Here is a 72,089-nt window from a genome sequence, read left to right on the forward strand (position 1 = left end):
AAAGAGATAGTCGGTGAAATTAAGAATGCGGGAGGGAAAGTGGAAGATGCCATAGTAATCAATAGGTACTGAGAACCCTGCTACCTATCTATGCTATTCGAGTTGCAGCTATTCAGGAGCTGAAGTCCATTGACAAAACTAAGGTAACTCGATTCCATCATTGGCAAGCTTACTGCTTTTGAATTAAACGGTTATGGTGGTAGTGTACAAAAATACGAGTCTGCATTTAGAGCTTATGTTTCTAACCCATCCATGAGAAAAAAGTAGAGATACTAGTCATGGTTATGAATCTAGATCCAACAGAGATGTTGATGATGAAGACAATTTAGTGGAGCTTGAAGCATTGTTGGCAAAGCGGTTTCCTAGAGGCACTGGTAAATATAGAGGTAAACTACCTTTAAAATGTTTTGCATGCAACAAGATTGGTCACATAGCGGCTAATTGTCCTAATGGTGAAAATGAACACAAGAGAGACAAATTCAAGAAGTAAAAGGGTGAAGGCAAGAGAGATTGTCTTATTGCTATTGATAGTGGTATCACTGATGAAGAATCTGATGATGATGCTAATGAAGATATTGTGTTTATAGCTATTAAGGAAGATATATCATATTAGAAGGCATTAGTATCTAGGATGGATAACTATGATGATTGGATCATTAATAGTGGTTGTTCACATTATATGACTGGTGATCGGAGCAAATTTCTTTCCTTGAAAGAATTTGATGGCAGTGTAGTTAGATTTGGCAATGACTCACCCTGCATGGTTAAAGGTAAAGGAGTTATTTCACTTAATGGGAAGAGCAGTGCAAACGATGTCTACTGGGTTGAAGGTCTAAAACACAATATTTTGAGTGTGGCACAACTTAATGATAAAGGACACCCACTGGAGTTTAAAAATGGTATGTGCAAAATATTTGACAACAAAGGTGAATTGATTGCAACCTGGAAACAAAATAAAGGTAACCTGTTTCATCTCAATTCTAAAGTTAACAACTGTTTTATTGCAAAAATAGATGATAGCTGGATTTGGCATAGGATATTTTGTCATATAAACTTTGATAACATTGTTAAAACGAGTAAGTCCAAGATAGTGAGAGGTTTTCCTCAGTTAGACAAACCGATTAATGCTCTTTGCAAAGAATGTCAGTTAGGAAAGATGACTTCTTCAACTTTCAAAAGCAAATCCTTTTCAACAGAGCACTTGTTAGATTTGGTTCATACAGATCTTTGTGACCAATAAGAACAAAAAGCATTCAAGGTGACATATATTTCATGATTTTCACTAATGATTGCTCAAGGATGATGTGGGTCACATTATTGAAAGATAAGTCTAAAGCTTTTGGAAAATTCAAGACATTCAGGGCCTTAGCTGAGAAAGAGAGTGGTAAGAAGATAAAATGTCTGAGGACAGATCAAGGCGGTGAATTTACTTATGAGGAATTTACTAGGTACTGTGAAGAGAATGGTATCAAACAACAACTTTTTGCATCAAGGACACCACAACATGATGGCATCACAGAAAGAAACAATCGGTCAGTTGTTGAAGCTGCTAGGACAATGTTGATACAAGGAGGTGTAGCAAAAACCTTTTGGAGAGAAGCTGTTAGCACAACTGTCTATATAATGAACCGGGTTCTGGTAAAGAGAGGTAAGGAAAAGACTCCTTATGAATATTGGTATGGAAGATCACCCAATGTTAGCTATTTTAAGATATTTGGAAGCAAATGTTTTATTAAGAGAGGTATTACATTAGTAAATTTGAGGCTAAGAGTGATTAAGGCATATTTCTTGGCTATTCCACCAAGAGTAAGGCCTACAAATGTTTTAACAACTAGACATAGAGAATTGTTGAGAGTGCCAATGTTCAAGTGGATGAATTTCCTGAAGTCTCAGAAGGAACCAGTTTAGAGAAAAAAAAATGATCCTTGCATTTTATTTTTGGAACCAGAAACTGTGAAATCTGAAACTGGCAAAGCAAATTTTGATGCAATAGTCCAACTGGAACATATAAATTCAGAAGAAGATGATGACAAAGAAGAAGCTGAACCTGAAGATAATGATCATGCTATTCCTAGATATGTGAGACTGAATCACAATCTTGAGCAGATTATTGGAGATAAAGATGTTGGAGTACTAACCAGAAGAAAAATCAGAGAGAATTCTTGCATGATCTCCACCACTGAACCAAGAGCTGCTAAGGAGGCATTTGGTGATGATTATTGAGTTAAAGCTATGGAGGAGGAATTGGATCAAATTGAGAAGAACAACACTTGGACCCTAGTACCATGATCGGTAAATAAGAATGTTATAGGTACTAAATGAGTATACAGGAACAAATTGAATGAAGATGGTGTTGTAGTTCACAACAAGGCAAGATTAGTGTGCAAGGGTTATGCTTAAGAGGAAGGATAAGATTATGGAGAAACTTTTGCACCAGTAGCAAGACTGGAAGGTTTTAGAACTTTATTTGCATTTGCAGCCCATAAGAAGTTCAAGGTATATCAAATGGATGTTAAGTCTGCATTTTTGAATGGGATATTGGAAGAAGAGGTATACATAGAGTAGCCAGATGGTTATGCATTGACTGATGAAAAAGACATGGTATGAAGATTGCATAAGGATTTATGTGGATTAAAGGAGGCACCCAGAGAATGGTATGAAAGGCTTCATACACATCTAATGAAGATAGGGTTTCCGAGAACCAGTGATGATAGTAACATATATCTCAAGTCTAAAGGAGATGAAATATTGGTTAGTGAAGTATTTGTTGATGATATTATATTTGGAGGTAATGATGTCATGAGCAACAGTTTTGCAGATGAAATGAAAAATGAATTTGAAATGTCTTTGGTAGGGGAAATAAAAAATTTCATAGGCTTGCAGATACAACAAATGAAGAATGGTATTTTCATTACACAGTCTCAGTATGTGAAAGAGGTTTTGAAGAAATTTGGCATGAGTGACTATAAACCAGTTGGGACACCAATGGTTACAGGTTGTAAGTTGTCTAAGGAAGATGAATCTAAGTCCGTTGATGAGAAGGAATACAGGTCAATAATTGACAAGTTACACTATGTTGTTCACAGTAGACCAAACATTGCCCATGCAATTGGCATAGTTGCTAGATTCTAGAAGAATCCTAAGGAAACATACCTAATAGCAACCAAGAGAATCTTTAGATACCTGAAAGGTACTGCTGACTATGGATTATGGTATCCATATGGAGGAAACTTTGATTTGAAGACATACACAGATGCCGATTGGGCAGGAAATGTTGATGACCAAAAAAGCACAACCGATAGAGCATTTTTTCTTGAAGGAAGGCTTGTTTCATGGAGTAGTAAAAAGCAGAGTTGCATTTCACAATCTACTACTGAAGCTGAGTATGTTGCAGCTTATATGAATTGCACATAGGCTATTTGGATGAGGCACATTTTGGAAGGTTTTAAGATGAAGATTTCATAACCTATAAAGATCTTATGTGGTAACACAAGTGCCCTTAATATTTTTAAGAATCTTGTTTTGCACGCACGAACCAAGCACATTGAATTGAAGTATCATTTCTTGAGGGAAAAGGTTCAGAGTAAAGATGTTATCTTAGAGTATGTTTCTACTAGGGAACAACTTGCATATATTTTTACCAAACCTCTTCCTAAGACCACTTTTGAGTATCTTAGAAGTCAGTTGGGGGTTGTCCCTCTTCATGAAGTCAATTGAACATGATGTTGACTACATCAGTCCCTGAAACACTTGCAAAATTTTACAAGGGTTGATGTAGAAGTGGATGTATTCCATAGGGGGAGCATCAAGTTGTAGTATGTTGTTGATGCACAGTGAAAATTTGATATTTCATGTTTTACTTTCAATTTGGCATTGTTGTCAAAAGGGGAGAAGAATTATGTGATTATGAGAAGGAAAACCAGTTACAAACTGAAGATAGAGAGAGCATGTGAATACTTGGTAATGTAAACCAGGATTCCTATTCACAATCACAACAACAAAAACAATGGTGTTGATATTTTGTATTGCCATCAATGCCAAAGGGGGAGATTGTTGTCATTTGCATGAAGATTGCATTAATGATATATTATGTTGTCATTGATGTCAATTAAACTGATAATGATATTAATGATATTGCTAATATTATTATTATTATTGTTGATATTGTCTTGTAACCGGTAAGAAGAGCTTTGTGAAGGTTATTGTAAACCGATATGTAAGTTTATGAGTTGAACCGGTAATTGGAGTAAAAGGTTAAACCCAATTTATATTATGTAATCGGTAAACCCTACCAGTTGTTTTTATTAAACCCTAACCGATTAAGGTTGTTGAATTGGTTATGCTGGTTTATGATCTGATGTTGAATGATAATGATGATGATACGTAAGGTCATTATATGAAGACAAGTTCAAAGTATTTTGACATGTTTGTTTGTCTAGGGAAGGAACAAAATGTATTGCATCTAATGCAAAGCGTGTGATGAGTTACTGAGCTCGATGAAGTGGTAATCAAGGAGCAGTTGAGGTTTTCTTGATTGATATGATCAGATTTCTATGAAATCCAATGATCATGCCTATACCGACTTGTTTGTAATCTCGATGATGAGAGGATTAGATTTTTGTTGTGTTATTGACTTAATTGATTTGTATTTAAGGTCAATGAAGTTGTTTTGTTTAAGTGTTGGCAAGAGTTGGCAGAAATCGGTTGAGTGTGTGATTGCCTAACTAGAGAATGAATCTGCAGTTTGAGTAAAGGCACATAGAAGATTAAATGGATCTGGTCAAACAAATGTAGTTCTATTCAGACAAATCAAGAAACTCCTATTGTTTTCTGACAATTACAACATAATTGAAATCCCCTAACCAGGTAAGCTCTAACAAGATTGGTTACTTATTAAATTGTCTAACAAGGTGGTCCATTAGATTGGATTTTCAAACCCTTTACCGAGGTTACTTCTTACAAGGTATTTGCTTCTAACAAGACATTTGTAGTCAATCCTTAACTGGGTGATTCCTAACAGGATCAATTCTTAACAGGACTTTTGTAAAAGCTTTAACAAGCTAGGCTCCTAACAGGGCGAACTTCAGAAGAGTTCAAATATTTTCTTGTGAGTTTCATCTCACCGTGGTTTTTACCTATTTGAGTTTTCCGCATATAAATACTTGTGTCATGTGGTGAATGTTTTGTAGTTACAATCTTATGATTGATTTGATTAATTATTTCTAATAAGGCATGATAACCGGATGCATTGAGAAGTGAAGCATTAGCATATGATAAAGCATTTGGATGTTTACAAGTTTGATGTTGTTTACTGTTAAGTTGCTATAACAGTCAACTGGTATTCTTATGAGTATTGATCTTGATAGTGGTATTTCATTGATAAGTTTACTTTGTGAGTTTGAGTTTGAGTTTGGGAAGTTTGTATCAGTATTTCTAGTTACTGATTCAACCCCCCCCCCCCCAACTCTCAGTAATCTACCAGATACTTACCATCATACCCAAGTTGATCTCTTTCACGGTGAAAATATTTATGGAAATGTTGACCAAGGGCAGAGAGCCCACCTCCAAATTATGCTCATAAAGTTATCTTGCATAGTCAAACCATTGTGTAACTGTGATATTGTTTTCAATTTGCTTCTTTCTTGGTTGAAGTTGTTTCCAAAAAAGTTTGGGATTATTTTTGCCAAGAAAAATTAGCTCTTCTCTCCTTGTCATCATAAAATTAGCTTTCTTTTTCTTTAAAATCTACTTGTAAACTTTGATGCATGTCTCTTTTTCATTTGATTCTCTTAAACTTCTCCTAACCATTTTGCATTCCTCATCAAACCATGCATTCACCGAGAAACAATTTGTCTCAGATTTTTTGTAAAAGTTTTTTTGCACTTTAAGAGAGCCGCATGGATAAGATTTGTTAACATATGACTGTTGAGACCATGAAATGTAGTTTTCTCCACCTTAAAAATCCTCTCCAAAGTAGCCTTGAAGATGCTAGAATTTTCTTGTGTCAAAATAATTTTGCCCTTTGAATTTTGTTGCTGAGATGGTTGCTTTTTCTCCCCATATTGCTTCTTTTCTACCCATACAAGACTTAAATAAATCGGCTTGTGATATGATTTGAGATCCCATAAATGCTCACCAATCATCAATTCCTCAATTTTTTCACATAAGCTATGCAAGCAAATTGCATAGTCAACCACACTTGTCCCATTGTAAGTGTTGCAAGTGAAACTTCCAGATTTTGACCATCTAATCAGACCATTACAAATAATTAAGTCAAAAGTGCCACGAAGAGTGAGCAACTATTCCCCAAACTGATTGCATCCTTTGGTGTCTTTTGACACTCTTTCCCATTGATGTTTTTCCTCTTCTGTGAGCCAAATAGGATTACAAACACCTTTATAGCTGAGAATGTTGCCTTGTTCATTTGCAATTCTAGCATTGAAATCCCCCACAAAAAGGACCTCGCCATGCTGAGAGAACACATCAATATCCTTTTTTAAGGCTGCAAAGGTGTCTTTGTTGTTTAAACCACACTTTTGGTAGGTTTTGGAGACTTGTGGAGCAAAATAGCATGTTACAATCCAAAAAATATTGCAATTTTTTGCGATTTTGAACCATAAAAACTGCTTAATGGAATCCTTTTTTTTCCAACTGAATGAGACACCCTTCTTTTTCTTTCACTAACACTATTATACCACCATGTCCTTTACCATTACCTATTGCTTTGTTCCACACTGCCATATTTAAATACCCTTCAAATGTGGGAGTCTTACATCCTTCGTGCTCATGAGTCTCTACAAGAAAAATGACATCTCTACCTTCCGCTATAGGCCCTAACCCAGGCCCATGTCTCCAAGGATAGCCTCTACAATTCCAGTAGACTAAACTTAAAGAGAAGTCTGAGTGGAACTTGATTGCTATTTGTCATGGAATGCAAAACTCAACGTTGACTCTTCATCCGTATGTGATCTTATGGGCCTTGTTGCATTGTAACCAACTACATTTGTTGCTGCTACTTTATTGTTCGTTTGCTACTTTGTCCTATGTTGGGGACTGAAGTAAACAATAACTATTTTGCCTTTGAACAACCATACTCTTTTCCCTTATCTCTAGTTGTTCTAACTTTGTCAATTCAACCCTTCTCTCTTCTAGCTGCCTCATAGTTAAATCTTCATCCAAGAAAAAATGGGAATCCCTCAAAAGATGCTTCTCACTTAAGAAATTTTGCTTGTAATGAACACTTGGCAAGATAACTTTTATAGACCTATTTTTTCCATCACACAATTTGCCAACCTTCCATGCTTTGAGGATTTGACCTTGCCAAAGTAGCATATCTCTTAAAAAGTCTCTTGCGAGGTTGTGAGTGTGCTCATTTTTCCCATATTCTCTCACTCCTTTGATAATTACATTTGTTTCTCTACCTTGCCTTTCTTTGAGCTCTTTATCTTGTGTTTTGTCTACCCGATAATAATTTTTCTTCTCCATGTTTGTATTTTCCTTGCTGGTGTTGGTCCAAGTTTTGGTAACTTTTGAGAAACTACTTTTACCTTCTATGTTTTTTGCCTTCTTATGCAAGCATACTTGACCCAATGATTCCTCCACTTCAACTTGAGATGCTTTGGCATTGAACCTATCTCTATAAGCTGCCACTGAAACTTTCAAAATTTGCCATTCATCTTTCACACTTTGCCATCCATCCTTCATGATTTGCCACTCAGACTTCCCAACAATAAGTGCATCCTATAGTATTGACACTTGTTCTTTTAAAACTTTATTGTTATCTGTTAGGGTTTTACACCTGTATTTTAATCTCTTTTTCTCACTCTTTAGCCTCCAAAGCCTCCAATCTCCTCTTGGCATTCAACAATTCTTGCACATATAGGTCAGGCGACCAAGTGAGAGGAGTGGAATTAGGGCTAGAAATGGCAAAATCCTCAAAATCTTTGCTACCATTGGATATGTTGTTGCCTCCCCCATTCCTAAGAGATTTCTTGGTGTAACCTTTGCCACTGAGGTTCTGCTTATTAACCTTATGATAATTCTTTATTCTTTCATGTGCACACTCTAAACGAGCAAGTGTCTACGTTTAAGGATCGATGAGCCTAAATAATGGCTCTATTTTGATAGATTTTTGATATAATACTCCTGCCTAGGTCTTATGATTAGATAACATTTGGATTATAATATTCTCCAAAGTTGATACCTTTTAAGTGTTTTTGAAACTGGTTTAACTTATACCCAAGGATGTCATATAATGATTTCAAATGATCTATCTATGCAAATATCTAAAATCAATTATAAATATAGTTTACATTATATTATGTTAGCATTAGTATATACACATGTTTGTTGTGCACATTAATATTATGATGCAGGGTCAGTAAAGGTGAAGTAAAGACAAATGGTGATTTAAAAGAGCATCAAGTATATAACCGCAATGCAGACCCAGTCAGAGAAAAGCAATAATGATCGAAACCACTTGACCGGTTCTTCAGCAGATTGATTTATGAAACATTTATAACTGTTCCTAGTGGAGCTTAGATCTAGAAGGCTAGTCATGCTATATTTTCTCAGCTGCAGGACAGATGTTGTTCTGTTGTCATGCACTGACTTCTTCTTCTCTTGTTAATAAATCCTATTCGCCTATTCCGTAGGAATGTGGTCGATCAGTTAGAAGTTTGTTATAAGTTTTCCTATAAATAAAGAGATCTCTCTCCTCTCGGGGATAACAAAGAACAACTATATTATTTTATAATATATTATTTTGTAATACACAGTCTTCTGGTAATGTTTATGTATTTTCTTGTAAAGATGAAATAAAGAGATCAATGTGATTTTGAATGATTAGATAATTGTAATATGAAGTTCTGGAGATACTCACCCAAGGGGGCCCACTTGGTGAGTAATCCTTTGTATGTTCCAATTAATTTCATACTTTTGTAGTAGTTGTTTCTGTAGTTGTATGTTCCTGCAGCCACAAGAAACAGTTCATGTGTCTGTTCCTGCAACCACAACAACAGAGTAGTTCCTACTGCCTGCCAAAACTTTATCATTTAACAATAGTTGTTTAAAGTAATTTCCAGTTGTAAGATTAAGCATTAGTTCCTTTGAGATTCCATGTGTTTACTTTAAGAAGAATTTCATTTCCTGGAGTAATGTAGAATGGTTGCAATATGAACTTGGTGCACATACAATACTGGCCCATTTCAAGTTTACATCCCTGGTCAATAACTAAATGAGCCTTTGCCAAAAGAAAAGTTAGCTATTTAAGGATATTCAATCTTTGAATTGTGTTTTATTACCTAGTTACCATTCCAGTTGTGAGGACCAACAAGAATACCCCTAAATTGTTGGCATTAACCAAAATCCATTTTTCAGTTTTCACAGTTGATGGAATTTTCACTTGCCCCAAATGGTTTGTTTCAAAAGATTCAGGAAGCTCAAGTCTATTTTTTATGCTAGAGGTTGTTTGCGTTTCCATTGCAAAAAAAGAAACAAAATAAACAAAAATAGACAACTCAAAAGATAGAGAACAATCTAACCTTTGGGATGCAGTCCAAATGATACCCCGGATTAAGAAGAGTGTCTGCTAATACCCCATGAAAGGGTAGCTCAAAGACGTCCCTTTTTTCCGCAAACCCCTAGACCCACAACCAACAGAACTGACAAAATCTCTTGGTTGTTTGTTGCACAGAAAACTGATCCCAATGAGTCACTGTCTACTACGTCTATATGTACACACAACTATTCTGCCTCCAAAAATGAAATAACTTATCATGGAAAGTCAATAACACGAAAATTAATCACTTATTACACACCATTTTCCTAACAATCAATAACACGATGTTCTGCCCTACCTGTACACATACAATGCCCTGAACAGTGGACGGCGGAAGAGAAAAATGCACGGGCGAGATGATTGCAATCGTCTTGCAGGATTAAGGAGCATTTTTAAGCTGCTCGTCCATCTCAAATATGAAACGCCTTCGGCGTAAAAATCCAAAACACAGTCAAATCAATGGTCGTAGTGTTCTCCAAAGGCGTTAAAAAGGAATTTTAAGTTCGCATTCCTGACTCATTTAATCATCTCCAATAAAGAAGTGAGCTGACAAAATGGAGTGTGATGGGTGCCCAGAATGCGTACTGAGTTTGGCAGTGAATGAGACATTCGATTTAGAGAAGGCTGTTTGTAGCTATGGCTTCTTCATGATGCCACCCAATCTCTGGCTCTCTTCCTCTTCCACCCTTCGGCGCCCTCTCAGACTATCAGATGCTACCACACGCATGGTCTACATCTCGCAACAAAAATCACCCTCTTCTTCTCTTCAAATAAGGGTGATGGACACAAGTAACCTCACCACTCAAGACCAACAATATTTGCTGGTATGTATTTCCCCTTACATTAACAAACTTTCATTATCCAGCAAGTTCAATTCAATTATTATTGGTGTTTTAAGAAAATGCAATTGCTTGTAGTTGCTTTGAATTATGTGTTTCTGTAAGGGTGCCCATTTGTTGAACAGTGTTAAATACTTCATATTCCAAGGAGTCATTTTAGCGAAATATAGTCACGGGGAGCCTGAGCTAGCTACGGTTTGCACTGTTTATGATAAGTTCTGGTGATGGGTCGAGAAATGTTGCTCTAAACATCAATTTTCATGGATTGGTTCTAGGCAGTTTTATACAGAGGCTTTCTTTCAACATTTAATGGGCTGTGGAAATTTCGAAAGATAATTTTATTACTATTTTATTCAATATGCCAGGATCAAGTGGTTCGAATGCTGAGGCTATCAGAAATGCAGGAATCCGAAGTTAGAGGTTTCCATGCTCTGCATCCCGAGGCCAAGGCTAAAGGTTTTGGTCGGATTTTCCGGTCACCGACCTTGTTTGAGGACATGGTCAAAAGTATGCTTTTATGCAATTGTGGGTGAGGACCTCTACTTTGTTCTTCTTTCTTTCACACAAAAACTCTAATTTTGCAGATGGTTGAGCATAAGTGCTTTTGTTTTATGTTTCTTTGCTGCTTTTCCAGCGGCAACAAATAATTTTCTTACCAGTTTTTTAACCATGAAAAAAAATCCAGAACTCTCTCACAAGCACTTAATCAACTAGAATTAAGTAACATCGTATTACACCTTAGCTAATAAGACCTTGTAGGTTCTATGACCTTACAGCAACCATCTGGCAATATGGAATTGTTGACACTAATTAGTTTTAGGTAGTTTTTATGCAGAAGCCTTCGTGTAACATTTTATGGACTCTGGAAATTATTATTATTTTTTGAAACCGTTTTATTCAATATGCCAGGATCAAGTGGTTCTGATTCTGAGGCTATCAGAAATGAAGGAATCTGCAGTTAAAGGGTTCCATGCTTTGCATCCAAAACCCCATGCTAAAGGTTTGGGTCAGCTTTTTCAGTCGCCAAACTAGTTTGAGGACATGGTTAAAACCATCCTTTTATGCACAAACGTATTTTGTTTTATATTTTTTTGCTACTTTTCCACCAGCAACAAATAATTTTCTTAACAGTTTTAAAACCATGAAAAACAATCCAGAACTCTTACAGGTACTTAAATCAACTAACATCATATTATAACTTAGCTAATAAGACCTAGGTTGTATGGCCTTACAGCAACTATCTGGCAGTGTGGAATTGTTGATACTACGTACTTCTTTCCCTAGAATTGGGCTGCGTTCCTGCATCAAAACAACTTTGTTTGCAAGCTTTGAATCTCCTGGCTTATTTTCTTAAGAACACTACATTCTTTTTACAAAATATTTTGACCAATTCAGTTGCAAGTATCTGTGGTTCCAGCTCCATTGCATAAATGGTCATTCCAATTTACTATTTATGATCCCTTCGGTTGGTACCATGGAGGCAATGCAGCTACCTTCGTTTCCAAGGTTTCTTCCATATATTCATTAGGGTTTCCGAGAAAATATTTTAATCAAACAGACTTCTATTGTGCCACTTGTATGTCACCTTAGTGCAAATTTGTATCCCCTGCATAACAATCATGACTAGGAATTGTGACAAGAGAAGTAGTATTATGTCATTTGGAATGTCACTAAATAAGCATTGTTTCCCAATATTATCAAGATAAAATTTATTCGACACCAGATACACTGTGGATTAGGAAACCGATATTCTGGTAAATGAACATTATTCTGTAACCCACCTGGTACTTTTTCTTTTCTTTTTCCTCTCTTATTCAAATTTCATAACATCTGTCCCTTACAACCGTCATTTATGTTTTTGAATATTTTTCTTGAATCCCATATCTCTTCACCAAGGTTACCAGGAGACGGGGAGACTGGTATAAGTATTGGTATGACTAATTTTCGAAAATAGGAGATGGAGTTCTTGGAGACACCAATTTTTTAAAAGTATAATTTAATAATTTCCAAATAATGTCATAACAATGTAACATAGAACTTTGAAAACAAGAAAATGATAAAGTAGTGGTTAATAGACAAATCAAAATGTCAAATCTGAAATCACAAATATCTCTCTGTCATATATATTATAGAGTCAAAAGAGTTCAAAACTCACACTACATATCTGATATCTCATATAGATTATAATTAGATTCATTACATATTGATATTGTCATATTGAAATTCAAAAATATTGATAGTTTGATGCTGATATGCAAACAAAAAATGAAAATCAGAAATCTATTATCTACTCTTCAATGTTTTGATCATCCATATCAAAGTCCTTAGCTATGACGCACTCTAGATAATCATCACTCTCCAACGCAGGTTTCTTTTATGGTAGTAGAACTGGGGGTAATTCATTAAGGTCATTTGGTTCAACCGTTTCATCCACCATGGCTGCAGCTTCTCCATCAGGTGCAATTTGGTCCCATTTTGCTGAAGGACCCTCCATGTATGTAGGATCAACACGAGAGAGAAGACAAAGTGAGCTATGGATGTACACCAGGTTCTTTGCTTTCTTTGACCCTAATCAGTTCCTCTTCAATGAATGAATAAAACCATAAGTACTCCAATTCCTCTCACAAGATGAAGAGCTAGCTACTTGTGAGAGCAATCTTATTGCAAATGATTGCAATTCAGGAGTTTCACCTCCATGGTTCCACCACCACTCTATAGGATCTTTCTTTGCCCGCATATCATATAAAGCTTCCATTGAAGTGAAATCACCTTGCCCATGTGAAAACTTATTCCATTGACTTCTCATAACTGAAGCCTCCTCATCTCGGCGATAAATCTTTTTTACTGGAACTCAAAACCCCTTCATTACCTCTCTATCCTCATATGGAGCCCTCTTATTGGTCTCTTGTGTATTATGCCATTTAGGATTTAAGGAATAGGCAACACAATGCCATCTTCCATGTAACTTTTCTTCTATCAAAGGATATAAAGAGAGATCTCTAGCATTTGTTATTTTCTTGACTTTTTCACACATGGAATCTATTTCTTCATAAATTTCTCCCAAACATGGCTTGTTTGAGTCTGCAAATTTAATCATCTCACATATAGGCCTGATAAAGTCCACAACAAATCTAACATCAGCCGAAAAACAATCATCAAGGACCAAACCTCTCACCTCAACTATAATATTTGATGTAGATTGTCTCCAAGCTGTCCATACATCACTAACTACGGTGGAACACAAAGCTCCTTTGACTTCACAAAGGTGGCTAAGGAGAATAAATTAAGATGCAAACCTTGTATCAATAGGTTTCAAAGGTTCCACCTTGGCAAATTTTCGATAAATTGCCTATGTGTGGTGGTGGTTATATATGAACATGTATATTTTTATGCCCTTCTCCATGAGATTTGAAATTTGCTGGAACTTGCCAATATGCTTGAGTGCATTATTCAATGAATGCACACAACGTAGTGTCCAAAATATATGTTTGTACTTTTTTTGCACCATCAAACCTGCTGCTTTACAAATAGGGGTAGCATCAGTTTTAACTTGGACTACATGTGATGCCCCCACCTTCTCAATGCTGTCACACAACTGGTTATGAAGAAAATTTGCATTTTTTTCTTGCCTTGAATAGTCTATTGCCTTCAAAAAGTAAGGCCTTTTGCTGCATGTTACCATGACATTAAGTAGTGGAGGATTTCTAGTGTTTGTCTACCCATCCATCACTATACTGCATCCTTTTTGTGTAGTTTCTTGCTCTAATCGAAGTTTCTCTTTATCAATTAGAGTAGTGCAAAGTTTTTCATACCTAGGTGGCGTATACCTAGCTGGTCCACTGTTGATAGCTTGGACAATCTCTCCAAAAAAACGTGAGTGAGCAACATTAAATGAATTTCCATTTGCATAAAAGAAACATGCAACTGCTGCATCAACTGCTTCTCAACTTTGCACATCAAAAAGTCTTTCAATGGGGTTTGAGCTGCTAACATGTGGTCTCTTGTGAGAATGTTATGGTGTTACATCTCTAGAGGACACATCTATCTTTGTTGTCTTGTTGTGACGTTTTCACACATCGCCCCATTGCAAATGGGGACCCCCCACTTTTTAGGCCCTCTCAGTCTTTTGGTTTTGGTTTGTTGGGTCTTTTTGTGGTAGTCTCTTCAGTCTCCCTAGTTTGCAAGTGTTGTGGGGTCAATTTGATCAAGTTTGCAAGTCGTTTGAGCAATTTTGGCTAAGTTTGGAACTCGTTAGGTCCATTTTAGGTCCATTTTAGAGTTTTTTCCTTCAGACTTAGATTTGAGGCCTTTCTTTTAGGGTTTTGGAAAAACCGAACGTTGCATTGGAATGAGAGCCCTCCAAGGAACCCACTAGTGAAATTTGAGCAAATTCTGAACAACTTTCTATTTTTAGAAAGTTCCTATTTTTAAGGGATTTCAGTGCTTCTCGAATTGCCCTTATTTCATTGAAAATCAAACTTACTTTTTAGCAGTTTCTATTTTTTAGTAAGTGCCGTCTTGTTCTGTTTTGCCCTAATATTAACATTTGTAAGTACTTACTATTTATAGAAAGTCTATTCTTGGCAGGTTTATCACAGGCAGGGGTCATGGTACTAAGGACTGAGCATTCTTGAATATTTGTCTAAATCCGAAAAGTTTGAAAAGCAAGCTTTTGAGCGAAAAATGGCTAGTGTGGAAATCATTCCAAAAATGGAAAGGCATTGAAAATCCTCCCAAGGCACGAAAATCACTTCGATTCAAAATGACATCCTGATTTGGAAAGTGCAAAAATGGCTAAGTTTGGATAAAAACCAAGCAAGAATCCATCATTCCATGACCATGTGGAAATGGCACCCAAGGATAGAGCATAGCGCCAAAGCAAGGAATAGAAGGAATTTTCCTCCACAAGGTCATTCTAGCGTCCAAGATTGAAGGTTGAATTCCAAGGCATGAAAATTTGAAGTCAAGGAATTTTCCTTCCAAAGAAAATTCCTCCACAAGGCCATTCCAGTGCCCAAGATTGAAGGTTGAATTCCAAGGCACGGAAATTTGAAGTCAAGGAATTTTCCTTCCAAAGAAAATTCTTCCACAGGGTCATTCCAGTGCCCAAGATTGAAGGTTGAATTCCAAGGCATGAAAATTTGAAGTCAAGGAATTTTCCTTCCAAAGAAAACTCCTCCATAGGGTTATTCCAGTGCTCAAAATTGAAGGTTGAATTCCAAGGCATGGAAATTTGAAGTCATGGATAAGAATGAGAAAGGAAAATCCCCTCGGGAAAAAATTCAAAAAATTTTCGAGGCGGTGACAAAATTGGCCAAGGGAGATAATTTTCTCTCTCGTAGACCCCAAAACTCAAATTTGGAAAAATTCCTAAAAAATAGGAAATGTGGAAAATCGATCAAAAATATCCTTCAGGACAATATGAACTCAAAAACACGAAAAAAATCCTTTAGGATAGATCTCTCTCCAAAATTTCCAGGCATTTATGAATTCTTTAGAAGTGAAAAGATTGTTCCAAGGCACGAAAATCTTCCAAAGTATCTTTTGTAAACCCAGAATTGAAAGATTTTTGTAAAGGATGAATTGGCGACAAGCAAGGAGAATGTTCCCCATTAATGAAGCATAACCCGGAAAATTATAATGTGTGTATGACGACAGAATCCATTTGCATGGTGAGAATCTTTTGGCTACATGACGTAGTGGCGCATTCATGGCCGGAATATTTGACCAAGTGGCAGCTGCGTCAACACATATTGAAGTAATGGAGCATCTTTTGTATGTAGCCGTCGTATTTAGGAGATGATGGAGCATTTATGACACATTGGGCAAATTTGAAAGAATGGTGCATTTAATGCAAAATGGACGCCATTTTTGGCAGGAATGTAATTAATTGATAATGGACATGATGGGTCATTAATGTTTATTCCCACCTTGATGCATCATGTGTGGGAATCTTAGGGCAAACCCTAATTATGGTTTTGCATGTAATCAAAGCTTGATGCCTATATAAAGGGGTGATCCCCTCATTTGTAAAACAAGGGAGATTTGTATGAAATTGTTGCGATAAGTAATTGAGATAATAACAGTGAAACATTGTTCTCTGATGGTGTTCACTTAAGTTATTTTTCAAAACTTGCATGGTTTCACCTTCTTCACTTAGAGTAGAAGTAGAGTTAGTGCTTTGATTTCAATGGAGAATGTAATGGTGTTTGATGAATTTCCGTGGTTCATACTTTTTGCATCTTGTTGATTATAAGGTGCAGTTTAAAGTTAGCATGAGCCACTAAATTTGTGCTAAGTTCGATTGTGGATAGTCGTTTGGATTGCGCCGTTTAGGGTATTCAAATGCACTTTCTCGATGTGAAAATCCTTCAACATCCTTGGAAGATTGCACCGGTTCTTGTGGAGTTGTTAATCTTGGTGAAGCAGAACTTGGTTTATTTGGAATTTGTCCATTAGAGCACTATCCATTGATATCATTGTCCTTAGGAGTAGATTTAGATCCTTCTAACCTTTTCCCCTTTAATTTTAGTTCATTCCAGTTCAGTTCGTTCAAAGCAGAAGCATCATAGAGTTGCTATATATTACCGACATATCACATCAAGCCAACTAAGTCACGTCCATTGCAAATTGGAACCTTGGAGTCAATTGTCTGAACTTATCACAATCTTAGCACAAAATTGAATTTTGATCAAGAGAGAGTAAAGTGACCGTTGGAAAACTTTATTTTGTGCTAGGCGTGGTCATAAAAACATGTCAACATTTCCCTTTATTCTGATTATGGAGTTGCAGTAGTTGTCCCTGTTGTTGAAACAACTTCACTATTTGGTCTCAGAGAATGCCATGTGAAGATGCGTCTTGGGGGGGGAAGCCACGCCTTCCATTTTTTCTACTCTTCACCTTATTATTTGACATTAATAGGAATTTGAGAGTCTAATTGTATTTGATGCAATTCTGTCATACCTCTTAGAGACTGTCCATAAATATTTATAAAGGTTTATAAGTAGAGCTACAATTGGCAGAATTGACAGCAAACTCAGCTGAAGATTACCCTTGAGTCTTTTTGCTTTGGTTGGCCTTGGATGACACTTTGCAGAAAATTTGGAGTGATTGATTAACTACTTTAGTTTGTTCTTTTGTTTGAGGAAGGTTTAACTAGACTGAAGCTGGGTTCAAAACATGTTTGATCTTGTTTCCTGAAAACTACTGAAGAACTTGTCAGCCCTGTTGGATTTCACAGAAAGAGGCAAGCTATTTAGCTAGATTACACTCTTTAAAGAAAATTGTTTCTTTGTATTGCTTACAAGGCATAAAATGCACCATTTTAGAAAAGCATTTCACTTGAATTAAGTTTTTTTGTTTCCTTGCCAGGTTCTTGGAAATCTCAATACAAAATCATAGCATTAATTGCTAAATATTATTTGGCACTGATAAGATTTGTATTTGCCAATATTTTGCTCCTCTGCCATGGTTGTATTCCTTGAACTATGTTTTGTCACCAAAATTAAGCTTTGCAAAATTTAGTAGTTGGAATGACAAGTGTAATCTAGTGGCAAGATGGAGTCTCTGTTTTTCTGAAAGCCTATAAATTTGCTGTGTCACTTCCAGAACTTGCAACTCCCTTCACATCGCTTAAATGATCAATTTCTAAAAATCTTAAGAACTTATCCATCATTTGCTATTTGCAATTCATGTTGCCATGCACAATGACAAGTCTTTTTATCAGTGATAGGGAAATAGTTCCAGAAGGTAATATTCCAGAGGCTACAAGGGGGAAGTCTGTTCAGGATGCTTAGAATCTCTTTTGTTCATATTCTAAATAGCTTTTGAAATCATAGAGAAAAAGCTTGCTGATCACTTGCGAATTATTTTTGCAATCAAGTAAATCACTGTTAAATCGCCTGGCCGAGTTTTTGGTGAATATGCCTGAGTTTTGATGAGTTATTGAATTGAAGCATTTTTTTCTGATAGATAAGCTGCAGCATAGGGCTGCTTCATACCAAAATAAAGATTTACATAATATCTTAATTTCTGCCTTTTACATGACAAAATCCAGGCAGAACTAAACCAGGTCAATATCAAAATCCTGGCATTACATTATACCTAAGGATCCGGTTACACACAGGGATCTCTCTAACTGGAAGATTCTATTCTAAGACTGCATGACTTATGTTGAGGTTTTAACACCAAGTTTGGAGTGAGATTGCAGATGCATTTTGCTGCAAGCTTCCTCACTTTTGAAGGTATTCTTTTTCCTTTTATGAACTACATGCCACTCATTGGCATCTCCCCCTTCCATTAGATTCCCTAGGAGATGGGAAGGCTGAGTTGAAATCATTGTAGCACGCTCTCTTACCCAGAAAACTGAGGACTTGTGTTATTCACTATGATCTTTGAAGACTGTCTATCCTCTGGGCCCATGGTAGCTTTTTGGGAGTCTCATGCATTAAGTCATTCTTGTATTTTGGACTGTTTAAGGGGCCTAAAGTAGCATGTAAAAGTGGCTTTTGACCCATCTCCAAATTGGGTGTGCAGGTCTTCCTTATTTTCATTGCCAATTTTTGGAGGAGAGTCTAGCTTTTTGGAAAGGTTGTCCACAATGAATGTTGGGGTGAAGCATCCTTCCACCATGAAGCTTCTCGTTTTGTTTGAATTTTCATGTTTGGACAATTTTACTGCAATATCCAGTATAGTAACATCTCCTGCAATGGAAGAATGGACCTTCATAATCATAAGGTTGTGTCCATCCTTGACCATTAGTGTTGAGAATTATTTCTGCTGGAAGATGTTTAGATACATGTAATTCCACCAAGATCCGTGCGAAGGTTGTATGCATAAAATTTCTTGAGGCTTTATCTGTAGTCACGAAAGTGCCAATAGAGTTACCAATTACTTCAAAGCAGGATTCAAACTAGTAGTGGAGTGGGAGATTCAGAAGGCAGACCCTTACTGGCATACTAGAAAAAGATTCAGTGGAAAGATTAAATTGTGGGTGCCATGATTTTAGCATTAATATTTTTTGTTCCCATGACCATAAATATCTTAATATGGTGTTATTATCCTCATTGTCAAATACCATGATGAAGAAACCTCTGGCACAAGGATAGATTTCCGAGTTCCCTTCCATTAAAGGCATCTTATATACAGATATCCGTTTGTGCAAGTCTATAAGGGTCAGCCATAAATGACTGAACCTTTTGACCAACCCATTCTCAGTGAAGTACTCTTTGTATTCAAACAGCTCTTTCTTTAGGGCAGCATCAAAGATTAATTTAACAGTTTTTCTGAAGAATGAACAATCCTTCTTGTTTCGTTAGCTTTTTGATCCTTGGAATTCTGAATCGGTTCATAATAGGTATTGGGTTTGGATTTGGTGGCTTCCGGGAATGAAACCCTAGCTGCGATGGAACAATTGCCTTCAGGTGGATTTGTAGCATGCTTGGCCATTTGATGAGAGTCCTTCTCCTGACCGTCCAACACTTTGATGGTGGGTTGCTCAGCCAAAGTACCATTAGAGATATTCAGATGTGCAATAGTGGATGATACTTGCCATGCAAAGCCCTGATTATTTGCCCTAAAAATTGGAGGGCATTTGGAAATTAGACTTAGAACAATTGAACTTGTTAATTTCTAACCAAGATGTGCTACCACAATGGTTCTGCAAAAGCCAATTAAACAAATACTCATTGAAGCAAAAAATCTCACAACACTTCCAGAAAGACATCCCTCATTAATCAAAATTGTTACCCTAATACCTAATTTTTGAGAAAATCGGTGAATACTAATAGGGAATTCATAAACTGAAAGTGCACAAATCTGACTAACCCTATTAGAGGTACATGTGAATAAAATTAAAATTGAAGCATAGCATGGATAAGCATGTATAAAACAATAAGAAATTAGCAAATACATGACAGTGAATATACTTAGAGAACCCCTTTTAGGAAACAACTCTATTAGCAAAGAGATGCTGAGCTTGTTTTAATCACCTATAAACAATACACCAACGCATCTCATGCAATCTTCTTCAGTTTGATAACATTCCAGTAGTCTGAGAGGAATTGCACAATAACCATAGCTCCTACATATCAAGCTTTTAGTATATAGCTTTAAAGAGGCTTAGAAAATCATTATAAAACAATATATAGATTTAAAGAGGCTTAGATTTATTTGATTTCGTTTTGTAATCTCTCTTATTCAATGCCATTACAACAATATCTCACATAAGATAATTAAATAATATCCCTTAACTCATCATGAGTTCCAACTTACCCATTCGAAGATAGTTGGAGACCAGACATTATACATTAAGATTGCAATTTAATATCATACTATCCTAACATGCATAAAAAACAATTTTTTCATCAGTCCATTTAAAATTTGAATCAGCAGAATTTTGGATGCTATCACATCAAATCATAATAGTGTCTATGGGTCCACAATTTTATCAACATTTAGCAAATATCCATTTGTTGTTGCTCTAAACCGCCTTGAGCTAACTGGTTCTTCCTTGAAAACTATTGTAGTGTCACCTACTTCAATTTTGGCTATAGTGTCATCAGGAACTTGAATTTCCCAGATTCTAATTCGTCTAAGTACTTTTCTTTAGAATATTGGGATTCTTGTTCTTGTTTTGTTATGACCTTCAATATCTATCACAACTTCTATTTGGGCATAGACTAGTTCTTTTAGTTGTTTGACAACCCCTTTTTCTTGGAACCAATCAATTTTCTCTTCTTTGACAACCCTTATCTGGAACTCTTCAAACATCTCTTTCTGCTCTTCTTAAGGTCTTGGTTTAATATATTCCAACTTTTTAGAAGGCAAAATAACCAATCTTTTCTTTGGGTCGTTTGGTTTTCATGTTTCTAACATGTTCTCTAATGTTTACTAATTTCAAGTGTACATGAGAAACCATAGCCATATGGTCACCTATATTAGACAGGATTTTGTTTTGATCATTATCGATGAAAAAAAGCATTTCATAAACTTGAGCTTGATGATCTGTCCGATTGTTTATTGAAGCCTTGATTATTTTTTGATCATGTTAAATCTGTAAAACTTAAGCCATCGTATTTAATGTTGTCCTTTAAAGGTTTTCATACCTTTGGCATTTTCATGAACCTTTACTTTCAGTTCTACCTTTTCTAAAATGGTTGCAGCATCACAAGCTATATCATCTATGTTTTCGGGAACTTTCTTGAGCAAAATTAGATGGGGGAAAATAATGTAGTTTGAATATGCATCTTTGTAATGTCCTCTACTAGGATTTGGACTATTTTAACCATAATTAATCTATTTCAAAGTACGTATGACTTAAACTAACTTGATTAAGAGTCAAGGCTGTCTTAACATGAAAACAAATCTGGGATATTCTTTCTTTAGTCTATCAAGTACTTGCTAATTTACCATACTAGATAATTTAATCTTATTCCGATTCATTTATAAATCATTTACATTTTTATTAAATTACTAGTTTTATGAATTATTATATATTATTATCGAGCAGTTTCTAAAAGATATTACATTAATTATATCTATTGTATTAATATCTGTTATTATATCAGTATCCATATTTATAACCCTTATATTATTCCTTATTGTGATATATATATATATATATATATATATGAATTAAATATTGTTACCAATAATTTATATATTTGCTAATAACCTTATTATTAATACTACCACTGCAAAAACATTATTAGTTATGAATATATTTAGTGGCTGGTAATGGCAGACAGATCTGATGCATGTCAGATATGGTCTGCCACTGTCATGAAACTATGTATTAATATAATACATATTTTAGACTAAGTTAATATTATTGTTAAAATTCTGTATAAAGACATTATCGGGCTTCATATACTAAGCAGACATATTAAGCACATCACCATGCATACCACTAGGAACAAGGATGTTCTGCCTGTAACTAAATAACAGTTCTGATCTGAACTGATCGATAATAATTTCATTTTAATGAGCACAGATTATATATCTCAATCCATTCCATGGTTCCCGATACACTATCTTCCCTCTCTAAATACGTATTGAATAGTTCCAGTGCCAAGAGTAATATCTTTTCAATGGAATGGTTTTCTCTTACAGCCACATCCTCCTCTAAATATTATTAGTTAATTTACTTAATATCCTTTCCCTTTAACATACTTCTTCATAAATATTTGTTATAGTCTAATCATAACTATAAGTTATTAATTGCTGACTATGTCTTACATGTCTTAATTGATATTTGTTTGATAATGTTGATGTCTTCCTGATAATTGCTGGATGATATTGGTGCTGGTCGCTGATTTTCAACATTTCTTTGATGACACCTGAGTTGTTAATAATAGGGAAACCATATAGTTCAATTCTTTGTCCGTAATTATTTGATGTGTTTTGTTGATTGTCTTAGCACTTCCTTGGAGGCTATGGATCGATATAGGACAAGAAGGATTGCTAAATCTTTCAAACTATCTATCCAGTACTTCTCAAACTTAATGGATGACTAATACTAAATAACACCAATATCGTTTTCGCCACTCATTGCTAGATTAGCAGCAAAATATGCATTGCTACCTTCGATATCATAGTTATCTTTTTTCATATTTGTGCTTCCCTTCCGGACATAATCCTTAACATACTGCAGTCTCTTTCCTTACGACTTGTCTCTTCGATAATGGAAGAAATATAGAACATTAAGATGTAATATTATAGGATAAAGCTACACTATAAAGTTCATCACATTAATAATAAATATATTAAATAAAAAATAATAATATTTAATAAATAGATATTTTTAATCATTTCAAATAATCTTTGGTTTCATAATTATCATATTAATTAATAATAATCACTTTATTTAAGATATATATATATATATATATATATATATATATAACGATCAAGGAGGGGATATGACAATCTTCCTTATGCTATTGCATAAACTGACTAGGGGCTAATTCAACACCTTTTATTTGTAAATAAAAACAGAAAGCAGAACATATATGTTCATAATCTAAACGCAGTAAAAAATGGACAAACAACATATTTTCCATCAACAGTAAGTTTTCCTCTAAACTAAGAAACAACGGCTTGTTGCCAAGTTAGACAAAGGGTATCCATGGGGCAAGCAAAATATTCATCTTTGATATCATAGTTAAGCTCAAGATGTACTATGTGTTTAGGGGTGAAAAAGGGAAAAGAGAGATGAAGCCCTAAACCATCTGTCAGCTAAACATAGGAATAGGGAACCACAAAAGGTGGAAATATGCTTGACCAACTCTTGTAAAAGAGGGTCAAGCAGTACCTTAGGGTTCCTATTCCTTTGCTGCTCTGAAAGTTGGCTAGAATTAACTTGAAAGTGCAAAGTAACTAGGATCTAAACAAGTGTGAATGAACGATTGAACTGCTGGAATGATCTGATGCAGGAACAAATTCTTCAGAACATGTACATAAATGGGAAGGAGATTCAGAGGTGTACCAGTGCTTGAAATCTGACCTGAATTTGATTCGACTAGGTTGCCTAGAATGCCGTTGTCTTTTGATGAACCACTACACACATATATGGATCTAAACTTCTGAGACACTGCATTGAGACCCTGACAAGTTTGAGAATGTTCTGGGAGGATAATGGCACCCAGAACGACCTTGTCCAGGACAAAAACGCCCCACATGCCCTTGTCTAGGTTTTGCTGCTCAATTTTGCAGTGGTGACTTGTCTCTATGTCCCAAGTGTCTCCCGATCTTTCTGTCTTCGACGAGAACCTATAGTTACACCTGCAAAACAGAAAGAGGGTAGGGTTGTGGCTATATAGGGGTTTACCTTAGTCAACCCCTTGTTTTGGTGATTTCGACCTCCACAAATAGCTGATATTGAAATTGGAATAATGTGTGTGCTCTTGAATCTTAAGTGTGTCTAGGATTGCTATGACCTAAAGTGCATAAATGTAAACTACAGTCCTATTCAAATGTGTTAGAGCAAAACCCTAAATGATATGATTGAATATAAATTGTAACTGAATCAAGAATGCATGAATCACATAACTTGAAATGATAATACGGAAATCTGAAATTAAATTGTGGAAATATGAGAACAACATGAAATCATACCCAACCCCTTAGGGAGAGGTAAAAGCCAATCATCGATCGGTGATTCCCTATCATCCTCCAACATCTCCTCAAGCTTCCATCATGGTAAATGAACTTGAATGAAGAATTGATGTTTGTGTAATGTCCCCATTTTGAGATAGGATTTAAAATATATAATAATAATAAATTAAAACATAAAATAATAAAAATATGATATAATATAATTAAATTAATGAATGGTCAAAAGGCATGGAATGAAGAGTTGTGACTCTCACAAAAATGAGATATAAGAGGGAGAAGAGATTATTTGAAAGGGGATAAGGAGGGAAGAAAGGAATGAAACATGGGAATCAAGGAAGGATTAATGGAGGAAGAAAGGAATGTGAAGTAAGAAGGTTGTGTCTCTTTCAAAGGGCAAGAATTATGAAGGGTTGTACCATTTCAAAGGGTGGATTTTGTGATAGGTTGTGCCCCTTGCCAAGGGGCAGGCATGATGAAGAGATATGACCTCTCCCTCACATGGGAAGATATAAAGGGGAGAAAGGTTCATTTGAAGAAGAGAGGGAAGGGAGATCAATATGGAGAATAATATATTATTCTCAAAGGCAGCAATGAAAATTGCCGACTCAATTGTTATGAAAGGGGGTGCTTCCTTTCCTACGAAAGGTGGTGACTCTTCCCCAAATAAAGTATAAAGGAGAGATCATTCCAAGCATTCAAGGATCACTCGCTCACTCATCGATCATCTAATCACCAATCACTTAGTCATCAACTCACCAATACCTCAAATCATCCAATCAAAGGAATTCATTGAATCAATCAATCAATCATACATATATCATCGAAGGTTTCTGATTTAACATAATCATTAATTATTCCTCTCAGCAGTCCGACCCAACACTCCAGTTGGTATGAATTTCTGTGCATAGTATAAAGTGCTGTAACTACATATGTTATTACTGCATTCTTATAAGTTATGATGCAATGCTTTACGAATTATATATAAATCAGTAAATAGAAATCTGACGAATTATATTCTGTAATTGACTTATTGTATGTCAAATATATTTCTGCGTATATTCTCAATGTTTAATGGTATATCTGCATATATGCTGAGTATTCCCAGCCATGATAGAGAGAGAGAGGATTGCAAGTAGGGGAACGGTGTTGGGGTTACCTTCCAGGCACGCCACCTCATGGTATAAGACCGGGGAGTCCCATAAGGCCAAAGGGGTACAAAGGGTGCTGCCTTTGGGCCTATGAAGGATAGACTTTCTGGGCACCATATTGTGATGGCCCTCACGCTCTCTATCATGGTGAATGAATGCGTTAATCATAAGACATAGGATAGGGGTGACAAGGTTAAGGAAAATGGTGATAGGATACCTCACTAGGTATTCAACCTCATATGGTATTGGCCACATGAGGCCAAGGGGGAATGAGATCCGCCTTTGGGCCTAGGGTAGAGGGTCTGTAGGGCACCCTATCTAGTCACCCTCTTCTATGTCCTCTATGATTGAATTCTCTCAAGCATAATTTAATCTTGTAATTAGGACTATGTCTTACATATGTATGATTGGTGTTTCCTACTTAATAGATCTATTTAATGAAATATGATTATTGTATATTTTCTAACTTACTTGCAGGGTTTCAGTCAAAGTGACAGGAACACCTATCCCACTTCAATTAGGGCAGAAATTGGGTATCTCGAATTTGGGGACATTACAATTTGCTGATTTTGTCTTGAATTTGCAGATCTAGAACTTCACATAAGGCAGAGCTTTCACATCATAAGGATATCCTAATGTTGCACTTTCAATTGATTGGTGCTAGATACCACAAATGAGGAAAATAACTTGCTTATATATGAAACTCTAACTTTGACTTGATAAATGGCTGACTTAGAAATATCATTTTTTTGCATTGAGGATAGTTTTGGAAAGGGTAAGGCCAACTCTTTGACCTCCTAAAATTTCGGCCAGAAAGTGTCGGACAATGCTGCCCCGAGCACCATTGTTCCAACAAAATAGGCCCAAATTTTTAGGGCTGCGAGATTATAAGATCTTGTTTCCAAAAATGCAAGTTTCATGAAAAATTATGATATTTAAGTGGGGGAAATGTTATTTTGAAATTTGAAATAGAATAGGATTTAAAATTAATTAAAATGATGAGAGATACAAGGCACACCTAAAATTAAGGGCCCAAATAAGAGTGTGATGAGATTTGAATTAAGATAGGACTCGTATTCTTTAATTAATTATTAATTAAATGCATATGGTCATATAATGCATAATAAAATTAGATGCACTAAAGTGAGTGCTAGAAAAGCGTGGAATTGGACACCCCAATTAAAGGTGTACAATTTACGACGCTACACTATGATATCTATGTTTTTAAATATTGCTAATCATTTACAAATATTGTGCTCATACAAACATCAACATTAGACCAATACATGCTCTTGTAAGCACAACCATAAGGACCTATGGTATCCATCATGCAAGCACAACCATTTTGAATAGCCACAATTGAAACCACCTCCATACTAGAAGCCAATTGTGGAAGATCATGAGTTACAACTTAGAATTCCACATTAGATGTCCCTTTTGTTAGTTTTAGCAATCAGATTAGCAGTATAGAACAGAAAATCAGAATGCAAAGTAAATCATACGCATAACACACATAAGAACAACACAGCAGTACCCTGGGAAAACCTCCCTCTTGGAGGTGAAAAACCCAGCAACAATTCTCGATCTTGATTAGGCAATAACCAATTAAATTTACAATGAGCTTCACACTTGAAGCTAACAACACAGTAAACTAGAACATACAACAATGATAAACTTATCTGAAGTATTGATGTTGCTGTCACGCAAAGGATGACAGACTGAAGTTTGGTTCACTGTCACAGTGATGATATTCGCTGCCTCTACTGTGCATCTAATCAACTTCGCTGTGCCATCAATCAAGTTCGCTGTCTTTAGGTTATGTTCGCTGATCTTCCAATCAAGTTCGCTGTCTTTGGGTTATGTTCGCTGATCTTCCATTCAAGTTCACTGACTTCTAATACTGATTCACTGTCCTTAGGTATGGTTGCTGTCTTCTAAATGAGATTCACTGATCACTGAAGATAATTCGCTGATTACAAAAGGCAATTCGCTACTTGATGAAGATAGAGGATATTCGCTGAATTGTGTGTTAGAACAATGAAGTTTACATTACATATATATGTGACACTGGCCCTCCAAATTGCCTTAGGTCGGCCCTGTCAATATTCCCGCCAAGAAGAATAGGTCTAGGTTAAATACAAGTTACATATTCAATAGGTTCCGACCTATTGAATTACAAGTTACACAATGAATAGGTCTTGCCCCATAACCATTATAAGTTACATAAGTTGAGCGCCCAAATAAGGCTTATCGTTAACATACACAAGTTACATTGATATCTATTTGGGCCCAGCCCAATTACAAGCTATCCAAATTGGGGCTCAGCCCTAATTATATCAATACCATTAATTTTAAGGCCAAGGGCCACATTAAAATTAATTATGCTAGGGATTCGACCTAGCTACATTTCAACACTCCCTCTTAGCTAGGGAGGATCCCTTGAATAATCAAGTTACAACGTGACCATGCTTCATGGACTCTTTCCACGATATCCATCATGCATTCCCACAAAGGATGGTTCTAAGATACATTATGGATTTCTTCCATGATATTCACTATGCATGCCCACAGAGGATGAATTCAATATACATCATGGACTCCTTCCATGATGCCCATCATGCATACCCGCAGAGGATGGATCCACCTTGCATTGCCCATAGAGGGTGGAAGAGGTCTTTCACCTCAACTTCTCCTTGAGAAGGATCCAATGTCACCTTGCATTGCCTGCAAAGGATGACTCCACCTTGCATTGCCCGCAGAGGGTGGAAGATGCAACTTAGTGCATCATTGGGACTGAGACTCCCTCTCAGCCAAAGCTGTGTTCTCAACAACTCCAAGTCTCTCTCTGAAGTATTCAAACTTCACACAAGCTAGAGGTTTGGTGAGAACATCTGCAATCTACTCATCAGTGCTGACATATTTCAGCTGAATGGCACCTCTTTGTACTATATCACGAATATAGTGATAATGAGTTTCCACATGTTTTGACCTGTCATGAAACACAGGATTAGCAGACATCTTAATACAACTTTGATTGTCATAATGAATGACAGTGGGTTCCCAAGGTTGTCCGAACAACCCAACAAGAAGTTTGCGAAGCCACACTGCTTCTCTTGATGCCACACTTGACGCAATGTACTTAGCTTCTGCAGTACTTAATGCAACTGAGGACTGTTTCCTGTTGGCCCAGGAGATAACAACAGAACCCAAACTGAAACAAATTCCTGAAGTGCTCTTCCTATCAGTTACACTTCCTGCCCAATTAGAATCAGAGTAGCCTTCCAAGGTGATGACAATGTTGATTGGATACTTCAACCCGTAGCCAACTGTGCCTCACAAATATCTCAGAATATGCTTGGCTGCAATAAGATGAACACGCTTCGGTTTTTTCATGAACTGGCTGAGGGCACTCATTGCATAACAAATATCCGGTCTAGTGTTAACTAGATACATCAAGGATTCAATTAGCTGTCTATACTCCGATGGATCTGCAAAATCAGAGTTAGCTGTAGAAACACTGCAATCCATTATTCAAGGCATACTTCTAACTCTAGAGAGTAATGCATTAGGCCTAGTTTTATTCCAAATTTTGAAACTAAGTCTTTTTAGTTAGAAATCGTATGTAAATCAGAATTAGCATTTCAATATTAAACCGATAGGGTCAACATCATGCTTACAAAATCCTAAGCTTATAGAATATTGTCAATTCTTTCATCAAAGCATTTTAGGGAACATAGAATTCTCTCTTAATCCTTAATATAAAGCTGTGACAACCAGATCTTATGAATATTACATAATATAAGAATCCACTAAGGAAAGCAACCATCATAAGTTTTCATAAGTCAAAATGAGAAATGCTAATTTTTCTTTTTCCTTACTTTCACTTTCTATGAAAAGGACCCAAAGCACAATCATTATGAACATGGCATACCTTCAACCATCTTCTCAAGTGAAGGAATGAGCTGAAAGCTTGTATAGGCTCTCATGTCTATTCCCAAGCTCCCTGTGAAGCTTGAAGCATAATAGTTCAAGACTATCTTGAAGAGAAACATCAATCAAACATGATTCAACATCCCGATAGAATGAATTAATAATAATATGAAAATTCATGAACATGATTCAAATATAAAAGAACTTACCTCTTTATTGGCCAAATTACCACACAATCCACCAACGTTCTTAAGTTGTTCCATTTTCAAGCCCATGGATCTCCGATGGTTGCGTGGCTGACATAGTCAAGGCAAGGAGATCCAATGAAGGATAGCCCGACCTTGCAACTTAAAACATAAACCATGCAAAGCATACCAGTAACCGGTAACAAGGTGCCAGAAACATCAAAAAGAACAATTGGTAACAACACAGAACACATAACCGGTAAACAATGTGAATGAATCTTATTACTATCTGAAGAATTATACATGCCACATGCTAGACCGTAGTCCAGGATACAAATAATGCTTACAATGCAATTACAGGATCTGTAGATCATCTACACATCAAGTTGGCCTCCGGTAACAGTCTGCTGGTTCTATCCTAATTTGGACCTCAACCTTCTGGCCTCAGTCCTACCGGATCAAAATCTCACCGGTTCTACATCTGCTCAATCTCAAAGCTCTGTCTTCAATCTTCTAACTTCTCCTCTTGTCTTCAAATGATTCACAAGCTTCCATTTATACCATCTGCAAATAATTACAACTCAATCAAGTTGGCCCAAAGACCAACAGGTTCATGAAACGTGCAATGGTAACATGTCGGCTCAAATCACTAAGAACAATCTCCAAATCATAAAACGATGCGCAGACCCCAGGGAATACCGGCCAAGACCCAAAGCAACATCTCCAACGATCCGCAAGTCACGGAGATCAACTGCAACCCGAAATCATCTTCGCTCAACATATAGCTAGACTAACCGGTAAGAACACATCAATCGGGACAATACTGGAATCCACATCTCACCGGAAACAAAGCCAAATTCTATGAAACTCAAACATGATAAAGACTAGGAACACAAGGGAATAAACCCAAAACCACAATGCTAAACACTCAAACATGAAGAAATGCCACACTCTCAAGCAATTCCATTGAAAACTGCCCAACCGATAAGAACTAGATCAGTGCTCCTGCATTAGACTCTTGGGGTTAATTGAAAAGTGAGTCCCATCACTTGCTCTGGTTCAGCAATCGGTCAGTAGGTACTTGCAACTGCCTCAAGGGATTTGGCAATCTAACCACAACTTCCGGTTGCCTCTCTACGGCGATCTACCAGTCCAAACTGCAGCTTGCCTCAATCGGCGATCTGTTCAAGTCTCCATCCACTAACTGCTTAAGCTCAAGCTCTAGGATCAACGGTCTACTTGCAAACCTTGCTCTGCCTCACGTTCGGCGATCTGAACAAGTCCACAAGTTGCCTCAATCTTCTCTCCAACCAACCGGTACACAAACAACTCTCTGTCCAACAGCAGGTTCACGAATCAGCTCTGATACCATTTGACGCAGTCAAGGCAGGGAGATCCAATGAAGGACAACCCAACCTTGCAGCTTAAAACATAAACCATGCAAAGCATACCAGTAACCTGTAACAAGGTGCCAGAAACAACAGAAAGAACAACCGATAACGACATAGAACACATAACTGGTAAACAATGTGAATGAATCTTATTACTAAATGAAGAATTATACATGCCACATGTTGGATCGCAGTCTAGGATACAACCAATGCTTACAATGCAATTACAAGATCCGCGGATCATCTACACATCAAGTCGGCCTCCGGTAACAGTCTGCCGATGCCATCCTAATCCGGACCTTAGCCTTCCAGCCTCAGTCCTACCGGATCAAAATCTCGTCGGATCTACATCTTCGCTCAATCTCAAAGCTCTGTCTTCAATCTTCTAACTTCTCCTCTTGTCTTCAAATGATTCACAAGCTTCCATTTATACCATCTGCAAATAAGTACAACTCAATCAAGTCAGCCCAAAGACCAACCGGTTCATGCAATGTGCAACAGTAACATGTCGACTCAAATCACTAAGATCAATCTCCAAATCATAAAACGATGCGCAGACCCTCGGGAATACCGGCCAAGACCCTAAGCAACATCTCCAACGATCCGCAATTCACGGAGATCAACCACAACCCGAAATCATCTTCGCTCAACATACAACCAGACTAACTGGTAAGAACACATCAACCGGGACAATACCGAAATCCACATCTCACCGGAAACAAAGGTAAATTCTATGAAACTCGAACATGATAAAGACCACGAACACAAGGGAATAAACCCAAAACCACAATGCTAAACACTCAAACATGAAGAAATGCCACGCTCTCAAGCAATTCCATTGAAAATTGCCCAACCTGTAAGAACTAGATCGGTGCTCCTGCATCAGTGGCCTTCGGCCCTTGTCATCACATATCATTTACCTTCAGCTCAACGACGACATATTGGAGTTACATGCAAGGATCGCTTGGAACTTCACCCTTCAACCCTGTGAATTGCCTTAATTCAAATTTGGTGGCTCTCTCTGGTTGATGAATTCAATGTTCGAGTCAATATATATCCACTGACTTTTCAATGAGAGCAAACAATCATCAATCGCTCTTCCTAAATAATACGATCAATTCGAATACCTTCAATCATAGTATAAAACTACACAACATTCTGTAAATTGTTGAACAAATAACAGTAAGATAACCGCGCCTGTGCAAAGAACTGAAAAATGTCATATGTTGATCACATCTGATCATATTTTTGTATTATTGAATTGCAAAAAATAATGACTGATCAGATGAACTAAAACAAGTGTATGTCTTCAGAAAAACAGTGTACATAAGCCAATTTGTCTTTACAGCCAATGGGTAAAACTAATCAAAAGGAATACAGGATAATTATGTAAGCACCAACCACTCAATTGAAGAGACACATTGTATAGTTGAGCACAAACATATAATTGATAAATATAATAAAGAACTGAGGCCACAAAATCTCCATGGTGGGAGCGCCCACATCATTCTAACTGAATAATGTCTGTTCAATAGGTTAGATACTTTTATTCTGCATTGTTCTTAGGTTTCATCATCAAGAAATTGAACAAAGTCTCAAGTATATTTTGCTTTAATGAAAAGAAAGCAGAAACTAATCAAGCATTAATATTTAATAAATGTTTACTTCAAAATGTAATAGGGAGTGTTCCAACTTTATGATATATTCAGATCACCACATCAAAGCATCATCAATATTCAGATCAATAACATCATTGATATTTGGATCATTGCATATTCCTCATAGCAAATCATGGATTTGGGTTAAGAGGTATGCATACTTAGAATAGAGAATAACCGAATACCAACTTCCATAGCTCGAACTAGGGTTGGAACAAATATTTAACACAAAGACAAAGCTCGAACTAGGGTGACAGTCATAAACCCTAGGATGACAATTATACAAACCCTTAATAAAATACAAGGAATACTAGGGTTTGAAGCTAGAAGAAAACAAATGCACAAAACCAACATATCTTTGATGAGATAGTTAACAAACAAGAAAACCCTGTGCTCTAGCTAAGACCCCAAACTACGGTTACAGCTAAAAGAACTAATACCAATAACAACAAAGCAAACAGATACAAATCCTCAAACTAAGTGAACCCTTCTTAACAAAAGTAAACAAAAGAGAGTAGAGGAATAAGGACACCTGTATTCTAAGATTTTATTTGAAGCCTTCATACTCTTATTACGGCCCCATCGATGCCCTCAATCTTCAAGCTGTTAATTTTAGATCATATTGATAGCAATAATCAGAAATAACACAATGAACACACAAAACAATAGAGTACCCTGGGAAAACCTCCCTCTTGGAGGTGAAAAACCCAACAATTAATCTCAATTTATATTAGGCAATAATCAATATGTGACTTTACAAGTTTACTTCAACACTTGAAGCAATATGAACATCAACATATACACAGTAGTATAATGAACTTATTTGCAATATACTTGACTGAAGATGATTTGCTGTTGCTGATCATAGGACCATTCGCTGATCAAGGAGTCAATTCGCTGACCATGAATGATAATCCCTGCTCCAAAATTAGTTCCTTGTTCTTGGAGATGAATTCGCTGCCATAGGGATATGCTCGCTGATCTTTATGATGCAATTTGCTGTCCTTGTAGTTATATTTGCTGACTAGATAATTTCGTTGCTGATCAAGGATGTAATTCGATGTCTTCCATTGTGTGTAATGATGAATGAATGAACTTGGTATATATATGTGATCTTAGCCACCTAATTCATCCTAGGTCAGCTCACAAGGATAATCAATTAATAATAATATGATGACCTAAACTTGGTGCCCAATATAGGGTCAGCCCCATTGCATTTACAAGTTACAATGTTCAATAGAGGGTTAGCCCTATCCACAAGTTACATCGCCCATTATAGGGTGTTGACGTGTCTAAAGTCGCATTGCTGCAAACTCCATCCGGCCAATGCAGAATAGAATGTACTCGCTGAGTATCCTATCCTCTCTTGAGATAAGGAAATCCCTAATGCTGTTTTTTGTTTGATCAAAGGGGATGACCTCAAGGTTTCGATTGTCAGGTCTTGACTGCGGGATTACTCTGTGGTTTGATGTGTTCTTGCTGGAAACATAAGGGGACTTGCGGTGAAATGGGCAATTGGTGGATGGGTTCCCTAAAACTTTAACGGTCTCGTTATCGATTGGTTTCAGTTGCATGATACTATTTTCAGCAGGACTGCGAATTCTTCTTGGTAAAAAAAAGGGAAAAAGAGGGATAGGGAAAGAGAGGTACAAAAAGTCTAAATTATTTAACTAGGATAGCATATTCAAAAAACAGACAGACACCTCCAAATAACTAGACTAAACATTACCAGCCATTTAAGCACAATACTTGTATTAATCTAGTGCGATCTTCAATGGAAAATTGAGTTTTCATGCTACTAAATACAACATCAGAACTTTAACATTCATTCAGTGAGTATTCAATAACCGAACTAAGCATATGAAAGGTTCAGATTAACCATGTAGAAGGAAAGACAATCAGCCATTCCCTAATGGTATGAACAGCGAGGATTCTATCAGATGTTTATCTAGAAAATGCTATAGAGAAATGAAAGAAACATAACTGAAAATTCTAAATTAATGAAGGAGGAGACCATGCACTCACAAGGAAACTTGAAACAGTTTTAACTTTGCATTAAACCCTGTAAATTTCGCCAGAGCTTCAGCAACAATCCATGAACTTCTTACAAAATGAGGGAAAACCAGTCCCCTTAAATAGGCTTAAAAAATGGATGAATGACCAAGATCTAATCTAAACAAGTGGCCCAGATTCATCCTTTACAAAAGAGTATCCATACCCATAAATGGAGGGTAAATATCAGCAACTACTCCAAAGGGAGCAATAACTACCCAAAAAGGTAATTAAAACTTATCCAAAATAATTCAAAAAGGTGCACACACATAAAGTTTACATTTACAGTTGACTTGGAAGTCAAATATGACCCTTTGGCCAAAAAGTGCATTTTTCAAAATTCAAAAGAAAAAAACACTTTAGGAAAGCACTTTCTCTTTTCTAGCTTCACATCCTTTTTCTAGGAATTCATCCTCGCCATGCAAATATTCTTGCCAAAGGTCCCGACCTGCTGCACGTTCTACCCGAACGTAGTCTTGAAATCTCAAGCATAACTTGAATAATTCGGTTGTTGGCGACATAGGTGGATTGAACATTTTGTAATGGATACCTTGTAGGAGGCTATCTAAATTCTCCAGCTCCTCTCTCCAGTATGACTTGTGATTTTCAAAACATGATATGTCTTCTTGAAGCCCAGAAGCAAAATCTAGATCCTCTATGGAGTATGCGATCTTGGGATTGAGCCGGTCCTCCCACTGCGGTTGCACCTCACTATCCTCCATACCGTTCTTCCAACCAGGAACCATGGATTTGAGGATCCTCTCACCAAGGTCCTTCACATTTGATAAAGTGTCATCGCACTTATCATGCATTTTGTTGATATTATCCCTCATGTCGTCCTTCATGCTGAGGGTCTAATACCAGTCTTTGAAGGTACTGACACTATAAGGATTTAGGATAGCATCAGCAACAGGGATCTGAGAACAGGTCCAGAATAGAGCCCTAACGAGGGGCAAAGTCTTGGCCATCGCCTCATGAATGTTAGAGCATTCTTTCTTCAGCTTATACATTTTGATAACAATGGCTTCCCTATGGAGGGCCATTTTGCGCAAATCCTTGAAGATTTGCTCCCCTCTTTCTTTAATGCCCTGCATCCATTCCTTGACGGCCCTTGCAGTATCTCGTACTCCTTCAAATTCTGTCGTGGTTCTCTGTGCCAACGCTATTGGGGGAATGTGGGATTCGGAAGCACTATGCAATGGTCTTAGGAGTTGATCAATGTACCCCTCGGCCTGCTCAGCACGAGCTTGATACATGTTCTTTTCAGCTGTTATTTCTTCAAGTTGCGTGAGTATGTTCTGTACTGAATCCCTGAATTCCTCCTTTTCTTGTTCCTTAGTGGCTCGTCTGATGGGGACAGTCGTGACACTATAATCTGCCAGTGTAATCTGATTTGCTGGCTTATCTACAGGCGGGGTGACGATGTGAAGAGTACGGTTCCTTTGCTCATTTTTGGTTATTTTGAAATATGCCTTGGGCTTTTTCCTCCCCTTGGCTTTAGCTTGGTCTATGTGTGAGAAGATGTCCTCCAAATCGATGGGTGGCTTGGTGGCGGCTTTGCGCTGAGCTCAAGCAATTAGCCATTCTTGAGGTACAGTTTGGGCTGATGCTATGGTTAAATTTGCACTCTGTTCTTTGATGTTTTCAGCCGTTTCATCACAAATTTGCAACTGTTCCATTACATGAGGAGTAGAGGAGGTGTCAAGTTCCTTGCTGGCAGTCGAGTTTTCTCCCACTTCACTGAACAATTATTTGGTGCCTTCGCGTGATGGTTCTTCTTCAATCTTTTCAGGCCCGCGGGTATCATCTGTCTTTTGCTCTCTTCAACAGTGGAGTCATCCTTGGTAGTATTATGGAGCAGCAATTCATGGCGGCTCTGTTGGGTGGGTTCATGCACTTCGACCCCCTGAGTGGATGGAATCTCTCCTTCCTCAATTTGATTATCTGGTTCGGCTGATCCAATGGCCCTTAGCTCGGCGTCCAGCATGTCGGGATCAGGAGGATCATCGACTCCAAATGCGTCGATATCACTCTGGGAAGGCGGAGCAGGTATATAATCTAGTTCAACCATGTCATCGGACGAACTAGGGTCCTTTGATGATGAAGTGACCTCTGGTCTCCTAATAGGGATCTTTTCCCTTCTTGTTCTTTTGGATGTCCGAGTTCCTCTGCTGGCCTTAGCCTTCTTCCTTTTCTCAGGCTTTTCAATCTCTTCCTTAGGTGCACTAGAAGTTCCCTCATCTTCGGAGGACTGAGAATCAAGGTTACCCATCAAGTGGTAGGTGAACTGGACTCCATGAATTAGTCGCTCAATCTGCTGGTGCAACCATTGGTCAGTATATCTTCCTGGGGCTGCCATAATTGCCTCAAAATTAGTGATCGGGTCTTGCGACCGATCAACGCCTAGTAAAAGATGCCTTACTGCCTCAAATTCCCGGACTTGCAGGCAATTTCCTGAATCTGTGAGTTGATCTGGGACCCGACGGTATTCAAAAAGTCACATTTGCTGCACACTCAGCCTTGAATATTCACGCCTTCGGACCTCATAGTCATCATAGCAGTTCTTCCAATAATCTTCAACTGATTCTTTTGCTCTGTATCCCCTGCCATAGGCTCTCTTTGCCAGATTGTCATGATCGAAGCATTTCCTTGGAAAATGCTCTTGTAGGCCATAAGAGGCCAGCTTTGCAAAGGATTCCTCCGCTTGAGATGGGTTCTTTAGATGGACATCTTGGTTGCCTATAATCATAGGGAAAACGAAGCCAGACTGCTTCCTGTCTTTGAGCAAGCTGCCTGCCGGACGTGACTGCCTTGCGACCTCCAGAAGAACTATCTTGTCGGTTGGGTACCGTGGAAGTCGGAGAGGAGCACCCTCAAAGCTAGCTATCCGGATGTAGGAGAACCTTGGGAACTGGATGAACCAGGCCCCATACCTCTGTACTAGAATAGTAGCTTGCTCTGAGAGCCTTATGTGTAATCCTCCCTGCATTAGCCTAACCAGGCGCATTGTGAAGGCGTCATTGACGCGCTCATATTGACCAACTGCATAGGCCGGGCTGTTCTTTTCTCTTTGAGCTATATCCTGATAGTGTAGCTGTGGGTAACAATCGTATACTTTTACCTGATCAGGTCCATTCCCAATTTCACCTTTCATTATCAAACCTGGCAGTGGCTGGTTCCTGGCGAACATGTAGACCAAATAGGAGGTCATAGTGAAGTACTTCTTTGTCTCAAGTTCGATCAGCTGAGTGTGGATGTTGTCGCTTATGATCTGGGCCCAGTCAAACTTGGATTTCCCAACGAAGACCTGTTCTGTGAAGTAAAACATCCATTCTTCGAAGTAATTGGATTGTGGAAGTCCCATAATTCTGCTGAGCAATGTGACCATGTCCCCATGCTCGTTGTGAAAATTGCTTCTAGGGGTCTTTTTCCCAATCCCGACGCTTGGAGGTCTTCTCTCCTTGTACCACTCTTCATTCATCAGTGTTCTGCATCTGGCGGGATTCATATCATACGCCCCCTGTGCTTCATCTATAGTTGTGGCTGTGGGATTGTTCGGGAAGGGAATGTCAAATGCGTCGCCAATGGCTTCAGGGGTGAAGTTAGCGAGGACCATGTCCTCGAGGAGTACCAATCTGGAACCTGGCTGGTAATGTTGGGCAACCTCTACTACTAACTCATAGTTTTGCACTGCCGGGGGAAATCCTGCCACTTGGGCGATGCCACTTTCCATCATCTGCCTAGGCCTGCCATAGGCGTTAGGGGAGAAGACTCGGTTTCTGAAATCTTGGATATCAATATGGCCCAGGTCAGTATCACCGACATTGTCCTAGACACTCCGACATTGTCCCAGACACTCTGAACTTTTGACTCCCTCAGTCCCCCTCTTTGATACTGATACTTCATCCTTTCGACTCTGCGAGGGATATCTGATTTGGATGCTCGCGATGTCTTGGCTGCAGCAGGTGTCTTTGATGATTCCACCGCCGATTTAGGCATTTATCCTACACAGCCGGACGTGGATTACGAGGCGATTTATAAAGGAAGTAAAGTGGGTTAGATAAAGGATATGCCAGCATACAAGGATCAATTTGAAAACCGAATTTAAAGGATGGCATGACAATTTTAGCTAAAAGCTTGATTGATTTAAACATGAATATTTATGAAGCTTTTCGATTGCGAATTTATACTTAGGCATTTTTAGGATTGAATTTCAAAATGGACGATGCTTGAGAAATTTTCCTAAGTCTGAAAATGCGTTTTCTAGCTGATTCTTAGGAGTAAATTCTGATTTCAATTGCTTTGCATGACGCCTTATAAATGGAAAAAAGATGCGATTTTTAAGACTTAATCATTTTAAATTTATCTTGCACACGCATCCATATGATTTTGCAAATATTTCAAACGATTTTAAGAGAGGTGAAGCACACTTACCTGGTGAAATGAATGACGTGAATGTGCACAACTGGCCTTGCAAGAATGAATTCCAAATTTCAGATGGGGGAGTCTGCGATTTGAATTTTAACGATTAACTCCCTATTCAAATTTTCGCGCCTATGGTTTGGAAAGACAATGCAGTTTTAGAAACTTGAATATAGCGATTTTACCTTGGGCAAAATGGCGATTTCTTCAAACTTAGGGAGCTTGGAATAATTGCAATGCTTAGGGATCGCGGTTTTGAATGTTTGAAGAGCCTTCCAAACTTCACACTCCAACACCCACGCAGCCTCCGGCGAACTTCGAAGAAAGGGAAGGGAATGTCAAGCCTTGAAAACTCACGATCTCCTCCTCTATGGCGTGATGAGAATTGGGGGGGGGGTTTGGGGAGCCTTGCGGGGGATTAAGAGCCTCGTGCGAATTTACCCTGTGCGAACTTCGGCATTTGGATGCCCTTTGCAAACTTTTAAAATCTTTCACTTATCGCTTGGAATGCGATTTCGGCGTTTTCAGATACTTTGCCAACTTCGGCACTTTGAAGCTTTAACCCCTCCACAATATTCTCCTCTAGATGCGAACTTCGGCAAAATGGGAGGGGATTTCAAGTTTTAATTTTCGCAATACTGGCTCCCTGCGCGATTTTCGGCATTTTTATGCCCTTTGCAAACTTTTAAAATCTTTCACTTATCGCTTGGAATGTGATTTTCGGCGTTTTCAGATACTTTGCCAACTTCGGCACTTTGAAGCTTTAACCCCTCCGCAATATTCTCCTCTAGATGCGAACTTCGGCAAAATGGGAGGGGATTTCAAGTTTTAATTTTCCCAATACTGGCTCCCTGCGCGGTTTCCGGCATTTTTATGCCCTTTGGAAACTTTTAAAGAAAATGCGCCTTCCCTTAATATCGCGTTTTCGGGGTTTGGTGGGCCTTCGTGAGTTTTACATTTTCACACTTCAACCTCAAATCGCGAACTTTGGCGATTTGGGATGCTTTTCAAACTTTGTTTTCCACGCACTTTTCCTCCGAAATGCGAACTTTGGGGATTGGAGGCATCTTGAAAACTTTACTTTCTCCCTTTTAGCCTCTAAACTGCGAACTTCGGCATTCTGAAGTATTTTTCAAACCTTTCGAAATCTTTACCTATCGCTTGGATCTCGATTTTCGGCGTTTGGTGACACTTTGTCAACTTCGGCACTTTCAAGTGCTTTGCCAACTTTGGACCTTTTGGCCATTTTGCCAATTTCGGACCTTTTGGTCATTTTGCCAATTTCAGACTTTTCAGCCACTTTGAAAACTTCAGACCTTTTGGTCATTTTAAAAACTTCGGACCTTTTGCGCATTTTGCTAAAAAGTGCGAGTTTCGGCACTTGGGTGAGTTTTGTCAATTTTGGCACTTTGGGGCACTTTAAGACTTTCGCCCCCTTTTACCTTTCAGCTGGCGAAAATCACCATTCTCACAAATCCTGCAAACTTCTAAAACATCATGTAATCTCTCCCCTTTAGTGCGAACTTTAGGATACGGAGGAGGTTTTTTGAAAATTTACACCTCTGCACTCCCTTATCTCTCTTATATCCTTATGCGAGAATCAGCGTCTTTGGGTCCTCATGCGACCTTCAGACGCTTTATCCTTTACTTGGCGAATTTTGCCAGTCTCTATCATCCCACGCCCATCTAAGGCGATTTTACAAGCTTAGACAATCTCTTGGAATTTTCATGCCCGAAGGCTCAACTGACCTCATGGATTCACAGGCTCCTCCGCCCAACATCATCATCTTATGGGCTGACCACGGGCTTGCTCAAAAGGACGCGAGACACTTTGTGCGGAACTCAACAAGGCGAAGACGGAAAGGCCCAAAAAAGGAAAGGGGACCCTGTCGGTGACAGGGAGCGTGTGCAACACACAACATAGGGTCAGACCAAATTACAAGTTATATTTAATTTTGCACATTTAATGTGACTAAGGCTGATAGGCCAATTAGTCACCCACAAGTTACATTATGGGTCACTCCCAATTTTCATATCTGCAAGTTATATACACATATCAACATCCTTAATGGTTACAAGTTACATAATGCGTTTGGGTCCAGCCCAATACAAGTAATACTTATATTTGATCCGAACTAGCTATTATTTCAACACAAGCTGTTATGTTGTTGTAGAACTATCGGATACAATTGATTCCCAATCATTCACGGTAAACTTCTTCAGCCCTAGTCTGCAAAAAAAGAATATAGGATCTACCTTCAAGCTGTTAGGCTTTATAGAAGGAACCCGCTCTGATACCATGTTAGTTTTAGCAATCAGATTAGCAGTATAGAACAGAAAATCAGAATGCAAAGTAAATCATATGCATAACACACATAAGAACAACACAACAGTAACCTGGGAAAACCTCCCTCCTGGAGGTGAAAAACCCAGTAACAATTCTCAGATCTTGATTAGGCAATAACCAATTGAATTTACAATGAACTTCACACTTGAAGCTAACAACACAGTAACCTAGAACATACAACAGTGATAAACTTATCTGAAGTACTGATGTTGCTGTCACACAAAGGATGACAAACTGAAGTTTGGTTCATTGTCACAGTGATGATATTCGCTGCCTCTACTGTGCATCTAATCAAGTTCGCTGTGCCATCAATCAAGTTCACTGTCTTTAGGTTATGTTCGCTGATATTCCAATCAAGTTCGCTGTCTTTAGGTTATGTTCGCTGATCTTCCAATCAAGTTCGCTGACTTCTAAATGAGATTTGCTGTCCTTAGGTATGGTCACTGTCTTCTAAATGCGATTTGCTGATCACTAAAGATAATTCGCTGATTACAGAAGGCAATTTGCTACTTGATGAAGATAGAGGATATTTGCTGAATTGTGTGTTAGAACAATGAAGTTTACATTACATATATATGTGACACTGGCCCTCCAAATTGCCTTAGATCGGCCTTGTCAATATTCCCGCCAAGAAGAATAGGTCTAGGTTAAATACAATTTACATATTCAATAGGTCCCGACCTATTGAATTACAAGTTACACAATGAGTAGATCTTTCCCCATAACCATTATAAGTTACATAAGTTAAGCGCCCAAATATGGCCTGCTCTTAACATACACAAGTTACATTGATATCTATTTGGGCCCAGCCCAATTACAAGCTATCCAAATTGGGGCTTAGCCCTAATTATATCAATACCATTAATTTTAAGGCCAAGGGCCACATTAAAATTAATTACGCTAGGGATTCGACCTAGCTACATTTCAACACGTTTGGGATTTGAACTTGAGTCTCCACAATGAGAAGTCAATGTTTTAAGCAACTAAGCTCAACCCCTTGGACTATGATATCTATAATCAATGTTAGAGAAATGCACATGTAAAAATCCTTTGCCATTCCATCTTCTCACTTATTTCAAAACAATGGAAGACAAATATAGTATATACAAGTCTAATGCCTAAACTTTTTACCATCAAATAAATTCATTTTGCTTTATAGTTTTCAACATTTTAGCTTTAAAACTTTTTTCAAGATATAAATCACTCAGAAATATTAGGAAACTTGAAAGAGCCATCTTCAAAAACAAAGATCTATTCATCTTCACCAAACTTGATATTAGGAAACTTAAAAGAAGCTGTAATGTCCCCTCTTTGAATAGCATTTAATTATAAATAATAATAATAAAATTAAAATACAAAAGAATAAAACTAAGATTAAAATTAAAATCTAAAAGAACAAAATTAAAATATAATTAAGTTTAATGAATGGTCAAAAGGCATGAAATGAAAAGTTGCGACTCCCTCAATTATGAGATATAAAAGGGAGAAGAGAACTGCATTTGAAAGGAGGATGGGGGGGAGGAAGAAGAAAGAAGGGAGCATGTCAAACAAGGAGGGATTAATGGAAGTAGAAAGGAATGGGCAGAAATGATGAAGGGTTGTAACTCTTTCAAAGGGTTACAATGATTAAAGGTTGTGACCCTTGCAAAGGGCATATATGATGAAGAGGTGTGACTCTGCCTCACATGGGAAGATATAAAAGGGAGAAGATTTCATTTGTGGAATACATCCTAGGGAGATCAACTTGAGAAATAGAAAATACGCATTGTAATGAATAATTAGAAGTGCAGATCTGATTTGAATAATAAGACAGCAATGAGGAGACATGACCCGTTTGAATGAATATTTCTTCCCAAAGAGATGTGTCTCCTCAATGGGATATGAAGGTATAAAAAGAGTAAGCAATTAATGAAAGAGGATCATCATTGATTTCTCAAGCAGAATTAGATTCCAAGTACAGTCGGTAAATAAATACATTTGCCAAGGAAGATCGAAGCATTCAACGTAACAGCACTTCAGTCCAGGATTGACTCATAGAGGTTGGACAGCATATAAACCAAAGCGAATTCATTTTCAGATCAGGCATAATATGACAGGCTGATGCTATATCAGATCTGCCTCCAGCACTATTCTTCTAACAATCACTTGTTGCTTATGCACAATAGAAAATGCTCAAGTGTATGTTCCTATAGAATATAAGATATGCTTGATTGCCTGAATACCATCTTGTAGGAAGGGTTTCAGGTGTAAGCAAAAGAGTTTAAGAGGGCTAAGTAAGTAGGCCGTCCTAGAGTTGACCATAACGGCTCCTAGGACCAAAGGGCACTTACGTAGAAGAGTCAAGGAACCCACTTACGACATCTGCCCAACTCTGCAAGATGGCACTTGTCTTTAAGGAGATGAGACATTGATGGGGAAAGCAGGTACACACAACTCACTAAGTAGGCCACCTCGGTGGCTATCCTTATTGACTGCCCATCGAGGCCAAGAGGGCTCTGGCTTTCACTCCGCTCTTGGGCTTAGTGTAGAAATGGCTTCGGGCAGACCCATCATGTCTCTTCCTCCAAACCCTAATATGCTTGTATAATATTATTTATAGTATATGAATATGATGTGATCTTGTCTAACCCTAATGATTGAATATATATATATATATATTTGTGTGTATGTTGCTTATGTTATGATTGCAGGATTCGAATCCGAGATCACATTATTTAAAGAAATATTTACTTGGTAAGATGTAACCCTAACCCTAATTTGTTGCAATTGTGATCCTAGGGCAAATTTTAGGTCAAATTAGGAAGGGGACATTATAGAAGCATCTTCAAAAACAAAGGTTTATTCATCTTCACTAAATTTGTGTAAAATCCTTGGATATTAGGTGAACAAGAAACAACTCTAGCTTTCTTATCCATGATAGTTGGAGTATGAGGAACTTGCTTGAAATTATATGAAGTGATTTGTGAACTAAAAGTCTTCAAATGTTCTTGCACGTCAATTTGTTTTTGCAGTCTTTCATTACTTCACTAAACAGATAAAGAACACTTGGCTCTGATACCATTTTAAGGATCGTCACTAAAAGTATTCATTAGTCTCTTATTTGAAAGAAAAGCTTCTTTTGTAGGGAGGAGGAAGAGAGCCCCATTGTGAAAGACAAGAAGTCATCCTCCATTGTTCTCCTTTATTTTTCATTTTTAATTTGATTTGGTCACTTAGTTTCTTTTGTTTCTCTTTGTTGTGTTTGGGTCCATTTGTTTGATGTATTTTGTGAGTTAGTAAGGGCATGCTATTTTTATTTTTTTGTCAAATTACTGGTTATTTTAGTTGTTTTATTTGTATTTCTTTTTTCTTTGTTCTTGCCCATGTCTTATCCCTGTGGTATGTAGGATTTTAGGGTTTTTCTTGGTATGTAACACTCCTGCAGTGGGTTTGTTTGGCATTTTTGGAGGTGGTTGTATGCAATGTTGTTGGATTCAATGGAGTCAGTAAGTGATGGGTGTATTACTGGAATTGGAGATGTTGTTAAGTCATGGGAAGAGGTGTTGGTTTCAAGTAAGAAGATTGTTGTTGGTAAGGCAGCCGAGTTTCTTGTTCAAATGAATGGAGGGTCCATTCAAACACAAGAACAAGGTGATGCTTGTAAGGTGAACATTCTTATACGATGACATTATTCCCTGATGAAGAGATGCTTGTGAAAATTCTTATTTTACTCCAATGTCTTTGTTTGCAAGGAAATTTTTGATGACTAGCTGGCTTCTGTCTAGGGGAAAAAAATGGGATTATATGTAACGTTTTGTCGAATGCTCAAAAAGGTTTTTTTTGTTGTTTGAAAAGAAATAATATGCAGAAGAGAGTCATTTCTAAGTTCTTTTGGAATGTGGCAAAGTCTTTATTTAAAGCATTTACTTGGGATCCTCTTATAAATCTTGAAGATTTTGTTTGCCAATCTTCTCCTAAATGGCTTGAAATATGTGAGGTTGCACCAAATTTACGGTTGTTGCTTCCACAAGTTATCAAGCTTTTAGGAGAAGTTATTAAGATGGAACATACAATATCTTCCTTTCCTCATTTGAGTGCTTGGGTATCAGTTTCTTTAAAGTCTTACATAGTCTTCCTAACCAAATAGCTGTTCCATTACATGGCTTTGTAAGCAAAATAAGTGAATTAGGTGTGCTAAATGCAGTTTGTCTTATAAAAGCGATGGTCAACTGAAAATGAATTGGCCACTGCTAAATAAGAGTTCAAAAGAGCAGAAAATTAATTGTGGTGCCATTTATGAATGGTAAAATAAATATTGATGTAAGCTCAAAAAGGATTGACAAGATAGAGGATTGAACCCCTCAAAATATTGTAGAAATTTGGGAAGATATATAATTATTCATGCAGATAGTGGTAAATAGGAGAATGAGAATAAGAGTCCTGTTGAATCAAGCCCTCCTTCATGGTGTATTGATGTGAATGATAATAATAGAATACCTCTTGAGTGTTTTGAAGTGTCTAATTGCCTTGATGCTATGTCTAACAAAGTCAGGCCTCCCTTGCAAAATAGGCAAGGGCTAGGGTGGGAAAAGTAACGATTTTGTTTCTAAAGGTGTACAAAGTAGTTCTAAAAGGTAGAAGACCGTTCCTCAAATTGAGAATGTAGGGTTAGGTGGTATTATGTCTGGTAATGATAATGTGCGTGCAAGGTTAGGTTGTGTTGATAAGTCCATTGATAATGAGAATGGGATAAATTGCAATTCTTTCCTCCCTATTTTGAAAGGTTATGCAAGGGGGAAGATATGTTTCCTATATGTCAGTAAGCTGGTTACTTTTTGTTTTCTTGCTTTGGAGAAAATCATAAGTTGGAATGTGCAAGGACTTGAAGCCCATGATAGAAAATAATTTGTTAAATCAGTATCTAAATTCGGGTTGGTGTTGGATTGTATTATGTTGGAAGGGATTAAGACAATAGGATTTAATTTGGAATGTGTTAGTATTATTTAGAGATGCCTTAGTTTAGGCATGTATAAATGATGAGCTATCATGTTTTTTACCTTTGCATAGATCTATATGAAAAGGTTTCACTCTGCACAAATCTATAAGAAAAGCTAAGTTATTGGTTTGGGTTCGGGAGTGGGTTCGAGGATGCGAACCCGGTTCGTGGGTTGGGTTCGCCCATACACACACACATTATATGCAAAAATTTAAGAAGTATACAAAATTACAAATCTAAATACATTTAATAGTATGCTACTTCATCATTGATCAATGCTAAATGCCAATTCAATTGATAGTTTAGAATTTCAAGGGGCAGATTAGGGTTTTTTGCTTTAAAAAGGCAATTTTTAAATTTTTTTTAATGTTTAAAAGTAACTTTAAGTGACTTAACCCAGCCGGTGAACTTGGGTTCACCCGGGTTCGTGCTTGGGTTCGCCCGGGTCCGGACAGGGTTCACCCTAGGGGCCCTGGGTTCCCTGTGGGTTCGTGTTCTTGGGTTCCCTGTGGGTTCATGAACACGAACACAAACACGAACCTAGAGGGAACCCAGGGCCCCTGGGGTGAACCTTGTCTGAACCAGTCACGAACCCAATGTGAACTAGGACCCACGTGGACCCGGTCTGTGTTAGGGGCTCTAGACAGGTGAACCTTGTAACTTAGAAGAAAAGGCTTCGCTCTTAGCACCTCATTTGTTTTAGCATTGTTCCTGAAATGGCTCACTATTTTTTTAGGGAATTTTCATTAGGTCTCTAGTTAAGGGTTTGAACCTTCCCATCAGGGAGTCTTTGATAAAATTACAATTTATTGATGACACTACTCTTTTCCGTTGAAATAAAAGTAGATAATTTAGGAATCATAAGAGAAGGTTATTATTTATTGTATACTGCATCAGGTTCTAAAATTGTTGTTCATAATTCTAATGTTCTAATTTTGTTTCATGAGCATTCAAATTGGTTGCTTAATAAAGGATGGAAATGTTTAAGGCCTAATGATGTTATCAGTTGTCTTGGTATTCTCTTTGCCCTTAATCCATCTTTTAAGGAGACGTGGAACTGGGTTAAGGACAAAGTCAATAATACGATATATAAATGGCAAGTTAACATGCTTTCCCTTGCTAGAAGATTCCAAGTCTGTTAGAAGGTGATGTCCTCTTATACATTGTATTTTTCCTCGTGTTGTTCGGTTTCTTCTTGATATTAAAATCAAATGAATAAATTATTCTAAATTCTTCTTTGGTCTGATATGAAATTCAGCGAGAAAAGACATGATATTTTTTGAGGATGGTGCATTTTGCCTAGAGAAATTGTGGTATGGGATTAAACGATATGTTCAAGCAGGGTATTTTTTATTAGCTAGTAAATGGGTTATTAAATCTTTACATGGTGTTGAACCTTGGGAACAATTGATCAGGTATAACTTGGTTAACAAAGTTCCAGAGAATTGTTATAATAGGAATAGTTTGCATATATGGGATATTTTATTTGGTAATTTTAAAATTCAACATACTTGATCCCTTGTATTTTGTTCCATATGGAAGGCTTAGAGTTTTGTTAAGTCTTTTGTTTAAGGGCATGAGGTTGTTTTGTAAACACTAAATAACAGGTTTTAATTTTCAAATCTATATGGTAGAATTTAAAATGCAAAGACTCACTTGTGTTTTCTAGAGGGTGTTCAGCTAAAGCTTGGAACAATTGTGGTTTGAAATATATAGAAAATATACTTGACAAAGAGGGCTTGTTACAATGGAAGCTTGTTCAAGAAAAGTATAAGGTGTCAAAGGAGCACAAAAGAAAAAATGCTTGTTTGGAGGGTTATTTAAAGCAGGTTCTGTTATCACAAAAGCTTGCACCCTTGCTAAGCTATCAACTCAGCAACCTTGTGAAACATGGAAACAACCCCGAAGTGTGGGACCTTGCGCAAGGGATTGAATCTCCGGAGAAGGCCGGCTTCCTTCTTCAATTAGGTGCAGGTGTTGAACCTACTCAACACTCCAAAACTAAATCCTAAGCCTATCCTAACAATTTGCAGAGGTAAAAGGGAAGAGAGAATGCTTGAAATAGAAGGAGGTGATGCACCAAGAAGAGATTGTTCCTCTCCCCATCTGAAATGGCACAAGGAATCAATTGAAATGCCCAAGAGATGCACAAACTTCAATTGCATGAGTGACCCAAATGCATGTGTGGAGGTTAGAATTTTTCAAGTGTCAAGAGGGGAGAAGGATTCCACAAGTCACACTCAGAAAACAAGTTAACACAGCATACATGTGAAAGAAAACCACAAAACATACACTTACAATGGAGGTAAGAACACATACACAACATGCATAAGTTAAAGTAAGGCAAGAATGATAGTTTCAATTCATCCAAAGGCCAAAAGCCAAACTTACAGTTGCAGAAATGTAAAAATAATTACAAGTCTTCAAGAGAAGAGAAAGAGCATGAGAAAGCTCAAGGCAGCAGGGCGAGAACCCTTTACAATGAGGCTTAACAACCTTTATATAGAAAAATGGTTTCAAGAGTGATCATGACCCCTGTATGTCAGTCTAGGAGTGTAGGGTAGTGCATGCACTTGACTTGTACATGCAAGCAACCTAGCCATACCCACAAAAGGCAATTCTGAGAAGGGTGGATTGATTGACCTTCCAAAGTCAGAGTATGCAGACATGACATAAGTCACTGCAACAAGCATGGCCTCGTACCTCCCTTGATGGAAATCCTGCCAAAAACATTAAATGCACTACTGTGGCTCCACAAAAAAAGGTGCATAAGTCACAAAAGCTGTCAGAGCATTTAAAGCCTTGAGTGTCGATCACGCCATCCAAAAGTGTTGCCATCTGGAAAGAAGTTTGGAAAACTTCGGGGACCTGGGTCACCGAAGTTGGGAAAACTTGGGAACCTAGGAACTTCGGGGTTTCGAAGTTCTGGGGTTGAGGAAGAAAAGACCTAGGAACTTCAGAGACCTAGGTCACTGAAGTTGGGGAAACTTGGGAACCTGGGAACTTCAGGGTTCCAGAGTTCCGGGGTTAAGGAAGAGAAGACCTAGGAACTTGGAAACCTGGGGGTTTCGGAGTTCCGAGGTTGAGGAAGAGAAGACCTAGGAACTTTGGGTTCTGGAGTTCTGGAGATGAAGACTTAGGAACTTGGGAACATGGGAGTTCCGGGGTTGAGGAAGAGAAGACCTAGGAACTTGGGAACCTGGGGGTTTCGGAGATGAAGACTTAGGAACTTGGGAACCTGGGGGTTTCGGGGATGAAGACTTAGAAACTTGGGAACTTGGAGGTTCTGGGGTAGAAGACTTAGGAATTTGGGAACCTGGGGGTTCCAGAGTTTCGGGGATGAAGACTTAGGAACTTGGGAACTTGGCGATTCCGGAGTTCTGGGGTAGAAGACTTAGGAACTTGGGAACCTGGGGGTTCCAGAATTCCGGGGATGAAGACTTAGGAACTTGGGAACCTTGGGGTTCCAGAGTTCCGGGATAGAAGACTTAGGAACTTGGGAACCTGGCGATTTTGGAGTTCCGGGGTAGAAAACTTAGGAACTTGGGAACTTGGGGGTTTCGAAGTTCCGAGGATGAAGACTTAGGAACTTGGGAACTTGGGGGTTTCGGAGTTCCAGGGTAGAAGACTTAGGAACTTGGGAACCTAGGGGTTCTGGAGTTCCGAGGATGAAGACTTAGGAACTTGGGAACCTTGGGGTTCCGGAGTTCCGGGGTAGAAGACTTAGGAACTTGGGAACCTTGGGGTTCCGGAGTTTCGGGGATGAAGACTTAGGAACTTGGAAACCTGGGGGTTCCGGAGTTCCGAGGTAGAAGACTTAGGAACTTGGGAACTTGGGGGTTCCGAAGTTCCAGGTTTGAAGACTTAGGAAACTGGGAACCTGGGGGTTCTGGGGTAGAAGACTTAGGAACTTGTTGTGATGTTTTCACACATCGCCCCATTGCAAATGGGGACCCCCTACTTTTTAGGCCCTCCCGGTCTTTTGGCTTGCGTTTTTGGGGTCTTTTCGCAGCAATCTCGTCAGTCTCTCTGCTTTGCAAGTGTTGGGGGTCATATTGGTCAAGTCTGCCTTTCGTTTGAGCAAATTCGGCTAAGACTAGGGCTTGTTTTGTCTTGTTTTTGGGTTTATGCCTTTTGTCCTTGATTTTAGGGGTTTCTGTTAGGGTTTTGAAGAAACTGAACATACAACTGGAATCAGGACCCTTCAAGGAACCTCCTAGTAAAATTTGAGCCCAAATAGAGCAACTTTCTATTTTTAGAAAGTCCCTATTTTTTAGGGATTTTTTCGGGTCCCGGAATGTCGCCATTTTGCCAAAAATCAAACTTACTATTTTTAGTAATTTCTATTTTTAGTAAGTTTCTATTTATAGTAAGTCATTCCTGCACCCTGTCTAGGGGTCTAACGCTGACACTTTGAAGGTTTCTATTTTTGGAAAGTCAGTACTGGCAGGGTCAGTCAGACAAGGTGACAAGGATCAGACGTTCGCAGACATTTCTAATTCCGGAGAATCCGATAGCAGACAGAGAAAGCCAGAAATTGATCAAGTGCTGGAAGCCTATGCCTAAAATGGAAAGCTCAAAAATTCACCAAGGTTCAGGAAGTCATTCCAAAAGGACAGATGGAAAAATCCATGAATCCTTGGTTAGAGGAAAATTCTGCCCAAGTTTGGAATTGGGCGCCAAAATGGGATTCCCAAGGACAGAAGGAAAATCCATGAATCCCTGGCATTGGCAAAATTCTGCCCAAGTCTGGAATTGGGTGCCAAAATGGGATTCCCAAGGATAGAAGGAAAATCCATGAATCCCTGGCACTGGCAAAATTCCGCCCAAGTCTGGAGTGAGGCGTTGAATTGAAGATCCCATGAACAAAAGGAAAATCCGCGAGTCCATGGACAGAGCAAAAATGCACCCAAGTCTAGAGTCAGGCGCTGAATTGAAGATCCCAAGGATAGGAGGAAAAATCCATGAATCCGTGGACAGAAGGAAAATGCGCCCAAGTCTGGAGTCAGGCGCTAAAATGGAGAAGCCAAGGAGAGGTGGAAAAATCCGCGAATCCATGGACAAAGCAAAAATGTGCCCAAGTCTGGAGTCAGGCACTGAAATGAGATTCCCAAGGAGAGAAGGAAAATCCATGAATCCTTGGCATGGTGAAAATTTCACCCAAGCTAAAAAATTGAAATTTTGCCTAAGGCATGGAATCCAAGGAGTCAAGGAGGAATAAAAAGCAAAATTCCCCTCGGGTGAATTTTCGAATTTGCTATTTTTAGACACCAGATCTCGACGGAGTGTGGAAAATTTTATAGATTCAGAATCGTGGCAAAATTCTCCATCCAATGAACCTGGCTCCTAAATTTTAGGAGGATTCCTAAAAAATAGGGATGTTGAAAAGAAGACATGGACAATTCACAAAACAATGAATTCCTTCCTCAAGAGGAATTTTCGCCCCAGCCTTGTGGAGGGCACTAGAATGAAGAGTGCATGGAGAAACAGGCAAATTGCAAGAGTCCTTGACCAAGGCATTTTAGCGCCCAAGTGAGAGAAGGAGCGCCAGATAGGAGGCATGGAGGATTCACAAATTCACTGAATCCTCCACCAAGTCAAAATTTTGTCCAAGATGAAGGACTGGCGCCAAAATGAAGGGCATGGAGGATTCACAAATTTCATTGAATCCTCCACCAAGTCAAAATTGCACCCAAGAAGAAGAAATTCCAAGAAAGTGAAAAAATTGGCTGTCGCGGAAATTCCTTCCTTCAGGACAAAATTCCAGGAAAGGTAAAAAAATTGACTAAGTGTTTGAAATTTCTTCCTTCCGAACATAGTTCTTGGAAATCATGAAAATTGGCTAAGGCATGAAGGATTTCCTTCCTCGGGGTAAGGAACAAATTCCTTTCCAAAGGAGAATTCCTCCACAACAAGAAATCACACCCAAGGATGAATTGAAGATAAAATTTCTAAGGCAAGGAAGGAATCAGGGGATGAATTGAACAAGAAATTTCCCCCCTAGGGAAGAATCTGAAAAATCCATTTTCAGGGCTCAAATGACCTCCAAATTTAGAAATTTTTGAAGATATGGATACGTGAGAGAATTCTCTCTCTTGGACCAAAACCCTAAAATTGTGGAAATTCCTAAAAAATAGGAGATGGTGGAGAATTGTTGAAAATCTCCTCCGGAGCAAGGAGAGTTTGAGAAACTTCAAGAAAAATTCTTCATGGATCAAATTCTTGTCTCTTGAAGTTTTCTCTCTCCAAGGTTTTCTCGCCAAGTGGCAGCCGAGTCAACGGACGTTGAATTAATGAAGCATCTCTCTGCATGCAGCCGTCACATTTATGACATTATGACATATTCCTTCTGCATGCAGCCGTCACATTCAGAAGATGATGGTGCATTTATGGCATCACAGGGGATTTTTGCATGAGGGTACATTCATTGCATAGTGGGCACTTCTGTAATGTAATTAATTGTAATGGGATGGAATTAATTGTATATGGGCATGATGGGTTATTAATTGGAGATTCCCACCTTGTTGCATCATGTGTGGAGAATCTTTTGGGCAAACCCTAATTAGGGTTATGCATGTAATCATGGCCTGAGGCCTATATAAAGGGGTTACCCCCCTCATTTGTAAGGGGGGAGCTTTGTATGAAATTGTTGCGATAAGTTTTTGAGAAAATAATAGTGAAACATTGTTCTCTGATGGTGTCCACTTCAATTATTTTTTCAAAGCTTTCATGGTTTCACCTTCCTCGCTTAGATTAGAAATAGTAAAGTGCTTTGATTTCAATGGAGAATGTAATGGTGTCTGATGAATTTCCATGGTTCATGCTTTTTGCATCTTGCTGATTGTAAGTTGCAATGTAAAGTTAGTCTGAGCCCCCCTAAATTTGTGCTGAGTTCAATTGTGGATAGTCATTTGGATTGCGTCGTTTTTGGGTATTCAAATGCACTTTCTCGATTTGAAAATCCTCTAGCATCCCCAGAAGATTTCACCGGTTCTTGTGGAGTTGTAGTTGATCTTGGCGAAGCAGAACTTGGTTTATTTGGAATTTGTCCACCAGAGCACTATTCATTGTTATCACTGCCCTTAGGAGTAGATTTAGATCCTTCTGAACCCTTTCCCTTTTCTTTCAGTTCATTTTAGTCCGTTTGAAGCAGCAGCATCGCAGAATTTCCATATCCGATGATGGAGTTCCAGCCACAACAAAGAGGTGAAAGAACGATGCAAATGTAAGGCCCCTTGGATTACCAGCAATCACATCAACCAACCGAGTCACGTCCATAGCATAAAGGAACCTTGGAGTCGATTGTTTGAACTTCTTGCAATCTTAGCATGCAATTGTACTTTGATCAAGAGAGGATAAGGTGACCGTTGGTGACTTTATTCTGTGTTAGACGCGGTCATAAAAAACACTTCAACAGGACTTCCTTTTGACAAGACAACACGTCATACTTCATGATTCCATTGCTTCCTCTTTGATCAAATTGGGGCAGTGCTGGTCCATGGAACATATCTCTGATCGATTCTCATTGATGGACCAAGGGTGTCATAAAATGACAACAGGGTCCTTGGCATGATTACTTATGAAAGGATGTTGAATGGATTGAGGGTAAAAAGAACTGTTGCAAGTTACTTCTAAATATGTTTATGCTCCATTATCTTTTTCTAAGGATTGTTTCGTTAAATTGAACCCCTTGTAAGGGTTGCATGGTCCAACTATCATTTGGTGCAATAGGTTAAAAATGATTTGGTCTAGGCATCTTGAACCATAGAAAGCTCTTTTTAGATAGTGATTGTTATATTAGAAGCTTGTTGTAGGTGTTAATCCCTTTGTTCCTTGGTCTAAAGCCTATCTTGGCAAAGATGAGTGTACTTTTTATCTTTTTTTTGACCGCCCCTTGTCAATGTTATTTGAAATTGTTTTCGTTTTGTGTGGGCTGGGCTTCTATTGTCTGGTTTGATATTATTTTTGGGGAAATTAAATAGTTAGCCTTCGTCTTAATTTAATGGAATCATTATGGTTTATGTAAGGAAGCTAGGGTAGTTGAACAACTTCCTACACTAATCTTGAGAGGAGGGTTATGCAAAAGTTTTTAGATCCTTACAACAATTACAAAAACTAAATAAAAATAATCATAAAAATTATTTATACCACAACACAATGATTTACGTAGAGAAGATCCTTTCAAGATAAAAACTACACTCCAAAAGACATCCAATATATTATTGAAAAATCAACAAGATTACAATATACTTGCAGAGCAAGCTTTTGCAAGAGTATCACCAAGTAGAGATTCAGAGGAAACTCAACATCTATTAGACTCTCATGCACAATACAACAATACAATACACAATCGTAATATAATGCCCTCATAAAATTGATAACCTAGGGCAAGAAAAGCCAACATAACCTTTATCATTATATTTGTGACCTAATGATGAACGGTCCATATATATATATAAATAGTAAAGCTTTCATAATTGCAAGGCTGAGACACTATATAATATAGTGTGGCTTTCGGGGGTGCTTAAATGTAGACTTGCTATAAATAGTAACCTTTTGTAATTGCAGGGCTGAGACACCATTTTTCCTAATAGTTTACACTTCCATTGATATTATGTGGCTTATCTAGATTGTAAGGAACAAAGAAGTTTTTCAAGGCATTTGGAAACTGCTTACTTTTCTAGTAAGTCACCATTCCTTTTGTGGCATATAATATTGTATTGCAATTGCATTTAAAAAGGGAGATGCTAAAAAGTTTAAGGAGGATGGTTCTTAGATTCCAAATTCACATAGTGTTCTCTTGTAGTTTTTGATAAAGATGGCTGGCCTGTCCAAAAAGATATGTTTGTCATTTCTAGCAATGTAAACGATAGTGTTCTTGATGGTCCAGTTGTTTCTAAGTTATCTTTTGATCTTGTTGATTGATGTGGCTGACTTGGAGCATGGTGGTGGTATAGGCATAGATGATAGTTCCCAGGGAAAATCAAAATGACAGCGGTTGCTGCTTTTTCTTGGTGTTTTTTGTAAATGTGAATATTTGGGTGTAGTAGCTGCTGGAATATCTCTAATGGTTTGGCTGCTGGATTGTGTTGATTTATATATCACAGTTGGTATACGTTATTAGTTGACGAGCTGCTGTTATGCTGGCTAGCTGTGCTTTATAGAGTGTTGAACTGTTTTATAAATGCTATATCTTGATGTAATAGGCTGTAGGGCTGATAAACTTTTTGTTGGTCTGGATGGTTACAGCTGCAAGCTTGGTTATATATGCTGGGCAGATGGCTATGGTTTTTCATTGTCTAATTTGATTTGATTTCAATAATGCTCTTACAGAGTTGACATTTGTCCTGTTTTGCTCTTTTGGGGCTTGCTTTGGTACGCTTTGTATCTTGTTGCTCACATGATCCATATTTGTAAACTTTATCCAATATTAAAAATATATAAATCTATTTTGTTCAGCTAATCAGTAATGGTCAATCTTGTGTTGTTTTTGTTCAGTTACTGCTTATAATACATTAGATTCCTCATTTAGTGTATTATTCTCTGAATTACCAGCTTAATTCAGATCACCCTCTTTGCAATCCACGTTTAACACTCCCTCCACATTTAACACTCAGTAACACATGCTAGAGAAATATTTTAGGAATGGTTAACCATTTCTTCTAATTGATATTTCTCAAGCAATTTCAATTATGAAATTCTCTTAAGCAACTTGCAAGCTGGATCTGCTATTTCAATTAGACCTGGAGCACAAGGAAGTCCTCATAGATCTCACATTTACCTTTAGCCTGTCAACTTTCACATACATATATTTTAGTGCTTGTCCTTTCTCAAATTTCTTTCTTGCATTGCTTGCCTTCTTCAATTTGGCTATTAGAAGTGTTTGAGATGAAGATTTCTCTTGGTGAATATTTGCCCCTTATTCATGTAAGTTTTCATCTTATTTTTTAGGATCAATTTGTCAAATATCTGATGAAAAGTGTTAATGCATTTTTTCCCGTCATGCAGCTGTATAATTTTTATTGTATTATTTCCATGGCAAGTATTCTAGTAGTTTTCAATCACTATCTCATCATGTTGCTGATGGATTTGTAGGTGGGCGAGGACATTGACCATGAATAGATTACTCTGTGATCTCCAGTCAGAGCTGAAAGAACAACCACTTGGTGGGTCAACTATTCAAGAAATTAGTTCAAACTCAAATGGTACTTGTGTAAACTCTGATGATTCATCACCCAAAACTCCAAACAAAAAAGATGGGAAGAGAAAAAGATGCTCTAAAAAACCAAGTAATAATGCTGTTAGTTCGGTGCCTGCAAGATTTTCAGAACAAGGATTACCTTTCACAGATGTGAAGAAGACCATAGTTTCAGAGGCTTCTAGCATAACATTAATAGATATCGAAAAGAGTGCCATGAATCTTGATATTGGGCTATGCCAAGAAGGGGAAAACAACCATCCCTTAAAAATTTCTACAGTGAATTTGTCAGAAATAATCTCAAGCCCAGAATCCCTTACTGAAGAATATTGTATTCCTTCAGCACTGAGCACAGGGGATTTTCCCACTCCCAAAGAATTGGCAAGTTTTGATGAAGCATTTTTGGCAAAGCGCTGTTGTCTTGGTTACAGGGCTAAGCGCATCCTGCACCTTGCAACAGATATTTGTAATGGTACTATTGATTTAAACTCTCTTGAAAGCTCTGATGGATCACCACTGTTGAAATTCAGTGAGTTGGAGGAATTTTTTCTCAAGTTAAAGGGTTTTGGTCCATTCACAAGCTCAAATGTGTTGATGTGCATGGGATACTTTGAGATTGTTCCGGCTGATTCTGAAACTGTCAGGCACTTGAAAAAGGTCGGTTGAATTTATTCATCTTCCTTCCTCTGTGGAAAGATTTTCCTCAGTAATGAATCGTTAACTTCCCTTGGCAGGTCCACAGCAGGTTTCAGTGCACCATAGGTACTGTTGCTAAAGAAGTTGAAGAGGTCTATGCAAGATATTCACCTTTTCAGTTTTTAGCATACTGGTAATAAGTTTTCTATGATCTGTGGTTTTCTGATTTTTCTATGCCTGATTCCTGGTTTAAATCATTTTTCTTGTTCATTTGCTCAAGAAGTATTTTCAGAACTAGGTTTCTAAGACAAGAAATAGATGTGCTACTGAAAGAGAACAATTATTGCTAATTTTTTCTCTGTTCAGGTGTGAGATGTGGGACTGCTATGAGGAAAAGTTTGGGAAGCTTAGCCAAATGCCTCCCTCTCATTATCATCTTATCACTGGCAGTAACATGAGAAAAGAGGTTTCTAAATATTTCATTAACCAAATGCCTCCCTCTGATTACCATCTTATCACTGGCAGTAACATGAGAAAGGAGGTTTCCAAATATTTCATTAACCAAATGCCTCCCTCTGATTATCATCTTATCACTGGCAATAATATAAGAAAAAATGTTTCCAAATATTTCATGTAAGAATGAGCAGTGAGCCCTTTTCAGGTTCTTGTGGTCAAAACCATGAGGGGAAAGGATTCCAAATATTTCTTGAGGCTTCGTTTGTTTTTGCAGAGTCAAGGATGAGGCACATTTTATGATAATTGGAATATGCTTCCATTTTTTGGAATTCATGCTTACAAATATTAGATATTAGAGAATGAAACAAACATTTGATGGAGAACATGCATATTGCAAGCACTGTCTTAAGCTGAAGCAGACAAAAGGCTAGCTTCTGTCTTGGAAATCCTCATTAGGTCCTCAATTTGGATGACTTGCGAGCATCTTATTCAAGAAAACTATCCAATTCTAATACTTTCATGGTTTTGGGGGACAGCATTCAAAGAAGATCAATACATTCACTAAAATAACTTAAGTGGTTCCATATATGGACATTATCTTGTAAGCATTGTTTTTCATCATCTCAGTGGGTTCTTGTTTTATCTGCTTAAAGGGCTCAAGTCTTTTAGCAAACACTAGTTTCCCAAAATTATGTTGACCTTTGCTAAATATACACATCTAATTCATTGGCTGGACCATCGGATCAATTTCTTATTTTATTTCTTCAGAGAATTCAGCTTCTTGTTAAATAAATCTAACAATCTGCTTATCAATGTTGGAAACTAGCCAATGGAGATATTTTTAGATATGTTCAGTTAGACAATGAGCATAAATGTGTAATTAGCTAGGTGGTCCTTTGAGGGCTCAAATTGAGGTCTGATCATGGCCATATGGTGCCTGATTAATTTTCTTACAGAAGGGTGCTTGGATATTATTAGTTTAAAAAATTCAAACTGATCCCATATTCTATGCTTATAAGATCTCAAATGATTATTCTTTTCTACCACGGAGATCTTAACCATTTTATCACCAAAGAGCTGTAGGTGCTTTGTTTTTTGCTTTCTCAGCGATCTACATTCTGAGTGCCAGAGCTTCATATTAGCAACATCATTAGTGCAGTAAAATTGGAATCTGTTGGAGTAAAGTTTCTTAGCCCTTCCAGCTGAGTATAAAGCAACACCAGAAGTGGCTCCGTTTTTGCATAAATCAAAGAGAGAACAAGTAAGTTCTTTACAGACCAAGAGATTCAAAATCAGAAGTCAAAAAGGGCATGTACTAATCATATCAGAAACAGGATCCAATTTCACACCAAAGTGGAGTGCAAAGATTGAGAACAAAATGAGAGCTTAAAGGGTTTAAAGAGCTAAGAAGAAGAGGTAAATTTGTAAGAAAAAATAAATAAATCAGTCATCAGAGCAATTCCCAGGTTTCAAAGCAAGAAAACATTATATAATCTGATTTCCAAGTCTTTTCCAGGATTTTTGAAGTCTGGAAGTGAAGTTTCCAGAGTACAAAAGATGACATCAGAGTTCAATTTTCTAGAAATCTTGTGCAAAGTATGAAAAACAAGAACTTCGAGGGCTTAAAAATATCATTTCCAGATTTTAGAGGGATTTGTAAAGCATTTTGTGTGGTATTTTTGTGAATGGTTGATGTTTTAGGATAATTTTTGTTTCACGATAGTGATTATCCTAGAAAATCTCTTCAAGCTCTTCAAAATCAGTTTAAAGTGCAAGTTTAAGCTTGTAATTTGCTTATTACAATTTGCTTGCATTTTACTTAGGGGTTTTGGAATTAACATATGTTTGTATTCACAATCATGATTCACGAGTGTTTGTTCTTTTTCAAGAATCATTGCAAGGAAGATAAGAATGCAAGGATATTTCAACAATGCAAGGATTGCTCTTGATGAGGAACTTAACAATGCGGTGGAGGTTATCAAGGTATTCAAGACATTCAAGAAGGTCATGACATTCAAAACACAGTATTACAACGTTAAAGGTGCACATGTGCAAGATGAAAGATTTCACCATGATGGCAAACAAATGGAGAACTTAACACAATGAGCTCCACACCAACGTGAAGAAGTCAAGCTACAAGTGATGCAAGAAACCGGATGAGGGTATTCTAGGCTGTGCAAGGGATAGACATGTGGAAAAGAAAGATATTTCAACAATGTGAGAGGTGGAGATGAAAAACTGCAAAAGAACATGAGAGAAGACAAAGTCAGGACATTACAACATGAGGACGAATTCATCAACAACACAAGTAAAGAAGAATATTACACGATGAAAGGCTCTACAATTGCAAGAGGATCAAAGACATCGAGGATTGACATCATGAAGGCAATGAAAGAGGAAGATGAATAACAAGGAATGCATCTCTCAAGTAGATGGTTTTAGAAGAGTTAATCAAAGTTAGAAGATGATGCAATTTGGGAATATGACCCATCACAATTAGTCAAAAGCCACATGATGATGTTGAGTATCAAGAGATATTGCTTGTAATGGGATATCAAATCTTCAAGGCATGCAAGTAGTTGAGGTGGCATCTAATCATCATCAAGCCAATCAAATGATCTTAAGTCAAATCATCCAGATTCATTGAGCTTGACTCATCCCAAGATGACAACTATACATGTGGAAGGCATTGAACCCAATGTACCTAACCTATTTTCTCATTGGTCCACATTCAATGTGGGACATGTATTCAAGCAATGCAATTTTCTCATTGGTCAACAAGGAGTTTGTTGTAACTAACCCTTATTAGGGTTTCGTTTTGTAATCTTGGCCATTGATTGCAAATCAATCAAAGCCATTCATTTGCAATTGAGAAGCTATAAAGGGCTTGCTCTCCTCATTTGTAAGGGTTAATAGACAATAGGAGGATAATTCAATGGTAGAAGAATGGTTAGTCTTAGAAGTAGAGTTGAAGGGAAGATAAAAATTGTTGCCAAGACTTGATGGAATAAACATATTATTACATTGAAGATATGGTGGATTTTGTGTGTTATTTCAACATGTTGCGTGGTTTCTACTTCTCAAGTTTCAATTCAAGTTTTAGATAAAGGTCTTTGATCTTAATGGAACGATGTGATGATATGTGATGAATTCCTCAATTCATACTTTTTATGGTTTATTGATTGTAAGCTACAATACAAAGTTATCTTGAGCCTCATTATTGCAATAGCTTAATTGTGAATGTTTCATTTGGATTGCATCAACATTGGGTATTTGAATGAATGGTTTGTAGTATGAAAATCTTTCATTTCTTTGGGAGATTGTAGTGAAAATTTTAGTGGCTAATATTCGCCAATTGACTATTTTTTGAAATTTGGGAATCAAGATTTGGCTAATAAATTTAGCGTTTGAGGTGACTCAAATCACCACATTTTTAGAAATTTTTATTTTAGTGTTATTTAAATCGCAGAGAATTTATTTTTTTATTTTTTTAACTGAAGGATTCGCCACAATATTCGATACATGATTGGATCATATTTGCCAAAATTTTATAATTTATTGTAGAAATCTAAATTAATTCACAAAAATATATCATAATTATTAGTAACTTTAGGGTTATATTAACAATCTTTAGTTGCCACCATTGATTTGAAATATAATCTAATGACCTTCATTGTATTCTATGAGGTAAATTGTAGCTACAAGTTGTAATGGCCTCAATGAAAATCAATCATCTAAAGACAATTTTTGGCCCCATGAGTATTACAAATTGTTTGCACATTTTATCTCACAAAATACAAAGAAGGCTATTAGATTATTTTAAATCAATAGTAGAAACTAAATAAAGTAGATTCTACCCCTTAAACTCATTAATGATTTCAACCTTCAGGGCTTTGTACTTTTCTAAAAAAAACTATTTTTTTAAAATGAAAGGATATAAAATATAACTTAATGCATACTCTTATTATTTTTCAAGATTCGCCAATATTTTCTACCAAAAAAAATTATATAAAAAAATTTGCCAATAAAATTAATATTTTTCTTTAAAAAACGGAAAGATTCGCTAATTAAAATAATAATAATTTTTTTAAAAATTAGATATTCGCCAAGATTTTAAATATTTTTTTGAGAGGGGGTTTCTTAAAGTTATCACTGGGAGATTGCATCGGTTTTATGTAGTTGTCACAATGAAGTAAAGCTTGGTTTGAAGGAGTTTGTCTATCAAAGCATCATCTGTTATTATCATTGTTCTTAGATGTTAACATAGATTCCCTAAACCCTTTCCCTTTTGATATTTCTTTGTTTAAGTTAGTTTGCAAGTTCCAACCATGATTCATAAATGTAAGTCCCTCTATGATACCAGCATATCACATCATTTTATTTGAGTCTATCTAATTTGCAAAGTCAAGACCTAGCTAAATTGGAGTCACCTTGTTTGATCATGCAGTCTAGCATTTGAGGAGTCTTTGTTCAAGAGAGGATAGGATACTTAGTATTTTATTCTATGTTGTAAGGTGGTCATAGAACACACATCAACAAGTTGTGAATTTTTCTATGAGAAGATCTGATCACTCGTTTTTGGGGTTGTCAACTATTGGTGTGGAAGATCTGAGACACTATTGTGTTTGCTTTGCTTCTATCATAGGGGCAACCTTTCAACATTCTGTAGTTATCGTTTTGATTGGATTTGTTAGCAACTTTGTATTTTTGGTCAAGGACTTATTAGGAACTCTGATTCTAGGGTTCTCTTGGCCCATGCGAAACAATTAGAATTCACTTGTGGTTGTAAGTTAACTAGTAAGACTTCATTAATGGTATAGAAATTCTATTGTTCCCAATAGGCTAAAGCATTGTGTTTAGCCTTTGATAGAGAATTCTTAGGACCCAATAATTCACATGCAAGTTGGTTTAGTGCGGTCTTGTAAGTGGATACTTGTTCTTGATACACCACATAATTGTTAGCATCATGTGGATCATTGTAGACCAAACACCACAAATTGTGTCTCTTTGCCATGTTTTTTTGAACAGGCACAATATGAACCCGAGGATATAGATTGTTTAGATTCTTTGTGATGGTAGCAATATGGTGAATGCGTTAAATCCTTTGAAAGGTACACCAATTGCCTTTGAAATTTTGGGCTTAGCATGATATCTTTATTCATTTTATACCCTTGATTTTTGTTATTTCCTTAGTATGGTCTACTATAACACTAGAAAAAGTTTATCCTTAAGGACACCAACCGATTTTAAACCTCTTATCATATTATTTCTAATCTCACTGTCACCAAGACTTAGATTTAAGGCCACCAACTCATTAGAAAATCTTCTTTTCCATTTTATTAATTTTTTAATCTTATGAACATCACTAGAATTGCAAACTACTAATAGCCATAACCTTCTTGATGAGTGACATCTACTATAGTATGGGTGAAGGGAGGAAGGGTCTTGGGCTAAGTTTATGTTGGAGTCAATGTACTACATACTTATAGAAAGAAAGGGCATTATTGGTCTTGGTTCAAGATTGCTAGCACATACAAGGCTATTTTTAACTTCTACTACAATCTCATTAGCATTAGTTAAGGTTTTTCTGCCCATTGATTAAATGATTAAAAAATGTTTTATGATTAGAGGATCTATGGAAATAGAGAAAGTCAATGCTAGAAAGTACTGAATTTCAATTGGTATTCTCCTCTAAGTATTTTAGATCTGATTTAAAATTTGGTGTATGTTCTATGGGGTTATTTTAATTGTAGTTAGTTGTCCAATTAATGTAAAATTGTATCATGTCTCCTTGAACCATCGATAAATTAACTAGCTAAGTTCATCCCAATCAGAAGTGGATATAAGCATTCAACTCCTAAATTAATTGGTGCCTTCAAAGGATGCAACAACCAACCTAATAGCAACATTTGAAGGTTTTAATATGTTGAACTACTTATATGTTAGGGTCTTGTGAAAATATCTCATATAGCATATGACATGGATTTCAATGTTGATATGCATATTCATTCAATTCTTACAAAATTTTAAGGACAAATAGAGTATGAGACATTAAAGGGTTATATTCTTCAAGTTATCATTCTATTTTTAGGATTATTGAAGAAAGTGGTTGGAGAAGGGTTCTCTACATGAGGTAGAGTTTTGACTAGGTCTAGGTGTTGGACTCCTAGGAGTTCATAATCTTCTCTTTGGTGCTAGCTATGCAAATCCAACAGATCCTTCACTTTTGTTATCTTTTACAACAAATATGTTAAAGATTCTTCTCAAAGGTCATTGGTTGTGCTTTAACAAAAGATTCTATCGGAGTCACTAGGTGGCTTTAGTGAATATACAACTCATCTAGAGAAAATTCCCATGATTCAATTAGATTTTGATATCAAGTTCCTCTAAATGGGAGATCTTTGTAGGCTTCATATTGTTTTTCCAAAATTGCCCCATTGTGCATGTAAATTGTTCATGCTTATGACCTATTTATTCCATTCATAGGTATACTATGACAAGGGGGTCTCTTATATATTTCTAGCTTAGACCAAACTCCAAATTTGGGTTCTATTTACCTAATGTACCTCTCAATAATACCGAGGGATGAAAAGGGTGAAGAAATGTTTGAAGTAAAAAATTTGTTGCCATGAACAAGAATAGTGTGGTTTACCAAACACTCTCAATCAAAATGACACACAAAAAAATACTCTTATAAGATCTTAGATTAACATAATTAAATGAATGAGTAAAGTTTGTATTGAAACCCTATTGTGCGATGGTGAGGGCCATGTTGATGGCTATGCTTCTGGAGGAGATCATGGTGAGGGTGGGATAGAGGAGGCCAATGGTGTTAGCTTTTTCTTTGTAGGTGTAGAGTTGAACAATTGGGAAATGGATTGGGAGGAGGAAGATGATGAAATCTTGCTTAACATTTTGATAGAAGCTCACTTGTGGATTGAACAAATTACTAGATGTTCTTCCTACTATGACTTCTAACACTCTTAGACACTAGAGACTTAGAGATGATGGAATCTCCTCCTTTGATACTTTCTTTAGTGGAGTTCGTTCCTTGCAATAGGGTGAACCATGGGCTCCCCTCAATGTAGGAGATAGTGGGGGATATCATAAGATGGATGTTTTTAAAGGGGTTGACTCTATTTTTTTTTCAATTTGGACTCTTGGGGGGATGTCTAATTTGAGGAGGATGGGATCCTTTTGGAGTTGCATCTAAGGAGTAAGAAGAGTGGAAAGGTTGTGTCCTTTGCTATACTTTAGTCCTTTGTTGAGAATAGTTTTGGTTTTGGGTTATATGACTTTGATTGTGCTTTGAAGAGGGGCTTTCTCTTGCCCTCTCTCAAGATCCTTGCAAAGCTTTGTGTTGCTACTCACCCTATTGCCTTTGTGGTGGATGCTATTGGTGATGTGGATGTTGACAAGGTTATTGCGAGCTAGCATCCTTCAATTAATGAATGTAATATTGATGTTCCTACTATGATATAGGCCTACCCTTCCTGTTTGGATGTGGGGTCTCCCGTGGAATCTTTTGTTGATATCGATTTTGTTTTGCCTTCTAGTGTGCTTAGGCTTGCTTTCCCCAATCATAGAATAATAATATCGAGAATGCCTCCCCCATCGAGGTGTCATTTGTTTCTCTTAGTATACTCGATAATTGCATGGACAAAGCCTTTATAAGTCTTCGTTTTGCTCTCATTGGGAGATTTTTGGTCATGGACTGATCATTAACTTTATTCGTAGCTAGGCTTTCGATTGTTGGTGGGTTCTTGGTCTTTGTATTGGATCTTTGATGAATGGCTGCCTCGTTTTCTCCTTTCAATCCAATACAAAGTGCTTAAGAGTGCTTCATGGAGGTCTTTGGTTTCATGGTAAGGCTTTTCTCCATTTGAGAAATTGGGCAACTAGTTTCGATGCAACCAAGGTTGACATGTTTCCTATTTGGGTCTCTCCTAGAGCTCTCTTCAAAATTTTGGGATGATTGTAACATTCATGGAATGACTGATACTGTTGGTCAATTTATTTTCATTGATAATGACAGTAAATCTAGAACTAGTTTTCATTTTCCTAGCTTTTGAGTTTTGATTGAAATTGGTTTGGAGCTGCCAAACAATGTTAAGGTGTGCTCCAAGTTTGGGGTTTGGGAGTAGGAATTCCTTTATGGGCCCTCTCGGTTACACCACTTCCATAGTTGTGGGTGCTTCACCTTTTTATGCTAGGATTTTCATGCTTTTGAGCACTCCAATGTTTCCTCTATTGGTTAATATCCCTAGGAAACGAAGTTAGCTAGGACAACCATTGATTGTAACCCTTCAGTACCAAGGCATTGATGCTAACCAAAGGAAGAGATTCTAATTGTCCTCAACCTTATGTTAAAGGGAAGGTTCTCAAACTTACTTGGAGAGACCTTTGTGCTTCTAACAAGGTGAAGAGAAAATTGTGTAGTATTTAGTTCGACCAAGTTCTTCAACAATGGTAAGACTTTCCACTCTTCCCACCCCTCTCTCGAAGCATTGGATAAATTTTGGGTTCAAACCTCTTCGACTCTCTAGCTTTGCTCATGGTTGTTTGTAGTCTTGTTTATTGGTTTGTTGCTATTGGGTTTTAAACAGTTGGTCTTAGTTGGTAGCTTGTTAGTCTTGGTGTTGTTGGTTTTTCCTTTTTCCTTTGTTGTTTTTTGCTTATTCTTATGTCATTTCTATTGAGACTCATCTTGCTCGCCTCTATGGTTGTTTTTATGTTGAGTTCAGACCCTTTCCCATGCGTTGATGTGTTACACTTCAAACACAAAATAAAATACCAAGGTATCTTATCCTCTCTTGAATAAAGTCTCCCAAATGCTATGCTTCACAATCAAATGAGACAACTCCAAGGTTTCTACTATCATGTCTTGACTCGTGGATAAGTTCAATGGTTGACATGATTGCTAGTAATCCAAGGGGACTTACATTGAATACTTGAATGTTGAACGTTTGGATGTTATTGGAACTTAGATTCTAACTACTTGCTTGGAAAATAAAAGGACAAAAGAGATAGAGTTTAAGAAGTCTATGCTATTCCTAAGAATTTGAGAACAATGAATAACCTTTGGTGAAACTTGACTAAGCTTTTCTTTGACATGCAAAGCAACAACTTTGCAAAGCTTAATGCGATCTTCTAAGGAAAGTAGGTGATGTTCAAATCACTATCAACAACAAAGATGCCATCAAGGTGATGCATATCAAGGTACAAATAACAATTGAAGTTAAGCTCATTTAAGGATTCCAATTGACCACACAAGGCAAACTTGTAATCAACAAATTGCTAGTGGTATGTATATATGACTTTCACCATTGATCATGCACAAAGTTTTTTCATTCATCTAAACAATCATGAAAATGAATTGAGAAGTAGAGACCATGTAACTTGTTGAAATAACACATCAAATTCACCTCATTCTTCTCTCTCTCTCTCTCTCTCTCTCTCTCTCTCTCTCTCTCTCTCTCTCTCTTCATTCACATTGTAAGAAATGAATAGAAAAATGCCTTTTTATCTTTTGAAAACCTAACTTTTAGTCACAATAAATGCATTACCTTAAAAGCTTCCAGATACCTTGTTTTTCGCAAATTCACTCACCAAAATCTCAAATCGCCATGAATTCTTCCAGATATCATTTGCATAACTGATCTTGATCTTCTACAACCTTCCACAACCAGTTATAGGTCTCCGAGAGGGGGTTCCAAGGATTTGCATGATGAACTTCCCCCTAAGGCCAAAGTACCTTAGTTACCAAATGAGGTTCCAACACCGAATTCAGGTGTGGATCCGTTTTGCACATTTGAATCTTTCTTCTTAACCCACATCTTCTTATGTTGATCTCTGATCTCTTCCACCTAAGCTTTACCCTTTTCATTTGATTTGTTATTGTTCATCGGACCATTGTTGCTCATGTTCCTGCAAAATTTTACTATGTGACCGGATTTGTTGCATCCACAACAAACAACATTACTTTGCATAGGCCTAAAATTCATCCGATTTGGTCTCATCCTGCTTTGGTTAGAAACTTAGAGATATGTCCAAACATTCCAGAGGCATACCATCTCTTATTCTGAAAATTGTTCATCACTGTTCTGCACATATTTGACTTATGACCAAAGTTGTTGCATATGAAACATTGACTGGTAAAGGTAGGACCATTATTCATCACATTATTCATCATCCCATTATTCATCTTATTTCTGCATTGACTTGTCATATGACCAAATTTACCACAAACAAAACATTTACCATTGAATTTATAAGCATTAGGTTGTCTTACCAGAGGTCTCTTGTTCTTCTGCTGATGATTTCTTTGACCAGAACTGAATGATTCTCCCTTTCCATATCCAATTCCTTGCATGTCTTTTCCACTTCTTCGACTTTCTGACATCTCATCAAGCTTTGCAAAGATGACTTTGAATTTCTCCTTGTACTCATTAGCAGTAGAAAGTTCATCTCTCAGAATTATGATCCGCCTTTCAAGTTCTTGTCCATCATTATTTGTTTGCACCAATTCAATCTTCAACTGATCATTCTTATAGTTCAATCTGCAACATTCATCAGATCTCCCCTTCAGTGACTGAGTCATGATTTCTTCATTCTTCTTCCGGTCTTCAATCCCCTTTGTCAGCTTCATCACAATGGATTGCATCTCATTCTTTAGGATTGCATTCTCTCTAGCAAGCTTCTCACATTCATATGTCTTGTCTTGTAGGACTTGATTGTCAATGCTTTGTTCTACTTTCTCCTTGAGTTTTTCCATTAGTTCCTTTCTCTTCTCTCTTGATGTGTTGACTTGTTCCTTCAAAGATTCAATGAAATTTTCAGCTGCTTCCAGATTTCTCCTTAGGCTACTAATCTCTTTCATAGCCGCATCAAGATTTTCAAGTGCCACAGTTTGCTGCTTCTGCAAACTAGAGTCCATTGATTCAATCTTCTGGATCTTCTTCGAGCTATTGGGCTTCTTCTAAGAACTAGGCTCTGATACCAATTGTTGGAATCAATGAACATTGAAGGGGGCGGGGGGGTGAGGAATCAATGTTCTGCTGTTTACAAATTTATTAAATTGATTCTTCAACTACCAGATACAAATAAACGAAAGCAAAGTGCAGAAACAAAAACTAATCACCACAAAACCATAACATCGATTTTTTTACGTGAAAACCTAGAAAGGGAAAAACCACGGTGGGATTAAGTACCCATAATATTATTATACTTTGATAAGGTGTATGATAATATTACAAAATGGAATGCACTTGCATTCATGCACATTGCCTAGAGCTCACTGTTCAATTACATAAGAGGGCAATAACCTCAGAGGACTCACTGTCTTACAGATGAGATACAAGAGAGATTACAATGTCTGAATTAGAATATAGCATCTACAAATGCCAAAGATCAGTTCCGGTTAAGCACAATTTGACTGTCTAAAGCTGCTTTGCCTTTCTACCCTGTTCTGCTACACAGTCATCTACTGGAGCACCAATTATGCATTTTGATACTCATTCGCATACCACACATCCACATTCGCATAAAACACACATAAAATGATCATCTTGATCGACATTATATATCTGCACCAACAAAATAGATCTCAACCAAGTCGGCTTCACAAAAACCGCATAACACGCAACATGAAAAGTGTAACACCAAGTCGGCTGAATCCATCCACAAATCCATATGCGAACCTAAACTGAATGATAACAAGCTTCATATGAGTTGGCCCAATCACCTCGAACACGAAACCAATCATCGAAATCAACCCAACAATTCCAAATCACACGTTACACCATCAAACCAAGGTGTAACTCTGATATTCCGGAATCACCGGATACCGAACCTTCTATCTCGCTCATGAATCAACACCGGAGGTCAAGAGTACGAAGTAAGCTACCTCAAACATCCAATCATCTTCCTTAATCACTGCTACCAAAATTACACCACCAAAATCAAGATATGCATAGTGATCTTATGCTCTACTGGTTACTGAGTTCCACCTTCCAGACTTATGCCTTATGAACAATATGACTTTCGGTAAGCCAAATCTATATACACTAGATATGATTTATTGACTGAGTTTCCATCAATGACAACCCCTAAGCAATCTCCATGCACGAATCTTCACCGAAACAGTGTCTCTTGCCAACACCTTCCCTGCAGCCCACATTTTCTCTTTGACTTGAAATAGAAAAACCCTCTTTTGGTAGTAGTTGTCATTTTCATTTTTTGTATCTTGCTTTCTCAATGAAAAACACACTTTAATTATACTTACCCCCATCAAAGTGAAAAGCTTGTCAAAGATGCATTCTAATCTTCGTGGATATAACAACCATTTATTTGACTCACCACATTCATGCTGAAAGAGTTTTTACTTTTACTTTCCTTTCATTTTGGAATGGTTTTCCAGTCACTACATTAAAAAAAAGGTTTTACCCTTACTAAGCATCTTCATCCATCATTTCCCCTGGGTAAGAAAATTAATTAGTCTACATTATACATGCACCTTGAAAATCATACAAAATTATTTTACCCCTTTGGATAAAATAACTATTTACTCTTCCTTTTCTTAACCATTCTCCACTTGTCAGATGCCTTTGGTGCAAATATTTTGTTGGGTAAAACCTTTATATCGCTTCATGAATATATCCTTGTTGAAAGCATTAACCAATTTGTAAAGCAAAACTTATTATTATGGCTGTGCACAAACCTTTTACCTTTTGAGTGAAAGGAAAGATTCAATCGCAGCCCCCTCTGAACAATGACATTTCAATGCATTGTTGCCAGCAGAACGTAGCCATCCTTTCTTATGAACAACAAATTAACTCAACCCCATACAAACCTTGGCCTCATGCAAACATGGAAAAACACTTCTCTGTGCTTTGAACGAAGGCTCAACACTCTTCTATGCTTTGCATTCCTATACACTACTTTCCCTTTACCAAGCTCAACATTGATAAAATCACGACATTTACTATCTTTTCTGCATCACTTCTTTCCTGCAATAGCTTTGTAGTGGCACCCCTCACATCGTCCAAAGTTCGTGATCCATATTTTGCACTTTCTATGAGCACCAAGACCCATTTCCATGATAGAAATTTAAGGAAACACAACAATTATTAACAGCATCTCAGGCTACACTAAACCAAAATCTCCCCAAATACGCTACCTTACAGTTATATTGCTTCATTAATTATATCCCCTGTTTGTATGAACAACAAATTAACTCAACCCATACAAACGTTGGCCTCATACAAACATGGAAAAACACTTCTCTGTTCTTTGAACGAAGGCTCAACACTCTTCTATGCTTTGCATTCCCATACACTACTTTCCCTTTACCAAGCTCAACATTGGTAAAATCAAGACAACTACTATCTTTTCTGCATCACTTCTTTCCTGCAATAGCTTTGTAGTGGCACCCCTCACATCGTCCAAGGTTCGTGATCCATATTTTGCACTTTCTATGAGCATCAAGACCCATTTCCATGATAGAAATTTAAGGAAACACAACAATTACTAACAGCATCTCAGGCTACACTAAACCAAAATCTCCCCATATATGCTATCTTACAGTTATATTGCTTCATTAGTTATATCCCCTGTTTGTATGAACAACAAATTAACTCAACCCATACAAACGTTGGCCTCATGCAAACATGGAAAAACACTTCTCTGTGCTTTGAACGAAGGCTCAACACTCTTCTATGCTTTGCATTCCCATACACTACTTTCCTTTTACCAAGCTCAACATTGGTAAAATCACGACAACTACTATCTTTTCTGCATCACTTCTTTCCTGCAATAGCTTTGTAGTGGCACCCCTCACATCGTCCAAAGTTCGTGATCCATATTTTGCACTTTCTATGAGCACCAAGACCCATTTCCATGATAGAAATTTAAGGAAACACAACAATTACTAACAGCATCTCAGGCTACACTAAACCAAAATCTCCCCAAATACGCTATCTTACAGTTATATTGCTTCATTAGTTATATCCCCTGTTTGTATGAACAACAAATTAACTCAACCCATACAAACCTTGGCCTCATGCAAACATGGAAAAACACTTCTCTGTGCTTTGAACGAAGGCTCAACACTCTTCTATGCTTTGCATTCCCATACACTACTTTCCCTTTACCAAGCTCAACATTGACAAAATCACGACA

General features: G+C 37.5%; 1 protein-coding gene across 1 annotated transcript; it reads left to right on the forward strand.

The window, feature by feature from the left end:
- Positions 1-9,606: 9,606 nt before the first annotated feature.
- On the forward strand, positions 9,607-58,665 carry LOC131051602 (uncharacterized). The gene is made up of 5 exons (XM_057986179.2): positions 9,607-10,383; positions 10,764-10,927; positions 56,717-57,476; positions 57,554-57,648; positions 57,822-58,665. Exons 1-5 carry the CDS (start codon positions 10,114-10,116, stop codon positions 58,090-58,092), a joined length of 1,560 nt encoding a protein of 519 aa, XP_057842162.2. The 5' UTR covers positions 9,607-10,113; the 3' UTR covers positions 58,093-58,665.
- The last annotated feature ends 13,424 nt before the right edge of the window (positions 58,666-72,089 follow it).

This window comes from Cryptomeria japonica, chromosome 2 (assembly GCF_030272615.1).
Source record: "Cryptomeria japonica chromosome 2, Sugi_1.0, whole genome shotgun sequence".
Lineage (NCBI taxonomy): Eukaryota > Viridiplantae > Streptophyta > Pinopsida > Cupressales > Cupressaceae > Cryptomeria > Cryptomeria japonica.

Coding starts and splice junctions, on each gene's coding strand:
- LOC131051602 (XM_057986179.2), top strand. CDS start 10,114: ATGGAGTGTGATGGGTGCCCAGAATGCGTACTGAGTTTGGCAGTGAAT. Junction 10,384..10,763: donor AAGACCAACAATATTTGCTG/GTATGTATTTCC, acceptor TCAATATGCCAG/GATCAAGTGGTTCGAATGCT. Junction 10,928..56,716: donor ATGCTTTTATGCAATTGTGG/GTGAGGACCTCT, acceptor ATGGATTTGTAG/GTGGGCGAGGACATTGACCA.